The 72089-nt window shown below is 34.9% G+C and overlaps 3 protein-coding genes and 1 long non-coding RNA gene across 12 annotated transcripts; all 4 read left to right on the plus strand.

The window, feature by feature from the left end:
• Window positions 1-965: 965 nt before the first annotated feature.
• On the plus strand, window positions 966-3144 carry LOC138309379 (uncharacterized). The gene is made up of 2 exons (XR_011206263.1): window positions 966-1399; window positions 1938-3144. It is a non-coding gene; the product is annotated as an uncharacterized lncRNA (long non-coding RNA).
• Window positions 3145-9575: 6431 nt separating this feature from the next.
• Window positions 9576-12744, plus strand: LOC138309026 (von Willebrand factor A domain-containing protein 5A-like). 2 transcript variants are annotated; one of them, XM_069250120.1, is made up of 3 exons: window positions 9576-9801; window positions 10800-10827; window positions 10894-12744. In XM_069250120.1, exons 1-3 carry the CDS (start codon window positions 9688-9690, stop codon window positions 11049-11051), a joined length of 300 nt encoding a protein of 99 aa, XP_069106221.1. In that variant the 5' UTR covers window positions 9576-9687; the 3' UTR covers window positions 11052-12744. The 2 variants fall into 2 exon arrangements, with proteins under 2 accessions (XP_069106221.1, XP_069106220.1); XM_069250119.1 differs by lacking the exon at window positions 10800-10827 and having other exon boundaries at window positions 9582-9801; window positions 10866-12744.
• Window positions 12745-19848: 7104 nt separating this feature from the next.
• On the plus strand, window positions 19849-45693 carry LOC138309376 (von Willebrand factor A domain-containing protein 5A-like). 8 transcript variants are annotated; one of them, XR_011206258.1, is made up of 19 exons: window positions 19850-20102; window positions 20742-20944; window positions 21175-21397; window positions 22096-22259; window positions 22604-22718; window positions 23209-23313; window positions 23511-23637; window positions 24624-24738; window positions 25095-25121; window positions 25527-25606; window positions 25733-25847; window positions 27344-27517; window positions 30431-30590; window positions 31955-32118; window positions 38295-38360; window positions 38835-38868; window positions 39952-39998; window positions 40374-40552; window positions 41889-41930. XR_011206258.1 is itself a non-coding variant. In XM_069250564.1 (18 exons), exons 1-18 carry the CDS (start codon window positions 20024-20026, stop codon window positions 42330-42332), a joined length of 2376 nt encoding a protein of 791 aa, XP_069106665.1. In that variant the 5' UTR covers window positions 19849-20023; the 3' UTR covers window positions 42333-45693. The 8 variants fall into 8 exon arrangements, 3 of the variants coding, with proteins under 3 accessions (XP_069106665.1, XP_069106666.1, XP_069106667.1); XR_011206257.1 differs by lacking the exon at window positions 41889-41930 and adding an exon at window positions 41640-41662; XR_011206256.1 differs by lacking the exon at window positions 41889-41930 and adding an exon at window positions 42087-42227 and having other exon boundaries at window positions 19851-20102.
• An 11415-nt stretch (window positions 45694-57108) lies between these two features.
• Window positions 57109-67101, plus strand: LOC138308952 (COX assembly mitochondrial protein homolog). The gene is made up of 4 exons (XM_069250008.1): window positions 57109-57512; window positions 62435-62539; window positions 63135-63225; window positions 65828-67101. Exons 1-4 carry the CDS (start codon window positions 57377-57379, stop codon window positions 65943-65945), a joined length of 450 nt encoding a protein of 149 aa, XP_069106109.1. The 5' UTR covers window positions 57109-57376; the 3' UTR covers window positions 65946-67101.
• Window positions 67102-72089: the final 4988 nt, after the last annotated feature.

The following is a 72089-nucleotide window of genomic DNA, read 5'->3' on the forward strand; positions in this document are numbered from 1 at the left end:
CAGGAGGCGTATGAAACCAAATTCCCATTAAGGACTAGATTTTGATTGAAACTGTCCAGAGGCGAGCTACAAAAGTTGTAAACAATCTGACGTATGAACAACGTCTCAGATCACTAGGAATATCAAGTCTTCAGTATCGACGAAAACGAGCAGATATTGTCCAGGTCTACAAAATAATCAATAATATTATGGATAAAGACAAACTTTTTACGATGTCTCCTGTTATTGTCACCAGAGGGCGCTCAAAAATATTCTGAAGCGGGGGGCAATCTGATTAAAATACAGATCCTTATTATCACTACGTTGGATAAGAGGATCTGATAAAATACCGTTAGGGGTCATGTCCAGGCAACATTTTGACAGTTACTTTTTAGGGGACGAAATAGTTTGAAAATTTGTCAGAATTATTTCCGTGAACGTAGTCTTCTCGCCCAAAGAGCACAACAAAGCTAATCGTATAAGTATGTTGAGGCTTAATGGCGTTATTAATTGATATAGCAACGTGCAGAAAATGCATTCAATCTGAATTACACGTGGTATAAAGTTCCTCCGAATATGACCCTTAATGGGATTTTGTCAGATCCTCTATTGAACGGAGTGGTTATAAGCGGGGGCTAGATTGAATATCACAAAAAACTAATTCAACAGTAGAATTGTGGATAAATAGAACAGTATACCTGAAAATGTGTTATCTACAATGATTCTGAACTCATTCAATTCACGCCTAAACAAGTGCTGGCACAATGAAGCCTCAAAATTTACTCCTTCATGTTTTAATGTTACTTGATTGGACGTCGAATGTATACAAGGATACGTCTCCAGAAGCCATCAGAGCTTACAATGGTGTTAATTTACATAATTAGATTACATAATGACATAATTTGAATAACTTCTTTTATGAAATTAAAGTGTACATATGATACGGAATTTTATGAAACGAGTGATACATTGAAGAAAGTTTGTGTTTTTTGCGAGCGTAAACTACTTTAAACAAATCGTTTCATAAAATCTCATATCATATGTACACTTTAATCTTATAAAGGAAGTTAATAGATGTTGATTGATAATGAATGATCAGTGATGCTGCTGCTGCTGATGATGATTAAACTGATTGTACAAGAGTTGTCAGGATACTTTTGTGTGACGTCAGCTCACTGAAATAGCACAACATAGCTAAATATAACAGAGTGAAAAGAAGTATCTGTATTATAAACAGTTGTATTTACGGGTATTTAAGTGTCCGATGGTTAACCCTAGATATACTGAAATTTAATTCCGCGAATAAACTACAATTTTACAGCATTTTTATGTTAAATATGATACATTTATTATATTTTACAGATTGCATGGGGAGATGATGCCTATGATCATATTTATGAATCCACCAATTACGGATCAGGTATGTCGTATATTCTAATATTTTATATTCCTCACAAAAAAAATCATCTTTGTGTTGTTTACGTTAAAACTAGGAACAGTGTATAACATAAATACTTTTGTGTACCAAATAGATGTTGAAATCAATGACTTAATATTCTCAATGGCCTCTGGTAACTTATTTTAAAAGGAGCCCGTACAGCAGATCTTGCAAATGTATTTGTGTAACAAAATGGGTTGATAATTTGTATAGGACACTGTAAGGTATTCAGTTTAATATGTATGTATATAGAAGTACATTTGGGAAAGCAACATATTGTTGGTTTCACTTTCCCAGTGTACTTCTATCACTAAAATTTGATTTGATTATTTTTGTCTCTACTACATATCTGATTCTAGTCTGTCAGCTTTGGGGATGATACACAAGATAGGCAGGGCAGAGCCTGATGTGCACTTTATCAAAGCTGTCAACCGTTACGCCATCGTGATAGCGCAACAAAGCGTAAGGTTTTGTGGGTAAATGGGAATAAGATATTAGATAATGAGGTTTGATTTCTTAGCAGAAGTAGTTCGGGAAGAGACAGTCTCCAGAATGTAGGAAATAAGTCAACGTCCCCGGGACGGTGTATTCCCCGACAGATGAGATCCGGAGTGACTTCAGAATATAGGGGACAAGGGAATATCCTCCGGACGGGGGTTCGAGGGGTTAGTAAGAGTCGGGCATAAATAGGGGTAAGAACAGGAATATGGAAAAAAGTGAAAACAACGCAAAGTACTATATAAACTATCATTGGTAAGTACCATGTGTTGTTGTGATGTGTCACATTTGTTTTCATTTCCACCTGACATGTTTCACCGGCCCAAGCATACAGGTACGGCAATGGTTAACCGATATCTATAAAAGTTTGGAATTGAAAGTAACTCATTTGGTTATGCAAAATAAATGTAATGCGCTTTGAAAGCATTTATACACGTCTATAGATATAAATTCTTGTCCGTAGCCAACCGGCCATAGAGCGGAGGGTAAAACAACATTTCCGTTTCTATGCACAACAACCTCGATATGAAGATATACAAATAAGCTAGCCATTCGAGGGTGGATCCGCGAAATTGAAACCCCGCGAAAATTTGAACTATAAAATTATATTTTCTATAGATCAACTGTAGATGAAATTATCCTGACATGGTCCCGACCAAGTGTTGTTATTTTTCGGGTCGATCCGAAATCCAAGATAGCCGCCACAGCCGCCATCTTGAAAACACATTTTGAACTTCTTCTTAAGTTCTGCCGGTGCGATTTGGCTGAAACTTGCATGAAATGATCCTGACATGGTCCCGACAAAGTATTGTTTCATCTCATTTGATCCCAAATTGAAGATGGCTACCATGACTCTATATCTAATTATTTTTCCATATGATTACTGCAAGGTAATCAGATGACCCCTAAGACCCTTGGGGCCTCTTGTTTTCAGTTTCGTTTCTACCTTTAAAAATATTCCTCAAAATAACGAAATCATCATCAAAACCATCCTCGATTAACCATTGGTTTCTATCACTGACATAATATCCACTCCTGGATTGTCTCATAGTAAAACTGGAGGCAGTTCAGGAGAAAATAACTGAGCAATCGCAGGCCCGCAGAGACTTCCTTTGAAAATTACAGAGAGAACAATGCCTTACTTCAAGGCAACACAGGAGACCACAGTGTACTGTTGTACAATTTATTTGATGCACATTGAAAGATCAAACTTCTTGTGTCTTCTAGTGCCTTCTGTAATAAAATTACTATTTGATAGTCCATGATGGATATAACATCAGTGATAGTAACCCCTGGAGTATCGAGGATGCATACCAGCGAAAAAAACTAGCTATACGGAATTCGGTAAAATATATACCATTGTTTAAACAAGCTCTATCACGAAATCCAATTTAACTGTAGACTTTAAACCTAACGACCTTTAATGTATAGTAACACAACTGTATAACAAAATAGCGTGGTGATGACGGAATTAACCAACAGTTTAAAGTATGGATACTGGTTATCATTGATGTATGGATACTAGTTATCATTGCTGTATGGATACTAGTTATCATTGATGTATGGATACTAGTTATCATTGATGTATGGATACTAGTTATCATTGATGTATGGATACTAGTTATCATTGCTGTATGGATACTATTTATCATTGCTGTATGGATACTAGTTATCATTGCTACATGGATACCTGTTATCATTGCTGTATTGTTATTAGTTATCATTGATGTATGGATACTATTTATCATTGCTGTATGGATACTAGTTATCATTGCTACATGGATACCTGTTATCATTGCTGTATTGTTATTAGTTATCATTGATGTATGGATACAACCTATCATTGATGTATGAATACTAGTTATCATTGCTACATGGATACCGGTTATCATTTATGTATGGATACTAGTTATCATTGATGTATGGATACTGGTTATCATTGATGTATGGATACTAGTTATCGATGATGTATGAATACTAGTTACCACTGATGTATGGATACTAGTTATCATTGATGTACGAATTCTAGTTATCATTGATGAATGGATACTAGTTATAATTGATGTATAGATACTGATTATCATTGATGTATTTATACCGGTTATCACTGATGTATGGATACTAGTTATCATTGATGTATGGATACTAGTTATCATTGATGTATGGATACTAGTTATCGATGATGTATGGATACTAGTTATCACTGATGTATGGATACTAGTTATCATTGATGTATGGATACTAGTTATCATTGATGTATGGATACTAGTTATCAATGATGTATGGATACTAGGTACCACTGATGTATGGATACCGGTTATCATTGATGTATGGGTACTAGTTATCATTGATGTATGGATACTAGCTATCATTGATGTATGGGTACTAGTTATCGATGATGTATGGATACTAGTTACCACTGATGAATGGATACTAGTTATCTTTGATGTATGGATAATAGTTATCATTGATGTATGGATACTAGTTACTACTGATGTATGGATACTGGTTCTTGTTGATGTATAGATACTAGGTATCATTGATGTATGGCTATGGATACCAGTTATCATTGATGTATGGATACTGGTTATTATTGCTTCATGGATACAAATTATCATTGATGTAATACTTTATATTACTGATTATCATTGATGTATTGATACTAGTTACCATTGATGTATGGAAATGGTTATATTGATGTCATGGATACTAGTTATCACTGATGTATGGATACTGATTATCATTGATGTATGGATACTAGTTATCATTGATGTATATATACCGGTTATCATTGATGTATGGATACTAGTTATCACTGATGTATGGATACTAGTTATCATTGCTGTATGGATACTATTTATCATTGATGTATGGATACTAGTTATCATTGATGTATGGATATTTTATCATTGATGTATGGATACTAGTTATCATTGCTGTATGGATACTAGTTATCATTGATGTATGATACTTTATCATTGATGTATATTAGTTATCATTGATGTATGGATACTATTTATCATTGATGTATTATACTAGTTTATCATTGATGTATGGATACTGTTATCATTGTGTATTGATGTATGTTATAGTTATCATTGATGTATGGATACTAGTTATCATTGATGTATATATATATTATCACTGATGTATGATACTTTCATGTGTATGATACTAGTTATCATTGATGTATGGATACTAGTTATCATTGATGTATGGATACTGGTTATCATTGATGTATGGATACTAGTTATCATTGATGTATGGATACTGGTTATCATTGATGTATGGATACTAGTTATCATTGATGTATGGATACTAGTTATCATTGATGTATGGATACTAGTTATCATTGATGTATGGATACTAGTTATCATTGATGTATGGATACTAGTTATCATTGATGTATGGATACTAGTTATCATTGATGTATGGATACTAGTTATCATTGATGTATGGATACTGGTTATCATTGATGTATGGATACTAGTTATCATTGATGTATGGATACCGGTTATCATTGATGTATGGATACTAGTTATCATTGATGTATGGATACTAGTTATCATTGATGTATGGATACTAGTTATCATTGATGTATGGATACTAGTTATCATTGATGTATGGATACTAGTTATCATTGATGTATGGATACTAGTTATCATGATGTATGGATATAGCATGATGTATGGATACTAGTTATCATTGATGTATGGATACTAGTTATCATTGATGTATGGATACTAGTTATCATTGATGTATGGATACTAGTTATCATTGATGTATGGATACTGTTATCATTGATGTATGGATACTAGTTATCATTGATGTATGGATACTAGTTATCATTGATGTATGGATACTAGTTATCATTGATGTATGGATACTGGTTATCATTGATGTATGGATACTAGTTATCATTGATGTATGGATACTAGTTATCATTGATGTATGGATACTAGTTATTGATGTATGGATATGTGATATGTATAGGAACTGGTTTATGTATGGATACAGTTATATTGATGTATGGATACTAGGTTATCATTGATGTATGGATACTAGTTATCATTGATGTATGGATACTAGTTATCACTGATGTATGGATACTAGTTATCCATGATGTATGGATACTAGTTACCATTGATGTATGGATACTAGTTATCTTGATGTATGGATACTGAGTTATCATTGATGTATGGATACTAGTTATCATTGATGTATGGATACTAGTTATCATTGATGTATGGATACTAGTTATCATTGATGATATGTATGGATACTATGTTATCATTGATGTATGGTACTGTTATATTGATGTATGGATACTAGTTCCACTGATGTATGGATACTAGTTATATTGATGTATGGATACTAGTTATCATTGATGTATGGATACTAGTTATCATTGATGTATGGATACTAGTTATATTGATGTATGGATACTGTTATCATTGATGTATGGATACTCAGTTATCACTGATGTATGGATACTAGTTATCTTTTGATGTATGGATACTAGTTATCATTGATGTATGGATACTAGTTACCATGATATATGGATACTAGTTATCATTGATGTATGGATACTAGTTATCATTGATGTATGTATGGATACTATGTTATCTAGATGATGATATATGGAGACTAGTTATCATTGATGTATGGGTACTGTTATCGATGATGTATGGATACTAGTTACCACTGATGTATGGAAACTAGTTATCATTGATGTATGGATAGTAGTTATCATTGATATATGGATACTAGGTTTCTACTGATGTATGGATACTAGTTATCACTGATGCATGGGTACTTGTTATCTTTGATGTATGGATACTGTTATCATTGATGTATGGATACTAGTTATCATTGATGAATAGATACTTGTTATCACTGATGTATGGATATGGTTATCATTATGTTATCATTGGTGTATGGATACTAGTTATCGATGATATATGGAGACTAGTTATCATTGATATATGGATACTTAGTTATCATTGATGTATGGATACTGGTCTATTCCGATGGCTGTATGGATACTATGTTATATTGATGTATTATCGATGATGTATGGATACTAGTTATCATTGATGATATGGATACTAGTTATCTTTGATGTATGGATACTAGTTATCATTGATTCATGGATACAATTTAGCAGTTGTTATCTTTGATGTATGGATACTGATTATCATTGATGTATACAGGATACTAGTTATCATTGATGTATATATACCGGTACTATATCATTATGGATATAGTTATATGATGTATGGATTATACTATATGATACTAATATTCATTGAATTTATTATATGAATATTTTCATTTTTGATAACAAATTTATCATTAAAGTATTAAACATGATTATCTTGATTCCTGATTAGTTACCATTGATGTTGAAACTGTTATCATTGTTTCATATGGATACTTGCATATGTATGGATTTCATATTTATGTATGGATACTGTTATAATTAGCATTTATGTTGAATATATCTACTTTATCTATGTGCATTTTAATATTTTATAAATATATATCATACTTTTTTGATATTTGGATTTTATCATTGATGTTGTACTATATTTTATATTTGGATGGTTAAATACTTTTATTACTAATATTTACAATTAACTGGTTATCATGATGTATGTTACTGAATGTTATGATTTATATTGTTATACTATCATTATACATTATTTACAAATGGAATATTATAATAATTTCATATGGTCTTGTTACTGCTATTACTGAATGTATATATCATTATCATTGATCAATGATACTAGTTTCAATATTATGTTATGATACATCATTTTGTATATGTTATATTTTGATTACTAGTTATCCATTATTTATGATTGACACGCAATTTGTTACTATTAAATTTTCTAGTTATTTATTATGTCAAAATGTTAAATTGACATGTTATTTATTGAAATAGTTTTTTTTTGTATGGATACTGTTTTTATTGAAAATGATAATTGTTGCCATCTTTGTAACCACACATAATTATCATTGATTATGGTACAAAACTTTTAATCATTTTATTCTTAATACGGATACATTGAAAAATTGTTGTAACAATTTTTACTGTTATTCATTTGTTATGGATTTTTATTGATCAATTAATCAAAATGTATGGCTATAAATTGATTTTGATTAATGAGATATCGTTAATAATGTATAATCAATTTCATGTATGTATCATATTTAAAGTGCAATAAAATAATATACGGTTAAAATAATTTTTTAATGTAAATGGAATTGTATTTTTAATAATTTAAATGGTCAATAACACTTTTTAAATTGAATTATTAATAGTTTATATGATTGATGTTTATTTTTACCATACATTTTCAAATTCATTGATGTTTTGTTACTAATAAATTTTAGTATAGATTTATATTTTCAAAAATTTCAAGTCAAATTCAACCAATTTAGCAAAAAAATTAAACGAAAAATTAAATAAATTTTAATCTCTTCAGACAATTTTTAATTTTCGGAACTAATTCGTAGAGCTGAAACTCTTTGTAGAAATATACATGAATGTAAAAAAAATTTGATAATTTTTCAGAAAACAGAAATGGCGTTATTTGTTCAAAAAAAAGTAAGGAAATATAATCGTACACTATGTAATTATCTATTATGGATATTTTAATGTTATTGATGTTGTTTGAATTAAAAAACACAATTTCGCTGTATCAAAAAAAAAAAACAAAAAAAAAAATTAAGTCCTAAATTACAAAATATATCTAGTCGCAAATTTTTTAAATACGCAAAACTTTTCAAAAACACCAAAAACATATGCGTTTTTTTATTACATGTTTTTTTTTAATAAGCAGTAAAAAAATAAATTTTTTCAAATATAATGACGCGACAGTTTTGAAAAATTTTCTAAAAATCCATACGCATTTGACTGAACTAATTGTGAATCATCATCTATTTCTATAGATTAAACAAAAGGCATTTTTTAAAGTTTTTTTGATATATTCCAATATTTATTTCAATTTTATCCATTTAAGTGTATATCTAAGTTTTTTTAGTGTTTATGTTTTATTTTGATTATAAATTTTTTACGGATTTGAAATTTTGCGATTTACTTTAAAATTTTTTCGTGTATATTTTCGCTAGGGTTATTTTAGGACTTTTTATTCTTTATAAATCATAAAATAATATTTTATATGTAAATATGTATGATAAATTTTTTCAACGTACAAAAAAAAAGCTTAAAATTTCGATTTACTGTAAACAATCTCTCGTCTCCATTCTATCCGCGAACTTTTAAAGTTAAGCCGTATTTAAAAGCACGAAACCAGTTAAATTTTTAACAACTTTAACCTTTTTTTAATAGCTATTCATTACCCACTTATGTACTGAAATAAAATTACTGTTAATCTTACTACAAATACATTTTTATTTTACACTTTATCAATGGGCCTAATGATATGAAGCTCCAATGGTTTTAATTTTGAAACTATTTTAACGGCAAACACCAATAATTCATCAAACCTTATGGTTTACAATACTATAAATGAAGAAAATATCAAACATGCCAAGCGAAATGTTCGCCAAGTTACGACACATATAAATTTAAAGTTTACATTTATGTACGATGTTTATTTAATATATCTATTATTACACTGTATACATTATTTACTCTGTTAACCTTTGATTAATCTTTTGTAATAGGTAACAGTAGAGTTAGCCAGGATGATCGTAAATTACATCCATCCTCCATTGAACATGACGGAACATCAGGTGTTATGACGCTGATAGATCTACAGAAATTTGACGGGAGTTGGGTTCTGGATCGTGAACTTGCTAAAGCAGTTCGTCTAAGTGAAGATTTCCTTAAATCAAAACTTCCAGACAATCTTGTAAGTATGACGAAATAGTTTGTATGCTAGCATCAGTAAGGTGGACGTTTGGTATGAATGGACGACCGCTTGCTGCCTTAATTGCGTTTGTGGAAATAAATATTGTGAAATTATCGACGGAACTGTTAATCATCTATTTGTCTATCAAAACACACTGAAAACGTTTAGCACATAAATGTTTCATAGGACAATTCTACATCCCTACATGTATTTTAACCTTTTGTCTCGATATTCCTACATCAGTTTTAACCTATTGTCTCGATATTCCTTCATACGTTTTAACCTTTTGGCTCAATATTCCTACATGTATTTTAACATTTTGTCTCAATATTCCTACATACGTTTTAACATTTTGTCTCAATATTCCTACATCTGTTTTAACATTTGGTCTCGATATTCCTACATATGTATTAACCTTTTGTCTCGATATTCCTACATCCGTTTTAATTCTTTGTCTCGATATTTCTTCATCCGTTTCAACCTTTTGTCTCGATATTCCTACATGCATTTTAACCTTTTGTCTCGATTTTCCAACATCCATTTTAACCTTTTGCCTCGATATTCCTTCATACATTTTAACCTTTTGTCTCGATTTTCCAACATCCATTTTGACCTTTAATCTAGATATTCCTACATCCATTTTAATCTTTTGTCTCGATATTTTTACATCCATTTTAACCTTTTGTCTCGATTTTCCAACATCCATTTTGACCTTTAGTCTAGGTATTCCTACATCCATTTTAATCTTTTGTCTCGATATTCCTACATGCATTTTAACCTTTTGTCTCGATATTCCTACATATTTGACCTTTAGTCTCGATATTCCTACATCCATTTTAACCTTTTGTATCGAACAAATGCAAATCAACTTTTCATGAATAATGGATGACACCACATATGATAACGGTAATATCTATTGTGTAAACTGTCTGGTTACTTGATAGCAGGTCGTTAACGTATGGTAGTAAGATTGATATATAATTTCTCCATTCTTACAGGATACATCAGTCTGGGCGACAGCTTTAGGTGTGGCCTGTCTATATACAATTACTCTATTCTTACAGGATACATCAGTCTGGGCGACAGCTGTAGGTGTGGCCTGTCTACAGAAGAAGTTCGGCTCTGAAAAGACGCTTTGGGAACTTATAGAGAAGAAGGCATTGGCATGGATGTCCTCCCAAAATCTCGCGGGAAAGACAGTGAGTGAACTTGTCACACTCGCCCGCGATGTCCTGTCAACGCCTCCATAATTTTTGTCGGATGGAGACGAGGAAGAGCAAAATGTTTCACATAAGAAATATTTCAGTGTTTTGGCTGTGATGTAGTCGAACTTCCTAAACTAAACTTGTATTCATAATTCGAGTGCATTACATATTTCGAAGTATTGGTAAAGTCTGAGAACGATTTACGGTATATCGAGATAAACGTAGCTCTAACAAGTAAATACTTAAAGTGTTACCATGGCGACATCAGAAACAGACACTCTAACAGAAAACTCAACAACACTTACCAAGAATCCGGGCATTACACTCGGATTGTATATGTACAATGATAAAGTATTTTGTCGATTGGATTTAGGTTTTGAGATTATGTTAAAACATTTACATGTAATTGTTATTAATTCCTGTGTTATATACATATATCTAGATGTTATGGTGATAAGTGTGCTACAGGGAGAAAAGTTGTGTTGTTTTAGGGAATATTTGTTAGCTCATCTTAAGTGTTTATACATAGTATTTAGTAGACCTATTCCATACATATACGTATATGTAAGTCATACATGTACTATGGTAATAAAATGAACCACTGAGAATATAAATGTAAAAGGTAGGAGTTAATTATCTATGTATATTTATAAAATCTGAAGCCGGAATATTAATCCGGAAACATCGACATTATATCGGAATATACAAGAGAGGAAACAATGTTCTATTTCTACTATATATTTTATGCAGTTTGACAAAATTTAAACTCAGTTGAAAGGATTCGTTTTTCAACTAAAAATCTTTAAATTTCGGGTGCGCATAGAAAACGTTTTGCAGATACCGTAAATAATCATGTTAAAATTTTCTGTAGCTTAATTCAAGAGATATTCCATGTTACATTTTATAGATTTCAACAGCAAAATTATGAAGTAAGAAATAACAACAAAATGACGTCAAAATTGTGTCAACCGTATGTAAGCGTCTATTTCACAAAAACGATAAAACATAACGGAGAAACATTTCAAACATATCAAGGCGATTTCAATAGTGGTGTACAATTTAAAGAAAATATGATGAAAAATGACATCATTAAAGGAAAATTAAAATGTATTTGTCAAAACGAATGAAATATATACTGAAGTAAAAGTATGACTTTTTACAATACGTTTGTACGTGCATTATACCTGTTAAACTCAATATGTTTTATTCCGTTGTCCAAATTACCTTGTGATCACTATACCTTGTACCAACGAGATCTCCCTCGCCGCAACAAGCCCGACACAAACCCAGGCTAATCCAGGAGGTTTCTATATCGTTATCATTCATGTATACACTGTTTTTTTAATTTCATTATCAATATTTTACTTTATTTAATATATTCTACTTTATTTATTTATGTTTATAATGTGAAGCTGCTAACCCAGGCTTATAATTTGTAAGATTTAATGTGCTATTGTACCATTTACACAGAATGTTATTGTCTTTCGCAAACAATAAATACCAAGTGTCTTAAATAGAGACAGTATTTGTAATAGCCTAATTCCATGACTAATTTTAGATTTTTGTGGTTTTTTTAGAAACGCAAAGCTATTAAACAATAAACAAGAACGTAAGATAGACAGAATGGTGTCAAGCTCACTGATTATTATCTATCTAACCACATACAGTCTGTATACCAGATAATGTTTTATACTCAGTTTTACAATGGAACCTTTGTTCATTACATTAATAAAATATAGTTTTGTCGTTCTTATTGTTAATACGGGTATTCACTACGTGTATATTGTACACTATGAATGTACATTGTAAATTCATTACGTTTATACAAAGTCTAAATATACCAAACAAAAGAGATTGGGGTTATTTTATTTCACATCCCCTGAACAGTCAGTGTCATATGGGGGACTTGCAGCATTTGTAGATGGAAGAAAGTGGGTCTATTCGACAACCTGATTAAAATACAGATCCTTAAATCCACTACGTTCAATAGAGGATCTGACAACATCTCATCAGGGGTCATGTTCGGATGACCTTTTTACCTCGTGTGTACATGCATTTTCTACGCATTGTTATGTCAACCGATAACTCCATTTCATCCCAGTATACTTATACATTTAGCTTTGTTGTACTCGTTTAGCGAAATGACTATACACAGCAAAATAATTCTGACAGCTTTTTCAAACTATTTCTCCCCCTGTCACGTTTCTGGCAGCAGCAAATTTGATTGGCCATTTCCAAAGGTCACCAGAACGTGACCATTATAGGGATGTTGTCAAAAACAAATTGGTGTTATTTAATTTAACATCCTCTATACAGTCAGTGTCATATGGGGACGTGCAGCATTTGTAGATGGAAGTAAGTCGGTCTATCCGATCAACCTTTATGATTTAATAAGTTCAAAACTCGTCACCTATACAGGGTAGACACTAGTTATGGTGGTAATGTATTGGGAACACAAACCATATTTCCAACAAAATAATATTCATTCGGAAGAGGCTTTGTACACTTTTACCAATTCCTGTAAATGAACAAGAAATATAAAATCATGTGTTTCCGGGGAGAGAGCGATCTGTGTGGTTCATTCACGACACCCGCTAAAATATCCAATAAAAATATCGAACACACCCTCCTTCATAGAGAAACATGATATGATCTAATATCAAAAGATGTCGTCCATTCAACTGCCATAGAATATTCATGAGCATCATCTGACCATGGAATATGATACTCTTCCAACTGTTACTGACAAAAAAACAACAAGTTCATACCTGTACAACGCCAAGCTGGCCAGTTTTAGAGTGTTGTAAAATGCGTTCAATCACAATAGGAGTCATATCTCGAAGAACGACTGATGTTCTACCCAGATACTGAACAGGTAGGATTAAGATCAAGGTTGACAATTATATGTGAACTGTCGAAATATTATAAGGTAACATATTACCGGAATCTAAAAATTAAGCAATGTGTCAGAAATTAATAGTTTCGAATGTAAATGTCTTTCACCCTTTCAACTTCAATAAATTTTATTGATATAAATTATATACAGTCAAAATGATTAGATAAGACAAGACCTTTCAAACATATCAAGTAAATTTCAACAGTTATTTGCAATTTAAAGAAAATATGATGAAAAATCATCAAATCTTCTCCTTAAAGTGACAAGTGGCAAGAAATAAAGAAAAAAATACATTAGTATATATACAAGTACACATTCATACAAACATTCACTCCTTTAGGGTTGTTACATTATATACATCAACGCGGAAGTAAATATGTTAGAGAGCGTGAACGGGTCCGTTGTTATTGTGATCCACGTACATTTACAGTCAGTGGAGAATTGATACCCCGTGGATTTCAATCAAAGCCTACTCAACTTTTTCTCTCGATAAATTGAGCATGTCACTCGTGCTTTGTTGCCGCGCGGATATATGATGGTCTACATCAGAAACTCTTAGTGTTTTCAGTAACGATAATACGATGAGGAACACGTATATAAATAGGTTTGTATATATAAAGCAGGTACAATTCTAACGCCCTACCTGCAGGGCCAATGTAACGAATTTGAAAGAATTCTTGTAAAAATGTTCAGTCAGCGAAGGGATATATATATTATTTACACATTTGCGTTTTTCCAAAGAATCTGTCAGTAGGGGGAGATATAAATAATGACATGATACCCAGTATAAAAAAATTGGAAATGTCATGTATATGACATCACAAGTTTTGTGTTCTTACATGTACCCTGGAAATATGCATGTTTATGAATAATCATGTAAAAAACTCCCCTATACCCATTTTATCAAAAAGAAACTGTTTTTCCTCATATAAGTAAGAAAATGAAATCAATAACAATAAACAATATCGTCCTCGTCAAACACTCAATCCCTTACAAATACATGTGCATACATTTTAGATAACAAGATTAGAATGTTTAACATTGTTTTTATATCATATAATAGAGAATCACATAAATACACTGTAATGCAACACATCAAGTTAATATCCAGAATTCATGTAATATGGATTGTACGACACCCAACAAGTTATTAAGACGTCCGGGAAGTTTTGAAATGAATGTTAGCTGAATGCATGAAAGTGAGCAAATCAGCCAATTACCTCCCCTTTCCTATTCCAGATGAAAATCTATTTTCTACATGCAGTTTTAAGCCAAACACACAATGATTGCATAATATTTGTCCCTGCAAAAAGACTTCATGATCACTTTAATTTCAACTTTCTGATTAATTTTTTTTTGCCGTCCTTTCATCAGTATTTGGTCACTTATTAGAACGCACTGTTTTAAATAATTCAGAAGGTGAAAAAGATGGAGTAGCTTGTTAGGGCTGTGGGTGCTGAGTGGTAAAGTGGTGTCTTGACATATTTACCACAATGCCCACTACCTTTGTGGTTACGAGTTTGAATCCAATGTGTGGTAGATTCCAGGTATTGACTGCTGGTCAGTGATTTTTCTCTGGGTACTCCAACTTTCCTCTATCATCTCCTTAAATGACCTTGCAATTAATACTGATTCTGATATTAATTTAGATATTATAATGGCATGACATTAACGATTTTGAAATGTCCTTTAATATTATAACCATGTAAAAGCCTGGGCCACACGGTGACCAAATGGGTTAAGATGTACAGAAATATCACCTCTGGGTCACGAGTTTAAATCCCATTTGGGACAGTTGCCAGGTACTGACCACTGGTCGGTGGTTTTTCTCCCGAGTATTCTGGCTTTCCCTCCACCAACAAACCTCACATCCTTACACGACCCTGGCGTGTATATAATTATCATGTAAAATATATAAAGTCTTTCCATTAATAGCACTTTTTTTTCACTTTTTCTAAAAACTATTGTACAAACACTTGATAAAAAGTCATGTACAATCCATTTTACTTATATTAAAATAATATACTTCAGGTGAAATAGAGTTATCTTCACGTGGCACAATAGCTCAATCATATGTACACATTTTATGAGATTTCGACTGTATATGCAGTTAGATCTCACTGTAGCTATCTGGGTTAAATTTGTGTATGTTAGCCTAGGTAGATTCTCTATCTGATATGTAAAAGTGCAGTGAATATCTAATAATGATTATTTTATTAATATTGATCATATCAATTGTCAAGCTACCAGATTTTTCATGTTTGTCTTCTTTAGTTGTCACTTATATTTAATTTACGGCTATCCTTTGCCAGACATTGTCGCATGGACGTGTCACTGATCTCATCACGGTAGAACTATGCTTTGTGCTATTTTTAGACTGCAGCTGACAAAACATGTGTCATCTGAGGCATAACGGGTATGGTTTAAGTACACTACTGTAGGGTAGCAATTTAATCATACAATTAAGCAAATATATTATGATAACATATTAAAACGGCATCAGTCTCAAGGTCTGTACAATAGACTGTCAGTTTACGAGTTGTTTAGCCTATATAGCTAACGCTTGATTCAGTCGCTGTCTTATGATCAGACTAGGTACTGCAGTAGGCATAATCAGCAACCTCAAATATGAGATAGCGAATAATACTAACACCCCCGCCGATATTGAAAGGTTTAACAACTTAAATACATAACTAGGCTTACTTACCTGATATTGCCGATTGTAACTTGAAAAGCGAAGCGGCTATCAACATCAATCTAAACCGGTTCCAACCGGATGCACAAGTGACACAACGTTACCATGCACATTACTTCTACCAGGTGGCGCTGCCGTATTGCATTCCTTTGTGCGGTTGAACGCCCCAAACAGCAACCATTTCCACAATGCACGCAAATCCCAAAAAAATATTTGGATATCATTGTAAAGATTTATAAAACTTTTTATCAATTCAAGTAATTATATAATGAAATAAACAATTTTTTTTTTCATAAATACGACCCATTTGTGAATGGTCCACTCGTCGATCCAGTCGGTCAGAAAAGCTATGAAGGAAGGAGGCCCACAAGTCCCGAAAATCTCGTCTGCCGTGGAAATTTACTGAGAACCTGCGAAATACCATCAATTTCCAAGACCGTCTTGTGGTCGTTCTGTATAATATTTCCAAAAACCAAAAATACCGTTTTGTTCAGAATTACTTATACTAAAAATGTGTTGAATCTCAGTTTGTCAACTATGAGCGTTTGTTCTCTAGGACGAATTAAACAGAAAACTAGCGGGAGAAAATGTCGTTTTTGCATGTTTGACCCAAAATATCTTACTCAAATGAATTTTCGTACAGCCAACATCTATCTCAGTCGATAGATCACGCCAGGATTTACTTAACTGTAAAATACCGTTTAAAAGTATCTGTCAGTTTCCTTATTACTCAACTTGCGGTTATAAGCGTGTTGATAGGTAAAAGTTGTCGTGTTAACATTTGTTCCGAAAGAACGATAACTCTGTTATCGCACCTTACGTCTCTCATTTCATGCATTGTAAATTCATTACGTTTATACAAAGTCTAAATATACCAAACAAAAGAGATTGGGGTTATTTTATTTCACATCCCCTGAACAGTCAGTGTCATATGGGGGACTTGCAGCATTTGTAGATGGAAGAAAGTCGGTCTATTCGACAATTTGATTAAAATACAGATCCTTCAATCCACTACGTTCAATAGAGGATCTGACAACATCTCATCCGGGGTCATGTTCGGATGACCTTTTTACCTCGTGTGTACATGCATTTTCTACGCATTGTTATGTCAACCGATAACTCCATTTCATCCCAGTATACTTATACATTTAGCTTTGTTGTACTCGTTTAGCGAAATGACTATACACAGCAAAATAATTCTGACAGCTTTTTCAAACTATTTCTCCCCCTGTCACGTTTCTGGCAGCAGCAAATTTGATTGGCCATTTCCAAAGGTCACCAGAACGTGACCATTATAGGGATGTTGTCAAAAACAAATTGGTGTTATTTAATTTAACATCCTCTATACAGTCAGTGTCATATGGGGACGTGCAGCATTTGTAGATGGAAGTAAGTCGGTCTATCCGATCAACCTTTATGATTTAATAAGTTCAAAACTCGTCACCTATACAGGGTAGACACTAGTTATGGTGGTAATGTATTGGGACACAAACCATATTTCCAACAAAATAATATTCATTCGGAAGAGGCTTTGTACACTTTTACCAATTCCTGTAAATGAACAAGAAATATAAAATCATGTGTTTCCGGGGAGAGAGCGATCTGTGTGGTTCATTCACGACACCCGCTAAAATATCCAATAAAAATATCGAACACACCCTCCTTCATAGAGAAACATGATATGATCTAATATCAAAAGATGTCGTCCATTCAACTGCCATAGAATATTCATGAGCATCATCTGACCATGGAATATGATACTCTTCCAACTGTTACTGACAAAAAACAACAAGTTCATACCTGTACAACGCCAAGCTGGCCAGTTTTAGAGTGTTGTAAAATGCGTTCAATCACAATAGGAGTCATATCTCGAAGAACGACTGATGTTCTACCCAGATACTGAACAGGTAGGATTAAGATCAAGGTTGACAATTATATGTGAACTGTCGAAATATTATAAGGTAACATATTACCGGAATCTAAAAATTAAGCAATGTGTCAGAAATTAATGTTTTCGAATTTAAAATTCTTATGTCTTTCACTCTTTCCATTTCAATAAATTTTATTGATATAAATTGTATACAGTCAAAATGATTAGATAAGACAAGACCTTTCAAACATATCAAGTAAATTTCAACAGTTATTTGCAATTTAAAGAAAATATGATGAAAAATCATCAAATCTTCTCCTTAAAGTGACAAGTGGCAAGAAATAAAGACAAAAATACATTAGTATATATACAAGTACACATTCATACAAACATTCACTCCTTTAGGGTTGTTACATTATATACATCAACGCGGAAGTAAATATGTTAGAGAGCGTGAACGGGTCCGTTGTTATTGTGATCCACGTACATTTACAGTCAGTGGAGAATTGATACCCCGTGGATTTCAATCAAAGCCTACTCAACTTTTTCTCTCGATAAATTGAGCATGTCACTCGTGCTTTGTTGCCGCGCGGATATATGATGGTCTACATCAGAAACTCTTAGTGTTTTCAGTAACGATAATACGATGAGGGAACATGTATATAAATAGGTTTGAAAATATTAATGAAATGAATCCTACTATTGAAGCTTTCATGATACTTATAATCGGTATACATTAGTATGTAGGATTTCTTGAACTGATTGAAACAACGATGTAACTCTAGACTAACATTCTGAAATGTATTTCTACATGTTCTACGACCGCCGTCCAATATATTTGAAAACCTCCAAAACCAGGAAGTAATGATTTATTTCAATACAATACGAAACATCAGTGTATTCAAGTAATGCTAAACGCCAACTTAGTAGAACTCAAATTATCTCACAATCAAATAAACTCTCAGTTCGTCACACCTCCTAGACATAAGCTGATTGAATCCGAAGTAGTAAGAAAGATATTACAGTGATTTCATTGTATTACATTGTATAAATACAGTTGGTATTACTTTATAACAAGACGGGAGAGGTGGGGGTGAGGTGGTGAGGGAGGGGGTGAGGGGTTGTTGGAGGGGGTGAGGGGTTGTTGGAGGGGGTGGTATGGTTTGTATCTCTCACCTGATTAATTTGGATACGTACAAGACATATCTGGTTTTTCATACGTCATTAGATTGAACATGGTAAACAATTACGCTGCTGTCGATGTTTTTTTGCGTTTAATATTTGCGATGCGAAAAATAAAGAAAGAAATCCACATTGCGATTAATTCAACGAAAAACGTGCAAATATCACGATAACGACTGGATTACGTAGTGTTCTGTGGCAATATCCTTGTCAACACGGATGGTAAATGCTAATTAGGTGGCTACATCAACCATGACATGTTGACGTGATACATCGTGATAGCTAACTGTCAACAGCCAGTAATAACTACAGATACCGCACGAGTATTGGTCTTAACCAAAGTATATTGGTGGAGTGTTACAGTAGCGGAGACAATGTACGGTCTTAGGATACAACATGACGTAGGGGCCAGCTCTCAAGATAAGGCAGGTGTTCTTCCGGGATCTAAAACAGGTAGGATTGACAGCAAGGCCAGCATGAAAAGTTACAGGCCAAATAAGGTATATAAGCCAAACAGTATTTTAGAGAAATGTTAATTACTGGAATCTATAAATTGATCAAATTGTTGAAATATAAAGTAAAAAAAATTGTGTGTGTGTTGTTGTAGCAGTAGTCGTTACATGTATATACATCAATGCGGAAGTAACGATAGACTACGGCTAGAGAGTGTGACGGGTAGGATGGTATTGTTATACTTGTATATATGGGACAAGGAAGTAATCCTAACCGTGTACACATACATACACATTATATGTTACATATTGACAATTTAATTTGAAGACAGTTCACCCCTTTATCAAGACACACAGAAAACATATATTTGCACTTGTTATCTGGTCACGTTTTTCTTATTTTGCGAAGCGATATACTTTCATAATTTTACACCGAGAATTATTCCACTTTTTACTATTTTTTTTTTTTTTTTTTTTTTTTTTTCTTGTATGACAATATGAAATATCTAGGGAAACATGGATACGATAAAACCGCTATTTAAATTATTTAGATGTTTATAAGCAAATTTAAAATTAATTTAGAGATGACAAAGATACTTCATATATTGATATCTAAATATAATGCATTTTATTTTTGTAGTACCCCTAAAGTCGGTAGGAGTTGATGTGACGATCAAGGGGTTCGTTGCCAACGTCCAATCGACTTTGACCTATGAGAACCAGAAGGAGGTTGCCGTGGAGACGGTGTTTGTGTTCCCGATCGACGACCAGTCGGCTGTGTATCAGTTCGAGGCTGATATCGACGGCCGTCACATCGTCGCGGAATGTCAGGACAAAGAACAGGTGCACATTGTGTCTAAGGATAATGTAGAAAGAAAAATTATTGTACAAATGCATTCGTTCGATTTTGTATGTATCGGATTCTTGGTTGAAATTTTTTTCTATTCATTTAGCACATCACACATTGTTTGCGTGAATGTGATTGCATTGTGTATTAAGCATTCTAGATGAGAAATCAACAATACATTAACATATTGTCCTGGTAATGAAGTATTGTGTTGGTTTCTTTCCAGGCCAGAGAAACCTATAAGGATGCTCTTAAAACTGGTCACACGGCCATGTTGCTGTCCGAGTCTGATACATCCGGGGACGTGTTTGAGTGTAAACTCGGCAATCTACCGCCTCACGGAGCTGCCACGTTAACCTTCTCCTACGTCACAGAGCTGACCACCGGCAGTGAAGGGATAGTGACCTTCACATTACCTACGGTCCTTAACCCGAGATACACTCCTCCGGGTAAGGTTCAAAGATTTAATCAAATTGAAAAAAGATGTCAAATAATTATTAGGAAAGTTTTAGCAAATATACTGTATTCACCGGAATTAGCGCCCGGTGCTTATTAATGAATCAAAATGTAAGTTGTGGACGAATAAGGTCAGCGACATTATAGATCTTTCTGTACTAATTGTATGTTATTCTGAGGCGTATTATCATGTCGTGATTCATATGAAAACACTCGCAAGCTCATGCAACATGGGAAACAATGCTAATGTTAGAGGCATCACATGTTCTAAACATTGTTAAATCCATGGTATGCGGCGTTTATACAACTTCAACTCTTCTTCAGAAAAAAGTTTTTTTTATTACTTAAAACTGTGAAATTAAATTTTTGATAGACTAGAACCTGACGGGTATAAATTTACATGATATGGCCGTTTTAAAGGTGCATGTCTTAATCACCCAAATATACCATCTCATTTTGCGGTTCCTGTTTTAAAACTGTTTTATGGAAATTATCTTTCGCAGAATTCAAACATATGTTTTTGAAAATATGAGTGACGTAAAACTAACGAAAAAGAAAGCTTAATAAAAGGCAAATAAAACTTTTATAATCACGTGGATAACATACACATTCATATATAAATTAACGTCGTCGAATTTCAGATACACCCTTCGTTCTCTGTACAAATATTATTGATTTTTTTATTTGACAGGTTTTGAGATGTCCCCTCCCTCCTCTGACGCCATTCAATATACAGACATTCAGTACCAGATGCGATTTGTGACTAAGGTCGAAGGTCAACATTTGATAAAAGCAATTGTGCCAAAGATGGACATGCTGAAAGTGGACTTGGCAGACGACAAAAAGTCAGCAAATGTAAGATTTAATTATCAACATGGTTTTAACATAGGTTTATTGCAAAGGTATTGTAAATTTCGTTAAATCTTCTGAAAAAAGGTTGAAAGCCCTCAACAATTCGCGTGGCTATGTTGATACCGTAGTGCCGGTTTAACTATAATAATTTCATTGATATGAAGAAAAAAAATACGATCTTATCTGGCTTCAAGAGCATGCATAACTTAGACAATTCATATTACTTAACGGATGGAAGTTTTGCAGTTTCGCAATCATATCTATGTCTCGTATATATCATCCCGGCGAATATTTGGATATACTTATATTCAGATTAGCAACAAATTACATACGGCGTAACGTTACAGGTAACCCTTGACGATGCCACTAAATTCAAATTCGACCATGACCTTTCCCTAACTCTAGAATATGAAGATGTTTTTCAGCCGACTGTTATTTTGGAGAAAGGCCAAAACAGCAAAGGTAAATTTAATAGGCTTTTCTTGATATAAACTTTATAGATTTTTCAAAGTTATCAGTTTAATTTCATCCTATATACATTCTGTACACAAAGTTTTGGATGGTTTGTATGATAAAAGGGTTATCTCCCGTTGTGTATGATATAAGTGTTGTCTCCTCTGTGTGTGGTATGTGGAGTGTAGTGAGAGCGTGTGTGTTTTGGACGACGACGTGGATTAAAAAAAATGATTAGGTTTTCCTCAATGGTAACGAGGTTTCTAACTGGCTGGAAAATGTATGTTATCATCTCAAAACGTAATATTTGACAACACCGTTTGTAACATCACCCCTGAGTGGCTGATATAAATACACCCTCAAAATATTGGACTTTCAAAGGAACATATTGAATTATAATAATGTAACATAATGTATATTTATTCTTGATATTTTCTTGTTTCCCATTTACCAAATACGTGTTTATATCAATCTTGGTTACTGTCTTCATTGTTTACAGAAGGGTTTCTGAAAAGTGACGTTGTTATGATGGACTTCCTGCCCGACTTAAGATCCGTACCAGAACTGACAGAAGCAGAATTTGTCTTCGTTATAGACTGCTCAGGTATAAACTCTATCGATTATGTTTTGTATTTAGAAATTTGTAGCTACACTTGAATGAATCTGAATACAGTGTAAATAGTCTGTCATATAGTACATCTTACATGTGAGATATACATTGTAAGTTTAGAGTACAGAAATCCCTAGAATACCTCAGTAATGAAAACGTTGTCGATGACCGGTCCACATTTTCCTTGCTAGGGAGCATGGGAGGAGATCGAATCGCGAAGGCTAAAGAAACCGTTCTACTCCTACTCAAAAGCCTGCCTGTAGGATGCTTCTTTAATGTGGTAGCTTTTGGGAGTTCATTTAAGTGGTGGTTCACAAGGTAAGTGACGTTCATAGAGCCTTTAACATTACTGTAATTGATACAGGATATATCCTGTAATGAATTGTTTATATGGGTTATGTCAAGGTAAGTGCCAGTAAGTTTTGTACCAGAGGAAATGATATTTGAAAAACAAATTGAAAGTAATGAACGAAAGTAATTTGTTGTTGATTTTTTATATATTTGATATAATTCATTTTCTCATATTAGGAAAAATAAATTTATATTATTGATATATTAAGCTAAATTATGAATATGTAGATATATACCTTTATGAATTTTGAATGCAGTGTGTTAAAGGGTATGTAATATGATATCGGAGTATGTTGAAAGTAATAAGGAACCATTGAAAGAGTGACATCCTGTGTGAGGTTATTTATTGTAACGGAACTGGCCCCAACTCCGACAAATCTCCATTAATTACTTGGGAAATGAAATTGTTTTTTGTTTTGGAAAAAGCTACGTGATTTTCTTAATGTTGCCATTGATTTTAGAATGTTGCCATTGATACAGAAATGGGGAATTGTGTATTCCTTGATTGAATATTACTTCTTCAATTAGGAATTGCTAAAAAATTTCAAAATTCATTATAACAGACAGGTATATTAAACTGACAATGTGTAACGTCCGCCTACATAATTGTCAAGCAACATTTGTTGTTTTTGTTGTTTTTTTGTGGTGAGATCACTAAACGTGCCATGCCTAACGTCTTTTTCGAAACAAATTTATTTCGCAGTCAAAACATTTTGAAATTATTTTTATTTATTTTTTGCTGCAAAACGTGTATATGTTTGCGAAACCTAATAAACCGCGAATTATACGAAATTTAATCACAGGTCCAAATGAGTTTTTATTTTACCGATATCGATTTTTATTTTGAAATAGCTTTTGTAATGAGATGATAGAATGGCCGAACATTTTGATCTATCAAATCAGTTTTCTACATTTGTTTTATGATAATAATAAAATTTTATATTTAATTATAGTTCTATGAAATATGACGAAAACAGTTTGGAGGAAGCACTTAAACTACAGAAAGTTTTGGACGCTAACCTTGGCGGTACAGAAATACTGCGACCTTTGGAATCTCTTTATGCCCAGGTAAGTAGTGCTAAAATATGATGATAAGAGGACATATTAGTGGTTTGTTGATTTGGATACACGGCCTCTGAACAGATAGTGTCAATTAATCGTGGAATGGTTCTTGGTAATGATGGAGCAACCCCCAGTCACATTATACTGACAACGGGCAAAAACATAATAAACCAATACTGATGTAATAAATTAATGTTAAATATTTGTAATTAGCGTATAATTTTGCGCAAAAACTCATTCGAAATGGGTTACATTAAAACAATTCCTTGCATACATATTACATACTATCTGGAGTTAACGTTAGCATTGTCTCATCAAGCGTAAAATTGAGCGGGTATTGATTTTAATTTTTTCTTTTTCAGCCGCTTCATACAGCCAAATTTCGACAGGTAAGTGACCTTATCAATTTATTTTTCCATTTCCAGTTCCAGTTGCTAATGTACTTGTCCGGATTAATCTTCATTAAATAAAACGCCTATATTTGACAATAAACGCACAAAAAGAACCAAAAGCATAGGAATTTTGCAATTTTGATGTTCCAAAAATTAAATCCGCTGCTTTATGTTAAGTGATGAGTTAATCATATTTCTTCTTAAGAACGTTTTGTAGAATCTTTTTAATTTGTTACAATTTTATTTTCATATTCAAGTAATATTTCAAAAATAGTTAAACGTGGAAATAACTGGCGATATGGTATTTCTATTAAGATAATCAAGAAATTCAGTCTGAAAACAGTACATCTAAAGCGGTTTGATCTTTAAAGACTTTAAGTATATAATACTTGATACTTGAAGGTGTTCCTGTTGACGGATGGAGGCGTATCCAACACCAACCAAGTCATCACTCTGGCGAGGAAAAATGCCGACAATACAAGGTCAGTGACAGTGAGGTTGTCTGTTATGATTCTCCATCCTATAACTGAACTATGTTTGCAATGCTGGAACCATCATTTGAATTATGCTCACTTTCTTTCTTCATCCTATATTTTGTTCAATTTCAGAATCTTTACCTTTGGTATTGGAGAAGGAGCATCCACATCACTCGTGAGGAATGTTGCTAAGGTTACCAATGGGTTGGCAACTTTTGTCACAGACAAGGAGAAACTGCAGAACAAGGTGAATATGTAGATAACGAGTTCAACTTAACAAAACATAACATGTAATCAGATATCATATAAAATAATTACCACTATAAGCATAGAGGTACGATGATATATCTAGCTGACAATATATGTCGCTCTAAAGGGACTTTTATGAAATACATACATTAAGGATGTACTCCTCTGAGAAGTCAAAATTTTCTTGTATTAAACTTTTTTTCTCATATTGATTTTTGGAAATAGGAGTTAATTCATACCATTAAAGAAAATGAAAGAAAAAACATATGTCCGTGTACTCGTATTGAGCTATTGTCTCTCGAAGATACCTAGTTGACAAAATATTGGATTTTATGGGAATTTTGCCGTTTTGACCATATACACAAGAGATTAAAGCCATAATTTCCTAATGAGGTGTTTGATATGTATTAATGTTTTGATTAATAAGACTAATATTTTTTCTCAGAATAACAACATATGCTACCCCTACCCCTTAATTTTGAGCTACAAAATGCACCATTTTCAGCCATTTTTGCCAAATCTAACCCTTTATAGAAAAAGTCTAGGTATTAAACTTTTGTTAAGATTTTGCATATCAATAGGGAAAGGGTTGTTCTTTCAAAATCAGGCAGAAAAATGGGGGGTCCGTGTGCTTACTTTTTTCTCCCACTTGAATATTTGTTATTTTTCAGTATTTTAGAGCAAAAAATAAAAGTGCTCAAATTACCATTAAATGTAAAAATAAACTGAAAAAGTGAATCATTTCATACATTAATGCTCAATATTTTAATTACCACGAACCAAGTAAAGATTTACAGCAAAAATTAGCTCGATACAGTTAAAAATGCTGGTGCAGTGATTATTTAAGTAAAAACAATTTCAGTAAAAAATGGTAAAACTTTGGCTCTACTCAAAGCAAAAAAAGACACAATTTCAAAATGGCCGCCAAATGGGCCATTTCTTAAAATCCCCGTATAAAAAAATCTGCTAATGTTAGTACTGCAATTTTTTGACAAAATTTGCAACTGGAAACTTGCTACAGATATTGATAAATTGTATTTGAAAATCTCATAACTTCTTTGATCTTTGTCGAAACGAGACTTCAAGGGGACTGAAACCTCAGAAGAATACATCCTTAACTCTACTTAAATTTATAATTCAATAGAACCACTAAAAGAAACTTCAATGCTTTAATATAGCTGTTCTGATGGTTTTATCGAAGGATAAAGTTTTGTTTCATGGCTACTTTAATCCTTAAATAAACATAGGATGTTGATTTAATGTTCTACTTTATTTGCTATTATCTCTTACCGAGTACTTTATAACATTCAATCGTTGTTACCCCGGTTGCTATCACAAAGACTGAACTACATTCCTGGACCAGATGTAAATACTTGATAGTCTGCCCAGTCCCGAGGAATATTCTTGCACTTCATCACAAATAAATCACTCTGATGCTTCAGCTCACTTGTGTCCATGACAAACTTGTCAATCAATGTTTAATTACATTAACAGGTTATGACTGTTCTGAAGCATGCCATGCAGCTGCCGGTAACCAACCTAAATCTAGAATGGAATCTTCCACCAGGTTGCACAGCTATAAATATTCCACAGCAGGCTCCAGTTGTATTCAAAGGACAGAAAGTTATCATTTATGCCCTGATCAATGGAGTAGAACACCTTAATGAGGTAATCCCCCCTTTTCTGTCTATCAGAAGTACGACGGGTTCAAGAGTAATATAAAAATTTAGGTTTTGACAGAATATTTCGGTTTACCATACACTGAGACCGAGCATAGACACCACCTTGCCATGTGCATTGGATGGGTTGTTTGAAATTTTAAGAAACGCTTTTTATCAAATCCTTGACTTAGAAAATGATGTGCAACGGAAGTTGACCAGCGGGTTATAGATTTCTGGGTAGATAGTTCTGCTTGGTGTTATGGTAGAATGGTACAGCGAAGTAGCATTATAAGTGTAAATACATTTCGACAAGTATATTTACGCTAACCATCTGCAAGGGAGGTTGACCACAGGTTATTCTTTATTTGCATATTACAGAGTTATCTGCCCTTGCGAGTAAGTATTGCTTGTAACGTCATACTTTTCGGAGAAAATGACGTAAATTGCGCTCATAAATAATAAGATTACCATGGATACCTTAGCTACCCACAAGAGAGCGAACGGAATAGCTATATTATACAATTATCGAAAATGATATAACCCTCGGCCTCTGGCCTCGGGATATATCACTTGCTCGGGTTGAAAACACACTGTATCCACCTGAAAATAGGTCGATAACTGTTTCATTATATGACATTTACAGGATACTAACCCGGCAAATCAAAGAGACTACGATTAACAGAATGATATTTGCAAATGTTCTTTTTACAAAAGTATTTTATCCATTACATGTAGTATATGGTAAATAGACTAGCAGCACCGAAGTGTGTCATCACTGCATCAACTGCCCGTCTGGCATTCTTGAACTTTTTCCATCAATTGAAGTTCGCAGTTGATCACCGTTGATCGCAGTAAACTTGCTGCCTTCCGCCGTACATATGTTGCCGACTATAATAATGACGTCACAATAGATTATCCCGACGTCATTGAATTAGGAAACTCTCGTTACGCTATATTTGGGTACGACTCGACGTCAAAAGTTATTATGACGTCACATCTAAAGGGAGTTTCCCTCGATCTATTTTTGACACAGGTTACTGGACTCGCGAGAGGCATCTGGACTGAGTCCAGTAACCTCGCGTGGTTTTCGCCGCCGATTTCGGGGTTGATACCGCAGTTGATTAAAAATTCTGAGAAACGTATCGGTCAATCAGAATACAGCAAAAACATCAGTCATATAATAAATAAATATATATAAACAGGTTACAGGGTAAAAAGTTCTGCTCGGTGTAGTCGCAGCATGCCAGAGGGAAGTAGTGTTATAAGCATAAATACATTTTGATAAGCATATTTACACATTCTATCAGTTCTCTTGTAAAATGATGTACATTTGACTATTTCTCGCCTAACATTATATTTGTGTCATTTTATCATGTTTACATATGCCACTATATGGTCAATGGGAGTTGTGTTGCATTCAAATTAGACAATGGAAAGAGGAATCTTTTCAATACTACATATATATATATATATAATCTGAGACAGACAGCTTCAGTACTTTCTGAGAATTAACAGTAACAAACTTCAGATATCAAAATCCAAGTTGGAATCCTGTTGGCCATTTGGTCACCAATCTGTCCCAAAATTCAATATGCACAACTACGCTCTACGGGAGCCTGTACATAAAACTTGCGACAGATCCCTTAAGTACTTTTTGAGAAATACCGGCAACAAACTTCAACTATCAAAATCTAAGATGGTAGCCTGTCCGCCATCCTGTTCACCAATCGGTCACAAAATACAATATGCACAACTAGAGCCAAAGGGAAATCTAAATATGAAATTTGAGACCGTTATCCTCAGTACTTTCTGAGAAGTAGTGGTAACAAACTTCATTTATCAAAATCCAAGATTGCGGCATGTCGGCCATCTTGTTCACCGATCGGTAACAAAATGCAATAAGCACAACTAGGGCCCTAGGGGTGCCTGAACTTAATACTTTCAACAGATCCCTTTAGTACTATCGAACCTTCATAAGAAATTTAAATACAGTCCCTTAAGTACTTTCAGAGAAATACCGGCAACAAATATCAACTATCGAAATCCAAGATGGCGGCTTGTCCGCCATTATGTTCACCGATCGGTAACAAAATACAATGTGCACAACTAGAGCCCAAGGGGAGCCTAAACTTAATACTTGCGACAGATTCCCTCAGTGCTGCAGAACCTTCATAAAAAAAAGTACAGTCCCTTTAGTACTTTAAGAGAAATACCGGCAACAAACTTCAACTATCAAAATCCAAAATGGCGGCATGTCGGCCTTCTTGTTCACCGATCGGTATCAAAATGCAATATAGACAACTAGGGCCCAAGGGGAGCCTGAACTTAATACTTGTGACAGATTCCCTTAGTGCTGCAGAACCTTCATAAAAAATTAAGTACAGTCCCTTTAGTACTTTCAGAGCAATAGCGGTAACAAACTTCAACTATCAAAATCAAAGATGGCGGTTTGTCGGCCATCTTGTTCACCAAAATGCAATATGCACAACTAGGGCCCTAAGGCTACCTACGTGTGAAACTTGAGAAAGATCCCTTCAGCATTTTCTGAGAAATATCGGTAACAAGAAAAGCGATTCCGTAAAAGAAAATGTTATGGCTATGACGAATTTAGACTTTGGATCTGTGAAACGTTCGTAGACTGATACATCCATAACATACACTCAGTACTTCTTTATATATATATAGATTGAACATTGTTTTGAACACAATTGGATAATGACATATTCTACATGTAGCGCTAACTCGCTACATTGTATATGTCTGTATTAAATTGCATTCATACCACTTTAAACGCAATCAAAACAACGTTCAACCTCTATATAAACACATACATGTGATTTTTCATTTTTAGAAAACCATAAATTATCTTAATTATTTTAATTTTTTTTTTTTTTCTGTTATTCAACTATTGTTTGTTAAGGACACTCAATGTTCAGCAGTTCTGAAAGGTGACATTGGTAAGGAAAATTCAATACACTACACCCTGAACTTTGACCTTATGACCGTGGTCAAATCTGACGACTCATTTCCTGTCCATCGTCTTGCAGCACAGACCCAGATAAAGGACTTCGAGAAATCAGGTAACTATATGGTACACGATACATGTTTATGTAATATAAGATATTGACGTCATTGAAGTTATATGTGCAATAATTGTCATACTAGCAAGTTCAGAAAAACGTTTAAATGTTATTCACCTCCATATCTTCCCAACATTTTGAGAATTGCAACACATAAAACAAAGGTTTAAATTTTACACTCTTAAATAAAAGCTGGAAATAAACTTTGACAATATTACCACAATACCTTATATTTAAGTCTACCAAGCAGTAAACTGAGCAAAACAAAGAATTAAAACAACAGATCAATGTTTTGTGGCACATGCAACGTCAATAGTCCACACCATGAGGCTGTTTCGTGTGTATAGGCACAGACAAGACAATTTGATTAAGATACAGATCCTTATACCCACTCTGATCTACAAACGTAGTGATAATAAAGATCGGTATTTTAATCAGATTACAGATATGATACCAAAGCGATGCGATTGAAATAATGGAAACCCAAATGTTTTAAAATATTTTTATCACATGTATAATCCGCCTGATATCCAGTGATTTCGCCCGTGTAATATTTTTGCATATGTCACTAGTGTAATATGACCTTGAGCGATTTTCATTGGCTGGAAATTCATTGTGACGTCAGACAGAAACAATAAAATGACGTTAGGAAAAATGACGTGACTTCAGGATTACGAAGACGATGGAACAAAAGGGCGGCATTTTCTGGATTTTCAAAATACATTTGGACGTTAAATTCTTTGCTATGAAAGTGTTTGTAGTTATGTGATAAAATGTATCTTAAATTTGTGTTTATTATATAAGATTTTATGAAACTCGTCTCGAAGTTTTAATCTTTGCTCGCCAAGGCTCGCAAAAATAAAAACTTCTTAGACTCGTTTCATAAAATCTCATATGAATTGATCACTCATATAAGATCCTTTTTCATCACACAACGGACCCGTTCAGCTATGTCATACGGCAGTGTCATAAATATCGTGAGAGTAAGTTTGATATAGAGACGAAATTTAAAGCTGTGCTCATATGTCCGTGAACAGGAGTTAATAGGACTGAATAAATAATTTAATTTAATTATTGAACTCGTATAAAACATTTCATATGACATAGACCCACATCTAAGATATATAAATCCTTAAAGGGCTAAGAACTGAAAACGTTTTTATTAAAACTGTTTTTAGAACAATGCAATTTTAGCACACAAATTATAAATATACAACTGTATGACAATCTAAAATTGTCGGATGCACTGTTGTATAAGAATCCAGTTTTTTACTTAAATTGTCATATAGCTTGATGAAAATATACTTCATTTAACCATAAATACATTATTTTTTAATTTCTTATAACTGATTAAATATTTACAGGTGATGATAGTAAGAAAGGGGAGATAACACTTATCAGTATGTCGGCAAACGTTGTGTCTCGGTACACGGCATTTGTTGGTGTGGACAAAGAAAAGAAGGAACTTGTGGACGGAGGAAGACTAGTAGAAAGACATCGCTTCCCAAAACGTTTACGTTGTGGTTTCGTACGTATTTTATTGGAATGTTCTATTGTTCTGCCAAAAGGATAACAGAAAAGTCCGTGCCACCATGTTTATTCGTTGTATCTGGTACAGATGCCCTAATGGCTCTATATAAGTGTCAATAATAAGTGTGAATAATGATAATGAATGAATGCCAAAGATTGCCGAATATTGCCGAAGTAATGGTAACGGTGAAACATAGTGTGTGTGACATATTTACAGATATGCAGAGCCAAGCAAACGCGTTTTCCATTTGCTTCGGTAGAATTCTGTTATGGTAAAAACCACGGGGAGCCCAAATAAGCTGATAAATTTATCCCAGGTCAAACTATATCTAATAAGGCCGGACCACATATGTCTCTCTGTAAATACGGTGTTATAACCAAGTGAATTGGTTTTGAATAACACTTGCAGAACTGGTTACAGTATTCATTGTTTACTGCCACAAAGTTTCAAAGAAGTTTTCATTTTCCCACCTTTGCAATTTTATCATCATCATTGACCATTCATTATTAATCGACAAATATTAATATACGTGAATGACTACACAATACTGTTTGGCAAGCGTTGCTATACGGAAAAGGTAACGAGGAATCATGGGAGATTTTTGCTGAAATAATATCGACATTAATAGAAAAAAATACCAGCAAACAAAAATAAACATGGATCGTCCAAAAAACCTCTAGACAAACAAGCACGCGAAAACATCAAAGGAAAACGAAGAAAATGACATCAAAAATATCTACAGTGTCATACAACAGAAAACTGGGAACTAAATACAATTTCGAAAAAAAAATCGCCAATCAAATAAAGGAAACCCGAAGCAGTTCTGGAAATATGTAAGGTTAAATACCAAAACAAAACAAAACAAACTGTAGAGGATCTTAAATGGCTTAATATGTAGTGACAGCAGAGAAAAAAGTTGAACTGTTCAACGAATATTTCTGTAGTGTATTTACTCTTGAATCAGATACAGATCTACTCCATCTTAATAATAGTCCGTAGACACCCCACTGCAAAACATCAACATCACAAAAGAAAAAATCAAGTAGGCGATTTCTGAGTTAGATAAAATTCTTCTGAGGGTCCTGATATATTGCATCCAAAGCTGATCATTGACACATGTGTTTGTTTAAGTGTTCCTTCTGGCTAATATGAGCAAATCGTGCTGGTTATCACAGAGCGATAATTTGAAACATCTCATTCACACATTGCCGTAATTCAATATTGTGTGTATCAAAAATCGTAATGTTTTAGCATTAATTTCTTTGTACATCCAGTCTGCTGAGGTCGACCACGTGTTTTGTTTGCGAAAAATTGTTGACATTTCTCTTAGTTTCACAACTCTCGTATTACTTCGAGATTGTCGCGACGATGTTCGGAAGAGTTCGGAATGATTCGGTATCTTTCGAGCCTATTTTTTACGTGTACACGTTAAAAAGATTTTTGACTTTTGTAATTAAAATACTCCCATTGCTGCAACTTTATAAAAAGTGGTAAAATTAGAAAGTTTAAACCTCGGACAGACGGAGAAAAATGTGTATAGCACCTATACAGTTTTTACTATGACAAAAAGAGCGAAAGTGATAGACCATACAACTTTGACACCTATTCACAAAAAACGGATCAAAAACAAGAAAAGAACAAGAGGCCCATGGGCCTTAACGGTCACCTGAGTTTGAATATATACTGAAGCAAATAATGAAACAAATTAAAGACATATAAACACCATATGCTGGGCCTTGAAGTTGGTCAGTGATTTATAAATTTGACTTTTTAGACTATGAAGAGTATTTGCTTCCATCAAACCTGTGAACTTAGAGGTATTTTTTGAAATTTTAATCATTTTGACCCTGTTTGGTCCTGCCCCTCTGGTCCCCCAGGGGGTCATCGAGGACGGATATGGATGTTAAAATGCTATATCTTAGGCTAATAATTCTAATCAAGTTTGACTAATTTCCTACGAAAATTGGGCAAATAATGTTCACAAATATGTTTTTCCTATATAAACTAAAGTAAACTTGACCCCCTCCCCAGGGGGTAACGTGAGACCCCAAGGTCATATAATTCACAACTTTAATAAAACACCTTAAGACCTTTCCATCTATAATTATTTGATTCTACTATATCCAGAATTTTGAAGTTTTAGCCTATTTGACCCTTTTTTAGCACCGCCCCTCTGCCCCCAGGGGGTCGGCCAGGACCAATGTGGATATGATATCAAAATGCTATCTCAAGCTAATAATTCTAACCAAGTTTGACTCATTTCCTATGAAACTTGAGCAAAAAATGTTCATTAATGTGTTTTTCCTATATAAACTATAGTAAACTTGACCCCCTCCCCAAGGGGAAACAGGAGACCCAAGGGTCATATAATTTACAATTTTTATAAAAACTTTAAGACTTTAAGACCTTTTCATCTATAAAGTGTATTTGATTATACCATTTCCAGAATTTTAAAAGAAATTTTTGAAGTTTTAGCCTATTTGACCCCGCCCCTCTGCCCCCAGGGGGTCGGCCTGGACCAATATGGATATGATATTAAAATGCTATCTCAGGCTAATAATTCTAACCAAGTTTGACTCGTTTCCAATGAAAATTGAGCAAAACATGCTCATAAATGTGTTTTCCCTATATAAACTATAGTAAACTTGACCCCCTCCCCAGGGGGGAAACGTGAGACCCCAGGGTCATATAATTCACAATTTTTGTAAAGGACCTTAAAACCTTTCTATTTATGAAAAGTATTTGATTCTACCATTTCCAGAATTTCAGAAGAAGATTTTTGAAGTTTTAGCCTATTTGACCCCTTTTTTAGCCCCGCCCCTCTGCCCCCAGGGGGTCGGCCAGGATCAATGTGGATATGATATCAAAATGCTATCTCAGACTAATAATTCTAACCAAGTTTGACTCGTTTCCAATGAAAATTGAGCAAAACATGCTCATAAATATGTTTTCCCTATATAAACTATAGTAAACTTGACCCCCTCCCCAGGGGGGAAACGTGAGACCCAAGGGTCATAAGGACCTTAAGACCTTTCTATCTATGAAGAGTATTTGATTCTACCACATCTGTGAGTAGAGAAGAAGATTTTTGAAATTTTACTCAATTTTACCCCTTTTGGCCCCTCCCACAGCCCCCTGGGGGGTGGGGACCATATAATTCACAATTTTGATTGGCCTTATGCCTTAGAAGGTTTGTGCAAAATTTCATTGAAATTGCTTCAGCAGTTTTGGAGAAGAAGTCGAAAATGTAAATTGTTTACGGACATACGACGGACGACGGACGACGCACGACGGACGACGGACGACGGACGACGCACGACGGACGACGGACGACGGACGACGACGGACAAAAGGCGATTAGAATAGGTCACTTGAGACTTCGTCTCAGGTGACCTAAAAATACCGTTCGATAAGTCTCACTTCCGTTCCTTGCAAGATATTACTGCGAATTGTTAAAGACGAAATAACAACTACCAACATGGATTTACAAAAGGGACGTCGCGTGTGACCCAACGTATTGAAGTTGTTGACTAGGTCACGTCAGAAATGGAGAAAGGAAGAAACGTTGACGCCATTTACCTTGAGTTAAGTAAAGCTTTTGACCAAGTACCACATCGTCGATTACTACTTTAGATGGAAAATTGGTATTAAAGGAAAAATTCTAGGATGGATAAAAGATATTTTGAAGGGTATGAAGCGTGACTCACAAGCGGCGTCCCCCAGGGGAACGTCCTCAGGCCGATTTTATTTTTGATATTACTAAATGATATGATAGAACTACAGAACGACGAAGACAATATCATTAAATGGTCTGAGATCTGGTATATGAAATTTAACACCAAAAAATGCAAACACATGTCTATTGGATCAAATTAACAGGACAACTTCTGCTACAAAATGGGCACAAATGAAGAAATAATCAAATGTTGTTCGGAAAAAGGTCTTGGTGTTATATTTGATCCTCATCTCAAATTTAGTCATCGTGTGAATCAGTCTCTAAAGTCAACCGCATGACATAATTCAAAGCATTTAGCTATATTAACAACGAAAGGTTTTGAATCTTTACAAAAGGCCTCATTTAGAATACGCATTAGGCGTATGAAACCAAATTCCCATTAAGGACTAGATTTTGATTGAAACTGTCCAGAGGCGAGCTACAAAAGGAGTGAAAGGTTTAAACAATCTGACGTATTGTCCAGGTCTACAAAATAATTAATAATATTATGGATAAAGACAAACTCTTTACGATGTCTCCTGTTATTGTCACCAGAGGGCGCTCAAAAAAGATTCTGAAGCGGGGGGCAATCTGATTAAAATACAGATCCTTATTATCACTACGTTGGATAAGAGGATCTGATAAAATACCGTTAGGGGTCATGTCCAGGCAAAATTTTGACAGTGACTTTTTAGGGGACGAAATAGTTTGAAAATCTGTCAGAATTATTTCCGTGTACGTAGTCTTCTCGCCCAAAGAGCACAACAAAGCTATTGTATAAGTATGTTGAGGCTTAATGGCGTTATTAATTGATATAGCAACGTGCAGAAAATGCATTCAATCTGAATTACACGTGATATAAAGTTCATCGGAATATGACCCTTAATGGGATTTTGTCAGATCCTCTATTGATATAGGCGGGTGGCTTGATTGAATATCACAAAAAAATAACAAATTCAACAGTAGCATTGTGGATAAACGGAACAGTCTACCTGAAAATGTGGTATCTGCAATGACACTGAACTCATTCAAGTCAAGCCTAAACACGCACTGGCACAATGAGCCCTCAAAATTTACTCCTTCATGTTTTAATGTTACTTGATTGGACGTCGAATGTATACAAGGGTACGTCTCCAGAAGCCATTAGAGCTTACAACGGTGTTAATTTACATAATTAGATTACATAATGACATAATTTGATTAACTTCTTTTATGAAATTAAAGTGTACATATAATACGAAATTTTATGAAACGAGTTATACAAGTTTGTGTTTTTTGCGAGCTTAGGCTAGTTTAAACAAATCGTTTCATAAAATCTCATATCATATGTACACTTTAATCTTATAAAGGAAGTTAATAGTTGTTGATTGATAATGAATGATCAGTGATGCTGCTGATGATAAAACTGATTGTGCAGATTCTTGAAACTGAAAAAAAAAAAATCTTACTAAAACACCTATCCTTATTCTCACTGCGTTTACTAAAGGATCTAACACCGTTCAATTAGGGGTCACTTTCTGATGGTTTTTAGAATTGGCCGATAAAATGATTACTTCCAGAAACTTTGAAGTGAGTTTCAGGGACGGAATGGTTGCAAGAGCTGTCAGGATACTTTTGTGTGAAGTCAGCTCACTGAAATAGCACAACATAGCTTAATTTAACAGATTTGTCAAGGTGTTATCCTTTTTAAGTTTTTCGTGATCTTTATTGCTCGGCGATGTTTCAAGAGTGACCCAACACCGAACATCAGAAATCTTGTATACCCCAAACATGAGATTAACTATTTAGCCAATGAGATGTCCTGCTTAGATTCTTTCTTAATTATGATGACCAATCAAAGATGATGTATTAATTGGTCAACCGTTCTGCCCATGCGTCAGGTCCCTTGCTCGCGTGTCTCAGTGACGCGGTCTTGCAGTGAAATAATCCTATTGCGCCTATCGCCAATTAATTATATCTATTATTCAAACAACTCTGGCTGACAGCAATTAAGTCCAATTCAAAGTCTTTTGGTTCGACATAACTGTTACCAATTAATTCATTCAGGAATGTTAGCTGTAACAATAATCTTTACAAATTTCGAGTCAGGAACATGTGTCAGCCGGCTAGATTGCATTTTATTTGTGATTTATCTAATCTAGTCTTTACATCCTACAAATCCTATTTTCTTTGTTGTTTACAGCTTACTGCCAAACTGGGTTTGGAATTACACAATTCCTACTCTTACAGAATTTGAGAATTATTTGAGAAACGTTTATTTTCTGAACATAATAATATTTGAAATAAAATTGAACTATCAATTTATTTACCATATTTAGCTAGAATAAATTTCAACTAAAAATACGGCGTGATATACTTTCACAGCGCTACAGCTAGTGTATTGGGGAAATAGCTCTGATGTAGTCTGTGAAAAAGGATAATCCAAAGATGATATTTTCTATATTCTGATTTATTACAGTCGGGTGCGGAGCGGAGAAATATCCAACTCTACACTTCCAAACCTATGCCTAAAGTAAATATACAAGTAATACAAAATGATAATATACAAAATATACAGGAACAAACATGTAAACAGCACTTAGTCTAAACGTGATATACAATAGTCGCTAATTAACTGACGCAAGCGTTACCGGTATTGAGAACTGCTAAGAAGGATTAGCTAAAAGAAACACTGTTAAATACGTTAAAGCAATACATCACTATAAAGAAACGGCTATTATTTTCAAAATGAAGCTTTGTATTTTACTTCTAAACATAGAATATTAAGTATGTTCGAGTAGATTAAAACAAATAAATAACATTACAAATGTCCGAATAGGAAACTGTCATAAACCGCGTGACAGAGTGAAAAGCAGTATCTGTATTATAATCAGTTGTATTTACAGGTATTTAAGTGTTCGATGGTTAACTCTAGATATACTGAAATTTAATTCCGCGAATAAACTACAATTTTACAGCATTATCTATGTTAAATATGCTACATTTGTTATATTTGCAGGTTCCATGCGGAGATATTGGCTATGATCGTACAGGTATGTCGTATATTCTAATATTTTATATTCCTCACCCAAAAAAAATATTTCATCTTTGTGTTGTTTACGTTATAACTAGGAATAATGTATTACATAAATACTTTTGTGTATCAAATAGATGTTGAAATCGATGACTTAATGTTGTCGATGGCCTGTGGTAACTTATTTTAAAAGGAATCCGTACAGCAGATCTTGCAAATGCATTTGTGTAACAAAATGGATTGATAATTTGTATAGGACACTGTTAGGTATTCAATTTAAGATGTAGTTATAATAGAAGTACACTTTGGAAAGTAAAACAAACAATAGATTGATAGGTAGAAACTAGACTATCACTAAAATTTGGCTTGATTATTTTTGTCACTACTACATATCTGATTCTAGTCTGTCAGCTTTGGGGATGATACACAAGATAGGCAGGGCAGACCCTAACGTGCACTTTATCAAAGCGGTCAACCTTCAGGCCATCGTGATAGCGCAACAAAGCGTAAGGCTTTGTTGGTAAATGGGAATTAGATATTAGATAATGAGGTTTGATTTCTTAGTAGAAGTAGTTCGGGGAAAGACAGTATCCAGAATGTAGGGGATAAGTAAACAACCCCGGGACGGGGTATTCCCCGCCAGAGGAGATTCGGAGTGACTCCAGAATATAGGGGACAAGGAATATCCTTCGGACGGGGGTTCGAGGGGTTAGTAAGAGTCGGGCAAAAATAGGGGTAAGAACAGGAATATGGAAAAAAGTGAAAACAACGCAAAGTACTATATAAACTATCATTGGTAAGTACCATGTGTTGTTGTGATGTTGTTTCACATTTCTTCTCATTACCATCTGGCAGGAAATGTGTTTATCAAAGAAGTATCGATGGTTATATAGTTACTTCCCTATGGTAACATTTCTTACCAATCGGGATGCCGCATTCAGACTGAAACCCTAAAATTTATTCTAAATGTAAAGTTAACAGGGTGCTTTTCCTGTCATACGGTTATAACAACGAATAATTTTGCAAACTCTTTTAAATATATTCATGTAGTGCGTTTTAAGAGATTATTATTAATCTTACTTTTCTTATTCACATTTAAAAGCGTCTTTCTACATAAAGGGACCATTTCTATCCGGTCAAGCCATACAGGTACGGCAATGGATAACCGATATCTATGAAAGTTTTGGAATTGAAAGTAACTAACTCATTTGGTTATGTAAAAAATAAGTGCAATTTGCTTTGAAAGCATTTATACCTGTATATAGATCTAAATTCTTGTCCGTAGCCAACCGACCATAGAGCGGATGGTAAAACAGCATTTCCGTTTCTATGCACAACAACCTCGATATGAAGATATACAAATAAGCTAGCCATTCGAGGGTGAATCCGCGAAATTAAAACCCCGCGAAAATTTGAAGTATACAGTAATATTATCTATAGATCAACTCTTAAAGCTCCGGTTATAAACAACTTGTAATACATATCTCCGATATGATGTTGATATTCTTTACTACTGTTTGATAGATAGGGAACGTACAAAATGTCGTATGTCGGGCAGCGTCTATAAACAGGGACGAACGTCAGGTGTTATGACGCTGATAGATCTACAGAAATTTGACGGGAGTTGGGTACTGGATCGTGAACTTGCTGCAGCAGTTTGTCTTAGCGAAGATGTTCTAAAATCAAAACTTCCAGATAACCTTGTAAGTATGACTTTAATTAATAATCCATGGGTGTTTAGGATTCGTGCAAAGCCGCTTGGTGTATTTATTGTGTTTGTGTAAATATATATTATATCTTGCAACTATCGACGCAGAGTGATTGTCAATATTGTATACATTATTAGTTATATAGTCAGTTAATGACACCCTATAAAGGATACGGGGTCAGTATGATTTATAGGGGCGATGATGACCTATATAGCTAGCGGTCGGTTAGGCTAAAGCCATCGCTAGGAATTATGGGTAAGGCTTCCGGTCCCCGATTTCCCGAAACAAACTTAAGTCAAAAACTGACTACAGTCAAAATTTGATATAGTTACATAAGGCGGAAAATCTTTTGACTTAAGTGTACACTTTTGTTTTTCGAGAAATCGGAGCTACATATGTAGGATAGAATTAGTTTGAAGTGTTTAGTTTACTATATTGATACCGTAAAGAAGTGCTACAGTTATTTGAAGAGATATGTTTTAATATTAAGCGACGCCAAGTGCCGCCATAGTGCAACGTTTCCTGATATATATGGCCCTGCAGGTAGGGCGTTAAAGTTGTACCTGTCTGCTCCTATTGCATGATCGTAAAGGTGACTAAATTTAGGGTCTTATCTTTCACCTGACTTTGTCTTTCCTAATGCCTCCCTTGGCACCGCCTCACTTTTGGCCTTGAGTTGAGCGTTCGCCCTGTGAGGAAAAGGCTCTGGGTTCTGTCCCCTGGCCGAGACACACCAAAGTCTATAAAAGTGGTAACTCCTGCTTAGCGTTCAGCATACAGGGAGTGGGACACTGGTTCGCCGTTGTCAGTATAATGTGACCGGGTGGGGTGTGTTCTTGGTGCCTTCGGCGGCATGCTTCGTGATATAGCACGTATCGGGAACGTTCCACTATACAAAAGACACAACTGAACATACCGCAGTCTCCCATGTACACTCATCGCACAACATGCAACACACCGCATACATGGGAGGCCGTCCTTACATGACTAGCTGTTATTATTAACCGTACGCGTACTAATCTGACAGTAAGTTGCTACTGTTCGATATTATAACTAATATATAATTACTCCATTCTTACAGGACACCTCAGTCTGGGCGACAGCGTCTATATATAATTACTCCATTCTTACAGACACCTCAGTCTGGGCGACAGCTTTAGGTGTGGCCTGTCTATATATAATTACTCCATTCTTACAGGATACATCAGTCTGGGCGACAGCTTTAGGTGTGGCCTGTCTATATATAATTACTTCATTCTTACAGGATACATCAGTCTGGGCGACAGCTTTAGGTGTGGCCTGTCTATATATAATTACTCCATTCTTACAGGACACCTCAGTCTGGGCGACAGCTTTAGGTGTGGCCTGTCTATATATAATTACTCCATTCTTACAGGACACCTCAGTCTGGGCGACAGCTTTAGGTGTCGCCTGCCTATATATAATTACTCCATTCTTACAGGACACCTCAGTCTGGGCGACAGCTTTAGGTGTGGCCTGTCTATATATAATTACTCCATTCTTACAGGACACCTCAGTCTGGGCGACAGCTTTAGGTGTGGCCTGTCTACAGAAGAAGTTCGCCTCTGAAAAGACGCTTTGGGAACTCATAGAGAAGAAGGCACTGTCGTGGCTGTCCTCCCAGAATCTGGCGGGAAAGACCGTTAGTGAACTTGTCACACTCGCCCGCGATGTCCTGTCAACGCCTCCTCGATTATTGTCGGAGGGAGACGAGGGAGAACAACATATTTGGTATCGGAAATATTTTGTGTGAATACGTAGATACAGTTGAATTTCGTTAACTGAAATCTGTATTGATAAGTCGAATACCATATTTCTAAGTGTGTTATTGCTTTCTAAAATGATTTATGCTATCTAAGCAATTTGAATAACGCAATGTGGAACTAATTACGTATTATTTACATTAAACAAATTAAGATGAAACTTATTGATATCTTAGTCAATGGTCAATGAATGTGCCGCTTTTATTATATGACGTTATAATATTCGACGTACAATTCTTGAATTCTATGCTAAAATAGTCTAAAATAGTCTAAAATTTTCTAAACAATAGAAATAAATGCAACACATCCAAGTTAACGTAACTCTTGACACACTGATACTTGAAATGTTGCCAAATGCCTGGTTCTTTCGAATTTGGAATAACGACATTTGATTTAGTTTCTAAGCAAATAGTGTGAAACTTGATTCAAGTGGGGAAAAAATAAGAAAAATAATGATAATCAATGAACACAAGCCTTAGACTATACTTGTCCTGACATTAAATACAGACACTCTAACAGAGATAAATCAATAATATACTTACCAACATTACAATCTGATCATACAAGAGTTCGGTATTTCTATTTGGCGATTCATTTCATTTTTGTTAAGATATTCCATCAGGCATTTTATTGTTAATAGTTTTATGATGTGCATTTATCATAAAATCTGCCTGGTATCCATTGACTTCGCCCATGTAATATGTCTGTATATGTTACTAGTGTAATATTACAATATAACCCGGAGCCTGTGATGGTTGACTTTGCCAATGTATTATGTCTGTATATGTTACTAGTGTAATATTACAATATAACCCGGAGCCTTTGATGGTTGACTTTGCCAATGTAATTTATTATACCTCATCCATGTATTAGTGCTTCTGATTAGTCAATACAGTATCACGTAATTAAAAGCAATCGTCATGTCATCTGTATTTGCGCTACATTGATTGAAATTCCGTTATGTCACCCCCGAATCGTTATGTCGCCCTCGTTATGTCACCCTCGCGTGAGCTTCATCCGGGTAGTCTCTAGATGTAACGTACTACTGTTGATGTTTCTAGAGAGGTTCCGGGTAAAAGAGATATGGCGGCTCCAGGACGAAGTGTTTGCTCTGGTTTACAATATACGTATCATTTATATCAGATTAACACATGAGTTAAGGTAGGCTAAACCAGCATTAATTGAATGTTATTGTTATTTCTTAATCATCACTTCATCTCTGTTTCTTTTGTATAATTTGTACATGTACGAAGACGGTCTGACAGTACCTATGGTAACGGTATATTTTCCGTTACGTTAGGCCTAAAGCTTACATTACTGCTCGATATTTGCAACATTTTAATGATAAACATATTATTGAAATCTACAATGTAAGTACCAAACCTGTCCCCTTCCTAGCCACAACTTGAACATATCGGAAATGTATGTACATGTACAGTAGCCTAATAGGCCTAGCATACCTAATGTGTTACTCTGAATACTCCCGCAAGCTCAACATTTTACAAGTACGGGAAATCATACTAGAACTCCAAAACGTTAGTTACAACATACACTGTGTGGTTTGAGTGTTTTGTTACATTTCTTACGTTTTATTTTATAATAAATGTATAATAATGTATCCTGCTACCTAGCATTTTTTTTTCTTTTGGTGCAAACAGCGATGTTATCCTGGTATGGGCAATTAAAACAGAATATTTCAATATTTTCAAGAAGTCCAATTTGGATAGAAACAGTAATATTCGTATAATAAAACAATTGATGCCCCCGTGATGGAGCGACATGACGATTTGCCCACCCTCGAGTCGTCATGTCACCCTCGGGCTACGCCCTCGGTTGACATAACGACTCTCGGGTGGTCAAATCGTCATGTCGCTCCATCACGGGGGCATCAATTGTATAATGTATGTATATGTGACTAGTGTAATAAAACAATATAACCCGGAGCCTGTGATGGTTGACTTTGCCAATGTATTATGTCTGTATATGTTACTAGTGTAATATAACAATATAACCCGGAGCCTGTGATGGTTGACTTTGCAATTGTATTATGTCTGTATATGTGACTAGTGTAATAAAACAATATAACCCGGAGCCTGTGATGGTTGACTTTGCCAATGTATTATGTCTGTATATGTTACTAGTGTAATATAACAATATAACCCGGAGCCTGTGATGGTTGACTTTGCCAAAGTAATATGTCTGTAAATGTTACTAGTGTAATAAAACAATATAACCCGGAGCCTGTGATAGTTGACTTTGCCATTGTATTATGTCTGTATATGTTACTAGTGTAGTATAATCAAGAGCCTGTGGTAGTTGACTTCAAAATATTAAAATTATTGGGGACAATAGATAAACAAGTATATTGTGCAATGAAATTCAATATGCTGCTGGGTATGGCGATCAGAAATCTTACTTGTACCGACACAATTTAAGAAAAAATGAAATACAGGTACATATTATAAAAAAAAGAATAGACAAAGAAAATTAAAAAAAAATCATGCTTGGTGCTTTGTGCCATTACAGGAATGGAGGTAAGAAATGGATTATAAGAAAGAGAGAAACAAGGAAAACAAAAGCATGGTGGAATGATGGAAGCAAATTGTCGTAGTAGGATGTGATCCAAATGTATGGCAGGATCCAAGGGATTCGGACTCGCATGCAATCAAATCTGACTTCAATCTAGTTCTAGGTTAGGTCTCTTCCATGATTTACCATGGGGGGACAGAAATTTTAGTCCACTCCCGAGGAAAACCGGGTGGGACATGGTAGGCTAGGCTCTGTTAGGTCTCATCCATGTTTACCATTAGTTTAAAACTAAAATTAGTTCACTACTAAGGCACCAGGTGGGATGACCTAGTAACTTCACTGGTGCTAATTACCACTGGGGAGTTCTTGTTCACCATGGAAAAATCATATGTTATATGTGATTTACCCAGGGGACAGCAACAGATTTATAGATAGAATATCTATATAATGTGAGACATGTATATAGATACAAGGCTGATATGCACAGTGCTGATATGCACAAAATGGCAGTGCATCAACTGGATTGTCGTACGATTGCTCTCACTCAAAACTACTTTGGGGAGATATGAGACCAACCCATGCTTTACCTGGGGGTGCTGATGTGCCATTAAATGTATGTTATACACAGGCGGTCAGTTCCGTGTTCTTAGGATCCTTCCTGACATTGCTATGGCCTATATAAGTGTAAATATGGTAAGGGAGAAGATTAGATGTACCTTAAATTAAATTGTCGTTTTTGATGGGAGAAGGTATGTTTTGCAGGCACTACACTAGTTCGTAGTTGTAGGATACCGATAATGAATAAAGCTTGGTGTAAGTATATTTATGGCGTTGATTGTTTTGGTTTTAATGAAAAATAACAAATATTCAAATTGGACAAAAAAGTAAGCTCACGGACCCCCCATTTTTCTGCCTGATTTAAAAAGAACCACCCTTTCCCTATCGATATGCAAAATATTAACATAAGTTTAATACCAGAACTTTTTCTATAGACGGTTAAATTGGGCAAAAATGGCTGAAAATGGTACATTTTGTAGCTCAAAATTAGGAGTAGGGGTAGCATATATTGTTATTCTGAGAAAAATAAATGAGTTTTATTTATCACAACTGATATTTTTTTAAAGAAGACCACTGAGAAGTAAATTCTACAAACATCCATACATATCAAACACCTCATTAGGAAATTATGGCTTTAATCTTTTGTGTATATGGTCAAAACGGCAAAATCCATATAAAATCCAATATTTTGTCAACTAGGTAACGTTTAGTGACAATAGCTCAAAAACGAGCATACAGACATATGTTTTTTTCTTTCATTTCTTTTCTGGTATGAACTCCTATTTCCAAAAATCTATATGAGATAAAAAGTTTAATACAAGAAAATTTTGACCTCTCAGAGGAGTACATCGTTACGTACAATGTACCTGTCTCATCTGTGGTGCATACCAAGCCTTCAACTTTGTTATCACATCGTTCAGTGGTGCATATAACACCAGTAATAGTTAACCCCTGGAGTGCCGAGGATGTAAATATAACGACAGTGATAATAACCCCTTGAGTATCGAGGATGTAGATATAACGATAGTGACAGTAACCCCTGGAGTATCGAGGATGTAGATATAACGACAGTGACAGTAACCCCTTGAGTATCGAGGATGTAGATATAACGATAGTGACAGTAACCCCTTGAGTATCGAGGATGTAGATATAACGACAGTGATAGTAACCCCTTGAGTATCGAGGATGTAGATATAACGACAGTGACAGTAACCCCTGGAGTATCGAGGATGTGGATATAACGACAGTGATAGTAACCCCTGGAGTATCGAGGATGTGGATATAACGACAGTGATAGTAACCCCTGGAGTATCGAGGATGTAGATATAACGATAGTGACTGTTACCCCTTGAGTATCGAGGATGTAGATATAACGACAGTGACAGTTACCCTTGGTATCGAGGATGTAGATATAACGACAGTGACAGTTACCCCTTGAGTGTCGAGGATGTAGATATAACGACAGTGACAGTAACCCCTGGAGTGTCGAGGATGTAGATATAACGACAGTGACAGTTACCCCTTGAGTATCGAGGATGTAGATATAACGACAGTGACAGTAACCCCTGGAGTGTCGAGGATGTAGATATAACGACAGTGATAGTAACCCCTGGAGTATCGAGGATGTAGATATAACGATAGTGATAGTAACCCCTTGAGTATCGAGGATGTAGATATAACGACAGTGATAGTAACCCATTGAGTATCGAGGATGTAGATATAACGACAGTGACAGTTACCCCTTGAGTATCGAGGATGTAGATATAACGACAGTGACAGTAACCCCTGGAGTGTCGAGGATGTAGATATAACGACAGTGACAGTAACCCCTTGAGTATCGAGGATGTAGATATAACGACAGTGACAGTAACCCCTTGAGTATCGAGGATGTAGATATAACGACAGTGATAGTAACCCATTGAGTATCGAGGATGTAGATATAACGACAGTGACAGTTTACCCCTTGATTATTCGAGGATGTAGATATAACGACAGTGACAGTTACCCCTTGATTATCGAGGATGTAGATATAACGACAGTGACCCCTGGAGTATCGAGGATGTAGATATAACGACAGTGACAGTAACCCCTTGAGTATCGAGGATGTAGATATAACGATAGTGACAGTAACCCCTGGAGTGTCGAGGATGTAGATATAACGACAGTGACAGTAACCCCTTGAGTATCGAGGATGTGGATATAACGACAGTGATTGTAACCCTGGTCAGCTACTTAATACATTTGATCATACAAATACTGCGGCATGTCCCTGTTTTCTACCCCATCCCGGGACAGAGATATCTGCATCGCCGGTGAGGGTAAGCAGCTTGCTAGAGTAGAACATATTCTCATCACAGGGGGCTAACTCAATGAAAATGGATGTTGTCATACATTTTTTGCACAGGGGGATTGACTGATGCATACACATGTATAGACAGACACATGTATAGACAGACAGACAGACAGACAGACAGACATTCTTTATTTCCTCTGAATCGAGATTGCATACATGTCATTTTAACATTTCAATTTAACTTCAAAACGGACGTATTTACATTATAAGTACAAGAACTCAGTCATTGAGGAGTACATTCAAACCCGTAAGCATCCCTTCCACTGCATTGCTTAGAGCAACCATCATATTCTGCCATTCGATATCCTCTAATTGTATAAGTGTCCTTCCGCCAAGAATGAATGAACACTTTTCATCTGGCTCTAATGTGTGAAAACTAACGTATTTCTCTACGCTAATACAGTTTACAATTTGTTCATACAAGTTGTCCCTGCTTTTGTACAGTGATGGACACTCAACTAAGAAATGCTTTACGTCATTGTCCACTCGTTTGTTGCACAGTTTGCAAATTGCATAGTTAAGTTCAACCCGGTACGAAAGTTTGACCAATTCACAAATTTTCCACGTATTTTTTGGAAATTTCAGTGTTAAATCCCATAAGGGATTTGGTCCGAGAAAATGGTGAACTGCCTTATAATATGATAAATTAGGACGATTTTTTACATTTTTCCGACCATATATCAAAGTAAAAATTTGTCACTGCGTTTTTAATGAACGATTTCCACTGAAATTCTCTATAAAATTCACCGGAGATAACAAAGTCAAAGAAGAAGGCTTCAATGCTAAATTTCACCATTGTGTCGAGGATATCCACGATACAGCTGACGTTTCTAAGTTTTTGTGGCGTAAACATAAATGTTCATAAACGAATAATAAAGAGAGTTTTCCAAACAAAAGACGACTTAGCACGACACAGCTTGTTCCATAGATACAGTTTCCTAACTTCCACATCCGACCATATATCGTCAGGTAGATCTATAGCCCTGGCAGTTATAGCTGAGGGTGATGTTTTCTCAAAGCCTTGGCATCTTCGCGCAGCGTACCGTATTGTTGTATTCAATATATCATTCGATTTCTGCGTAGTATTCGCCCAAAGTTCACATCCATAGAGAATACCTGGTATGATAATTCCCTTAATGAGTTTTGCACTTTTTAGAGGGTTTAACCCGCCAGGATAAATACCTACACTTATTAAACTGTTGAGGTTCCGTCTACCTTTGTTACACGCGTTTACTATGCCAACGTCAGCTTTAAGGTCAGAACAAAAGGTAATTCCCGCGTAAACTTTCGAGTTAGTCCATTCTATTATTGCGCCTCCAAGTGAGCACACTGCTGTAGGGTAACTGGCATTTCGTTTCTTGTGAGAAAATTGCATCAGCGAAAATTTGCAAGAGTTATAGTTTAGCCTCCAGGTTTTAGCATAGGCACTAACGATATTAAGTTGAGCTTGTAGATTTGCAATACTACCTGCCAATACGAGAGTGTCGTCGGCTAACAAAACACAAGGAACGTGTAATGTCTGAATATGTAGGCCAAATTTTGCGTCATCAAGGTCACGCGCAAGATCATTTATCATAACGAGAAACATCCAGGCTGACAATGTTCTCCCTTGACCGACCCCTTGCTTGACCGGATAGGGTTCGCTCAGTTTATCTTCAAATAATACGCGTGATGTTACGTTTTGAAATGAGTTGTTTAATATTCTCCAGAATTTTCCATTGAAACCTAAGTTGTACACTTTGTGTAGAAACTCGTCTATCCATACACTATTAAATGCTTTGGCATTGTCCAGGAAAGCTGCGAATACGTTGGACCCATTTTCGATGTAATGACAGATTGATTCCTTTACCGTGAATGCGGCCATAATACTGCCACATTCCTCTCTGAATCCTTGTTGTAATTTATGTGGAAACTGAATTTCGGCACAACGAGCTGATATGCGTTGGTAAAGAATTTTTTCAAATATATTTTGTAGAACCGATGTTAATGTAATGTCTCTGTAACTGTTCAGTTTATCTTTATTTCCGCCTTTGAATAGTGTTATAACTATGCCTTTCTTAAAATGATCGGGATATTCCTCTTTGATTAGTATTTGGTTAAACAACATAACAATCGCTTATAGTAGGCTTTTGCCGCCGTAACGGATATGTTCGATTACTATGCCGTCGTGGCCTCCGGCTTTACCATTTTGCATACTTCTGACTGCTGCTTCAGCTTCTCTTAAAGTTATTTAGCGATCACAAATGCCATCTTCATTCTCATAGCTATTTACAACCATGTTCTGAATATCCATTTGTACCCTGATCTTATGAATATCATCAAAATCGTTTTCTTCAGATGGTAGAGCTAGTTGCCGGTAATGCTCACACCACACATTCCTCAGTTCATCGGAGTCACGAATAATTTTATCTTCAACTTTTAGTCCTGAACCTTTTTTATCTGAACATCTGCGTGCACGCACGACCTTGTAGAATGTGCCGACATCGATTTCGGCCGCTTCCTGTAGCTTATCGAGCTGCTGTTGTTCGTAAAGTTCTCTTGCTTCTTTTAATGCGTTACGAAAATATTTTTTTGAATTCTTGTAGTCTTTGTACACTGTATGTCTATCCAAGCTCTACGGAATTGTCTCATGTTCCTGTGATAATGTCTGACACTTCCAAAATTCCAGTAGGGTTTTAAGTATTTACGATATCGCTTAACTGGCAGTGTTTTCGATGCATCATTGATAACACAGACAATGTCCTGTACGAAACTGTCAAGCTCATTACAGTTTTTCTTGTAATTATTGATAACCTTTTTGATCGACTGCGAGACTTTCTCGGTGTAAACGATTTTCTGTTCTGAGGATATTTTCCTCCAATGTATTGCCGTAGTCGAAGTGTTTCAAGGCTTGTTTCGTATTGCGCATCGGAGTTCAAAGGACACAGGAAGATGATCTGACGCGTTTAGAAAATGATCGTCGTGTATAACACATTGTGTTACATTGTCGATGTATTGTGCTTCTATTAAGATATGGTCAATCAGTGAACTATTCAATCCATCCCATGAAACGTACGTTACATTGCCGCCTTTCGACCATTCTTGTGAGTTGACCGATACGAGATAATTCTCAGTGATGAAAGTTTCAATGAGTGCTCCTCTGTCGTTGGTTTCGCGCATATTCTTTTTACCGAAGCGTTCAGATATGTGTCCATTAAAGTCTCAAAGAATTATAACTTGCCCTTGTTCACTATATAACTGGTATAAATCATTTAAAGTCTGAAGAGTTACTCGATATAAAACCATCGATAAGTTAGTTGACGGCATCAAAACACCAAACACATATACAAACGATTTGTCATCGAGTTGTATCGACGCGCCTATAATACGATCGTTTCCTTCATTAAGAAGAGGAGACACCTTCAAACATTTGTTCCACAGTATCGCAATTCCACCAAACCCTCGCGGATGCGTCCTCAGTTCCAATTCGATAGGAATTCGTGTATCGCTGCGTCCGAACGATTCAAAATTACTGTCAATAGTATCGAGAAAGTTGAGCTGTTCTGGAAGTAACCAGTGCTCGGTAATAACAGCAATGTCTGTATCTCTCAAAATATCAGCGAGCAATGGGGCTCCATACATTACCCCACGAGTGTTCCACGTAAGAAGCTTCACGGTGAGGATAAATAAGAACCACACCAATGTAACATACTTTATCACCATGAATATTGATTGTCAAATCGGCGATTTTTCCTTCTCGACCATTCACCTTCGCGGCTTCCATATCGGTTGTCGACACGATCCTCCCATTCGCGTAGGAGAACGCCATCGGGCCAAAAGTAAGGATCCAATGCCGTTTCAAAACTATCTTCGGATACATTTATACGTGCTGTATATGTTGGATCGTCTGAGTTCCAAAACTTTATTACTCGCATCATAGTCACTTTAACCCCTCCTTCCGCCGCGTATGCCTTCACTGAATTCTCAACTTCATCTGTTGAGCCATCTGCAGTAATGCGTGACATTAAGAGTCGTTTGCTTCTAGTTTTACGACGCACGCCGCGAAACTCGTAAGCGGATGTCTTTTTCTCCTCAGAAGACTGATTCTGTTGGACATCGCGGTGTTCACTATAAACTTTTTTACATTGATTTTCTCGGTTCTGTCTGATCACACCATTTTCACTATTACTGTTGCTCGGTTTATAGCGCGACGGTTCATCGGCTGAACTACCTCTATTCAGACAAACTGACGGTTCCTTCGTAGGCGAATTTGTTCCGTGTTGACTGATAGCCATAGTTGTGTTCGATTTGGAGGCATCTGTCCTTACTGGTTTGTTGTTGGCAGTGACCTCTGCGTACGTACCTTTAGCGTCGTATTCTATCTTTTGGTCAAGAGTATTTTGTACAAATTCCATCCTTCGTTCCAAAGTGTTTATCGTCTTGTCCTTAACCCCAATTGTCTCACGTAGACCACGTATTTCGTCGCGCAGCTCGCGTATGAGGTGTCGATTTGCATTGTCTATATCACGGAGCTGATCCACTATTTCACCTCTCATGCCGACAAGAAGTATTGCTAAATCAGCGAATGTCTGTATTCCATGTTCTGTTGTAATACTACTTTCTCCGTGTGTGAATTTGTGTATATCGTCGTTTACAACTTGCGCGTTCGGCGATTGACTCAATACTCCATCTACTGAGGTACTTACATTAAGTACAGAATCATTGGTTTCACAAATTGAACAATGCCTGTCTTTGTAGGTTAGTAATACATTTTTTGTGTTTGGTGGATTGACTGCTGCATACACATGTATATGAAAGTCATGAGATGTTTTTTAGAAAAAAAAGGATATTTGAAAATTATTTAAAAAAATCAGGATATTTACTATGAAACAATATCCTGATAACTATGAAATAATTTTTCAGATCTCCTTTTTTCTTAAAAAAAATCTTATGATTGTCATATATATATTCATCAGTCCATCCACCAAATTGACTGCTGCATACACATGTATATGAAAGTCATGAGATGTTTTTTAGAAAAAAAAGGATATTTGAAAATTATTTAAAAAATCAGGATATTTACTATGAAACAATATCCTGATAACTATGAAACAATATCCTGATTTTTTCTATAATTTTTCAGATCTCCTTTTTTCTTAAAAAAAATCTTATGATTGTCATATATATATTCATCAGTCCATCCACCAAATACAAAAAATGCATACACATGTATATGACAGTCATGAGATCTTTTTTCAGAAGAAAAAAAAGGAGATTTGAAAATTATTTAGAAAATCAGGATATTTACTATGAAACAATATCCTGATTACTATGGTGATATAATACTGTCACTGTCGTTATATCCTGATTTTTTAAATACTTTTTCAGATCTCCTTTTTTTCTGAAAAAAAATCTTATGATTGTCATATATATTCATCAGTCCATCCACCAAATACAAAAAAATGTATGACAACATCCATTTTCATTGCGTTAACCCTCTGTGTTCAATACAAGTATTAAAGCGGAAACGTAACGTATATCGTAGTGGAAACGGAATTACAAGTCCGTAACCGTAAGCCAGTTACATACACTATATAATATCAGAGATTTAAATATAATTAAATCTCTGATAATATTATTAAAAAATAGACGAAGTAAAAGATATCAGAATGGTATTTTTGGTTTAAAAAAATATTTATTTAATTCCATTCAATAACGATACAGTACAATATACATGTCAAAAAGGTTGGATACAGAAAACGTACAATGTACTTATGTTAATCCGTCTCCATATCTATATAACTTATAGGCAATACGACAGTACTGATTTCTAAGAATTTTCAAGTGCTTTGGAAGGGGAAGGGAAGGGTGTAGGGATTGAGTAGAGAAAAAATGGTGTTTATTTTTCAATCATACAAAACCGGAGATTTGTTGATAAATCGGCCGTAGTTTGATCATTGGTTAAACTAACACGGGCCATTAGTATATGATCAATATACGAAAAAGATCAGATTGGTTTTAAGATGGACAGTATAGTAGTTCTGATGGATACATTTGTATTTATATCTACTTGAAACGGGTTGGGCGATTGATTAAACTTTGAACCGTATAAAAAAATATTTACATTGTACTGATCGGGCATATTAGGGTTACCATAGAGTAAAGTGTTAATATCATAGTCATGGGGTAGGTTTCTGAAACATACCGTTCTTGTTTGTTGGTAATTTAGACAATGGAGAAGGAAATGTTCAGAAGTTTCGTCAGATTGTTTACACGAGCAGCGAGGACTAACTACAAGATAACGATGATATAGATGAGAGTTTAGAGAACTGCAATGCATTCTAAGACGGGAGTGATGAATCTGGCCGTGCCTTGCCTTACAATAATAATAGTAGAGAGGGACAGCTAGGATATCAGTATTAAGGAAGTTTTTGAGACAGGTAATAGATGGATTAAATTTTATAATGTCCGGAAACGAGTTCCATAGATCCACAGAAGAAGGTAGAAAGGAGTCTTCGTAAAGGTTAGTGCGGCATGGAGGTCGATAGAAAGAATCGGCTCCCCTTGTGTTGTATGAGTGAATATTACGATAACGGGCTGGGAGCAGATTAGTTAGGTAAGGGGGGCACTGACTATGAACAATTTGATGGAATTTAATCATTTTGTGTTTTCGCCTTCTATTCATAGAATGGTATTTTTGACTTCAGTAGAGCTTTCGATAGAGTATGGCATAAAGGGTTATTATACAAATTACAAAAAATATGAAGTTCAATAACTGGTTTGAGATCTATTTTTCTGATAGGAATCAAAGAGTACATTATGTACCTTATGAAGGCTATTCTTCTAAACAATAAATCTAACTGCAGGTGTAGCCCAAGGTTCTATCCTTGGCCCATTTTTTTAGTCTTCATTAATGATATAACTAATGAAATTCATACTAATGCTAAACTTTTTGCTGAAAATACATCACATCCATACCGGGATCTCAATAATGATTTAGATACTATTGATGAATGGGCAAACGTTTGGAAAATCAAATTTAACCCTGATAAAACTATCTCGTTAACAATTACAAGAAAAAAAATATAAACCACTTGATACTGATATAACTTCAGTGCCATCATTAGGAATATTTCAAAGAAAATTGAACAATGCAAATTCTGTTCCTTTACTTATTACTCCTGCACTCTTAAATTGTAATCCTAGAAAATTGAATATTTTACTTTGTCAATTAAGGAATAATGCTAGTGATCTTAACCATGATAAATTTACTTATCATCTTATTCTTGATCCTTTATGTTTTGTGGCTATCATAATGAAGACTCTACCAATTTCTTTTTCCTCTGCCCCAATTATGTAAACTTTAGAAAAATTAATGACCTTCACATCAAAGTTGGTTTTTAAGTACATATTTACTCACTTCTGGAAATACTGATTTGCCTGCAGATATAAATGAATTTATTTTATCAAAAGTCACTCAATATATTTCAGCAACTAAAACGTTTTTGATGATTCCTTCAACCTCTCTATGTTTAATTTCATCTTAACCAATTTATCAAAATTATATATTTTTTTAATTTTCGAACATTTTACACATTATATATAAATGGACACTAACACGCAAACACTTGCATATGCACTCATTCACAATATTTAAAAACATTAAATTGTACGTTATGAGACATCCATAAAAACATATATTAACCATTAATAGCAAACCATAACGCATATTTATCAAAATACTTGTTCAGTTTGATCAATTTGTTATATATAGTGATATCTACGATAATTCATGTATAGATACATATACATATATACAAATTAAGTCTACATCACAATTCCAATTATGATCTAAAGTTTAAGTCACTAGCTATATCCTACTGGAATGAAAGGAGAATGAATGTGTGTACGCAGTTAAATAAACTAAAATAATACTTTTATATCTTTATATAACTTTCTACCCTACAGTCATCCTCGATACTCCAGAGGTTCCGATCACTTACGATCTCTACACCCCTGGACTATCTCATAGTGAAATTGAAGGCAGCTCAGTGGAAAACATTTGACCAATCACAGGCTAGCAAAAATTTCCTTTGAAGACTACAGAGAGAGCGACGCCTAACATCAAAGCCACACAGTCAACCACAGTGTACCGTTATACGGCTCTTTTGATGTTCATCAAAGGACTAAATTAACTGTTCTATTCTGTTGCCTCCAGTTTTACTATGATATAGTCCAGGGGTGTAGAGATCGTAAGTGATCGGAACCCCTGGAATATCGAGGATGACCTACAATGGAGAAGATTTGTATAGGCTTGGCCTGTTGTCTCATCCATTTATATGTCTTTTGATGTAATGAAATTTGTTGAAATGAAATGAACCTAGAGTTTCTGAGTTCGAGTCCTGGTAGAGGCAGTGATTATGCTTATATGAAATGATGTACGCTGTTACTATTATTTAAAAAAAAAATATAGCTGCATTTCAGCCCTTTAAAAGCTATTTTCTCGTGTTTCAATTTTGCTGAAACATCTGCAAACATGTATATATATATAATGTTTTACATTGATTTAAAAGTGTAGATAAAATCGATAACATGCCAAATAATTGGAGCTTTACCCAAAATCTTAGCATGTTTATCCAGTTAATAATTTGATGTATATTGGGTTTTTGATTTTTTTTAATTGTAAATTGGTATAAAAATAAAAAGAAGCCTTTTTCATTCGCAATAAATGCCAATAAAAAAGGATATGTTTACATGTAGATGGACACAAGAGGTCCCTTTGTCACATACCCGGAGTTTTGCTAGAAAACATCATTTCAAACCCATTACGCGTTTTTAAAAAAGTGTCAATGAGATTTTAAAAAGTCGTGATAATTTTATTGGGTCTTTTTTCAAAATGCATGAAATAGAGTCAACATTATGGCGTGCCGAACGTTGCAAAATTCAATAAGTGAAAAAAATGTTTTGTAATATATCGTTATATATGATCTTTAATTTGTGTGTAAAAACAATGAATGTTTGTAATTTTTTTAATATTTATATGTAAAAATAAAATTTTTGTTAAATAATTTCTTTGTGTGTGTGAAAAATATATTTGTGTGTAAAAAATATATTTATGTGTGATTTTCACACACAAACATAAAACAACATCACACACAAATATATATTTTTACACACAAACCATTTTTTCACACACAAATATAAAAAAATTACACCCAAATATATTTTTCACACACACAAAGAAATTTTGTTCACACAAATATAAAAAAATACACACAAATATGTTTTCACACACACAAATTAAGAATAATGAACACATAAAACGATATATTTACGATGTTTTTAACTTATTGAATTTTGCAACGTTCGGCACGCCATACTACATAGTAAAAGAATCTCACATCGTTTTGCTAATCGAACGCACCTGATACATCGTCGCTTAAACCCATACAAAATAACAGTAGGCTTATTATTTTCTTCTTACTGACATAAACATGAAACACGATCAATTATGTTTTATTTGAATTACAATTAAGATAGTTTTACTCAAAATATTACTTATAATTTACGATCGGGGTTTATTTTCAACGTCATAAGCGACAACAGAGAAACACGATGGCTGATGACATTCCCAAACCGCCGCCGACGAAGTCACAAGCTGACAATAATGAAGAAGACTTCTTAGAATGGAAACCAAGAACGAGTTGGACTGTTTTGCCGTCTAGCTTTTCTTCTGGGCCGTTAGGATTAGGTAAGATACAAGCCGACATTCACCAAAACTGAAATGTTTTTTTAACTTTGAAGGGCGACCTTATGTAACCACAAATCACGACGCCTTATGATATTCACGTAGCTCAATCGAGAAAACAGTAATTCTGCTTCGATGAGAATTAGTAGAATTGGAATATTTTCAACATTTCATATAAATTGTTGACCGGGACATTAATTAAGTCTTGAGTTTTCTAATGTGTTTATGAAGAACGTTTCTGGTTTATCACAACTCTAAATAGACTGGAACCAACAGGACGAAAAAAAACACATCCGCAGAGAATATCAACATCTTCAAATCTCGCCTAAACTATGACTAACCGGCAGATATATATATGTGTGCTCTCTCCCTGTCAATCATATGTCAATATTGTTTATTAATTATATTAATTAACAGATACATATACAGATTGATGTCCAGCTTCTAGTTAGAGTAAGAGAAATAACAAAATAACATCATAATTAACATGATTTGCTAGATATAAACAGGTAGGATTAAGCCAATATGAATGATACATACTCAACGTTTATTTGGTTTACTGATTTATCCTCAGGTTATTTTATTTATTTTGACCGTTATAGTGGTAAGCCCAGTATACGTACAAGATACTTATTTTCCATTCTAGTATAATTGATCAACTTTCATTTGAGGTGTCCAAATGTGCAGGAATCAGTGTCATGTCAATCAGAGTCTGAATTTTGATCCCAGCTAGTAAGTCTGGGTCTGAGGTCGGTGTTTTTCCTGCCTATATATTTGGGGCCGAATTTCTGCCCAATTTCCAATTGTATTTCTTCTGTTTGTATTTATTCCCCAAAGCTATGTCTAAATTTCTCAAATCAGTGACAATGACACACATTTTGTGTAAGAAAACTAAAAACTGGAAATTCCAAGTTATATTTAGTATGTACATCTCAGACTGGTTCTTAAGGAAGCAAACTTGTTTATGTGAAAAACACTGGAGGTACAATTCCGGCTAGTAAGACAGGGTCTAAGGTTCGATCCCAGCTAGTAATTCAGGGTCTTAGGTTCAACCCAAACTTCTGTAAGTCAGAGGGTCTGAGATTTAATCACGACTTGTAAGTAAGGATTTGAGGTACAATTCCGGGTAGAAAGTCAGGGTCAGCGGTATAATTCCTGCTAGTAAGTCAAGGTCTGAGGTACAATCCCGGCTGGTAATTAAGTCAGGGTCAGAGGTACAATTCCAGCTAGTAAGTCAGGGTCTGAGGTACAATTCCGGCTAGTAAGTTATGGTCTGAGGTACAATTCCGGATAGTAAGTGAGGGTCTTAGCTTCAATCCCAGCTAGTAAGTCAGGGTCTTAGGTTCAACCCAAACTTCTATAAGTCAGAGGGTCTGAGATTCAATTCTTGACTTGTAAGTGAGGGTCTGAGATTCAAGGGTCTGCAGTATAATTCCGGCGAGTAAGTCAAGGTCTGAGGTTCAATCCCATCTAGTAAGTCAGGGTCTGAGGTACAATCTCGGCTAGTAAGTCAGGGTCTGAGGTACAATCCCAGCTGGTAAGTCAGGGTCTGAGGTACCATTCCGGCTAGTATTTCAGGGTCCGGCTAGTAAGTTAGGGTCTGAGCTTCAATCCCGGATAGTAAGTCAGAGTCTGAGATTCTATCCAAACTGCTAAATCAGAGGGTCTGAGATTCAATCCCGACTTGTAAGTGAGGGTCTGAGATTCAATACCGGGTAGTAAGTAAGGATTTGAGGTACAATTCCGGGTAGAAAGTCAGGGTCTGAGGTTCAATTCAGGCTAGTAAGTCAGGGTCTTAGCTTCTATCCTGACTTGTAAGTCAAGGTCTGAGATTCAATCTCGACTTGTAAGTCAGGTTCTAAGATACAATTCCGGCTAGTAAATCAGGGTCTGAGGTACAATCCCGGCTAGTAATTCAGTTTCTTAGGTTCAATCCCAGCTAGTAAGTCAGGGTCAGAGGTTCAATTCCAGCTAGTAAGTCAGGGTCTGAGGTACAATTCCAGCTAGTAAATCTGGGTCTTAGCTTCAATCCCGGATAGTAAGTTAGGGTCAGAGGTTCAATCCTGGCTGGTAAGTCAGGGTCTTAGGTTCAATCCCTGATAGTAAGTCAGGGTCTGAGGTACAATTCCGGCTAGTAAGTCAGGGTCTGGAGGTACAATTCTGACTATAGCTAGTAAGTCAGGGTCTGAGGTTCAATTCGACTATAGCTAGTAAGTCAGGGTCTGAGGTTCAATTCCGGCTAGTAAGTCAGGGTCTGAGGTACAATTCCGGCTAGTAAGTCAGGGTCTGGAGGTACATTTCTGACTATAGCTAGTAAGTCAGGGTATGAGGTTCTATTCCAACTAGTAAGCCAGGGTCTGAGATTCAATACCGGATGGTAAGTCAGGGTCAGAGGTACAATTCCAGCTAGTAAGTTATGATCAGAGTGGGTCTGATGTTCTATCTTGGCTAGTAAGTCAGGGTCTGAGATTCAATCCCAACTACTATGTCAGCTAGGGTCCGAGATTCAAATCCGACTTGTAAGTCAGGGTCTGAGGTTCAATCCGGGCTGTAGCTAGCTAAATCAGGGTTTGAGGTTCAATCCTGGCGATAGCAAGTAAGTCAGGGTCTGAGGTTCAATCCGGGCTGTAGCTAGTAAGTCAGGGTCTGAGGTTCAATCCGGGCTGTAGCTAGTAAGTCAGGGTCTGAGGTTCAATCTGGGCTGTAGCTAGTAAGTCAGGGTCTGAGGTTCAATCCTGGCGATAGCAAGTAAGTCAGGGTTTGAGGTTCAATCCCAGTTATAGCTAGTAAGTCAGGGTCTGAGGTTCAATCCCAGTTATAGCTAGTAAGTCAGGGTCTGATCGAGATTCAATCCCGGCTATAGCTAGTAAGTCAGGGTCTGAGGTTCAATTCTGGCTAGGAAGTCGGGGTCTGAGGTTCGATCCCGGATGGTTAGTCAGGATCTGAGGTTTCAATCCTGGATGATAAGTCAGGGTCTCAACTTCGACCTCGGCTAGTAAGTCAGGTCTGAGGTTCAGTCACAGCTAATAAGTCAGTGTCTGATGTTTCGACCCCTCAGATGTAGGAAAATACATGTATACATACTAATTAAACTCAAACTCACAACTTAAAGATGCTCCACCGCTGACAAACGGCATTTTTTTCACTATCAAAAACAGGAGCAGACGATTTAGTATTTTTCTTCAGTTACAAATGTTACTTACTTTACACAATTACCACCATCGAAAAGTTTGAGCTTCTCATTTTACTTCAAGTTAAAAATATAAAAAACAATTAATTGCATCCCGAAAAAAATCGGTGGCACTATATCTTATATGGAATGAAGTACTGATTGCGCAAGCACCAAAGGCAAACTAAATTATTTCATATTATTTTTTTGTGTTAATAAGACATATATATACTCGATTAAACACCAATTATTGTTCAAATGATGAATATCATTTTATGTTCTGTCGGCGGTGGAGCATCTTTAAGTTTGCATGCTGTTGGAAGAATTGGCAACTGCAGCCTTTATTATGTTGATGAATAGTGACTTAGTCCAGATATTGTTACTCAGTGTATTTACCATTGTTATCAAATAATCAAGTTGAACACTTAATACCAGTTATTTTCACAAGTCAAATTTCGTGATTTGGACCAATAGCTATTAAAGTCATAATTTCAATGAATAAAATTTTAAATGATTTCGCTTTAAAGTTTAAAGGGACATGAACCTTAATAAACCATGTAAATTTTAGTAAAATACATATTTAAGATGTGTCAGATACCTTACTAAGTAATATATATCAGTTATTGTGCAAATGTGTCAAATAAAATAATTATAATAGAAATTCCATGTTTTTAAACTAGCCGGGTCGAGTTTTGTAGCCTGAGTGTGATAAAAATAGTAGTTTTGAACTTTAGTGACCTTCCATAATGCACTGCACAAAGTAATGGAAACAAAATGGTGGGTCAAAAACGTAGATGAAGCGAACACAAAGGACTTCAGAATGAACAAATATGGCTTATACTTCATATGTCAACGATCGTAAATTAGAAAAAATCTTAAAATGTGGAAAACTAATATTCCTTGTCATGTCAGCAAGTTTGTTGCTTATTATAACTTTGTTTTTGATCAGCTTTCGTTTTGCGTTCCAAAATAGAATATGGCGGTCTATTTTTATATCATTTTTAGGGAAGGTATTCCCCATATTTTCCTGGCGTTTTATTTAACCAATCATTGTGATGAAACCATCAATTAACATCTGAAAACCCTATCTAAGCATACAGAACAACTTATTTAAGGTTCATGTCCCTTTAAAGATGCCCCACCGCCGACAGACCATAAATTTTATTCATTACTTGAACAATAATTGATGTTTAATCGGGTATATATGTGTCTAGTTATTACAAAAAATGATATAAAATAATTTATTTTGCCTTTGATGCATGCGCAATCAGTACTTCATTCCATATAGAATATAGTGCCACGGAATTTTTTCGGGATGCAATTAATTATTTTTTTGCAATTTTAACTTGAAGTAAAATTAGATGCTCAAACTTTCCAATGGTGGTAATGGCGTAAAGTAAGTAACTTTTGTAACTGAAGAAAATACTAAGTCGTCTTCTACTGTTTTTGATAGGGAAAAAATACTATTTGTCAGCGGTGGAGCATCTTTAAGTAATTCAACAAATTCTTAACATTTCATGTATCATGTCGACACATCAATGACTTTTTGAAATTGTGAAAATATATTCCCAGCTATACAAATGTACTTGGTCTAAGTATTCTCTAATGATTTTTAATGTGATAGTGAGATATAGTTATGACCAAATCCTTTACAAAGGAGCAAATGATTTGAAAAATCTAAGTCAGATTCGCAAGAATTACTGGCTGTTTGATGTTGAAATTTGATTTTAATTTGGAATTAAATGTCTTGTTACAGGTGATCCAGAAGATACATCATTACGTAAAGTAGAAAAAGAGGTATTGATTCCAATGGTAATGAGAGATAAAGCCTGGATGGAAAAATGTCGTCCAGAAGTAATAGGTAATTAATTATAAATCTATTAACTGAGATGTAAGACATTCTCACATATTACCACAAGCCCTCTACCTCAGGGTTGAGAGTTTGAATCCAATGTGGGACAGTTGCCAGGTACTGACGACTGGTCGATGGTTTTCTCCTGGTACACCAGTTTTTCCTCCATGAACAAACCTGGCATGCCCTTATACCCTGGCTGTTAATAGGATGTTAAACTAATAAAATCAAAAACCAAAATTGAGATTCCCAAATACGAATAAATAGATGTTAGTGGCAGTGAAGAGGATTTTACAAAGGGAAGAGCATTAGTAACAATATACAAAAATCTTATCAAGTTTCGAAAATGAATTCTTTATACTAGGCTGACTAATGTAACTTTACAAGATTTAAGTTAGAAGTTTGTCATTGTTTACTGCAATTTTAAACAGATCTATTTCTCCGGTATATAAAAATTGTATATATATATATATATCCTTGCTCTGTCTTAACAATTCTTTGTGATTAATAAACTTGGTTTAAGACGAAAAATAGCAAAAATGTGAAATTCAGTATGAAAGTCTAAAATATTTTTAGAAATTATTTTGCTTTTTCATGTTTTCAGCTTTTGAAAAATGTGCCAAGAAGGAGGAGTTCATGATGATGTTTCGATGCCGGGAGAAAAATAACATAATGCAACGCTGTGTTAAAGCTTGGTATGTATATACTCTATCAATATAATTGTGATTCAATTAAAAAAGTCAAGAGAGATTATATCTCCTTCTTTATTAGGTGGAGCAGGTGACACCAATCTGATTAAACCACAGATCCTTATAACCACTCCGTTCAATATAGGATCTGACAATATCCCATAAGGGGTCACGTCCAGATGACCTTTATACCACGTGTACTTGCAGTTTCTACACCTTACAACATCAATTGAAAACGTCTTTTCGCCCCAGTATCCATATGCAATTAGCTTTGTTGTGCACTTCGGGCGATATGCCCTGCATACACGAAAATAATTAGACAGCTTTTTCAAACTATTTCATCCCCAGTCAAGATTCTGGCAGTGCCAATTTGCTTGGCCATTTCAAAAAGTCATCTTGACGTGACCCCTAATGGGATGTTCTCAGATCCTCTTATCCAACATAGTGATAATAAGGATCTGTATTTTAATCAGATTGCAGGTGACACCAAACCTTTTAAAATGATTTCCTTATAATGGTGAAAATTATACACCTTGCTAGATTAGGTAATATATATTGGATGAATACAAGAGCACCTTATGTTAAAAATCACACCACAAATTCTCCACCTCTGAGTCACGAGTTTCAATTTATTTTCGGGTACTCCAATTTACCTCCACCATCTGAACCTGGTACATCCTGAAATGACCTTGGCTATTTATCAGACAAAAAAATATTATCCTATTGAACCAAATGTATAGTTATACATTAATGATCTTTGCAAACGAGGGGAGGCAACTCCAGCTAAATTTCAATCAATTTTAGTCCCTATTAGTTTTCTACATATTAAAGATGCTCCATCGCCGACAGAGCATAAACGATGTCCATCATTTGAACAATATTTTGTGTTTAATTGTATGTATATATGTTTAATTAACACAATAATTAATATAAAATAATTCATTTTGTTTTTTATGCATGCGCAATCAGTAGTTTATTCCATATAGGCCATATATAGTGCCACGGAATATTTTCGGGATGCAATTAATTATTTTTAATATTTTTATCTTGAAATAAAATAAGAAGCACAAACTTTTCCAAAGGTGTTAAGTAAGTATTTTTTGTAACTGAAGTAAAATACTAAATCCTCTGTTCCTGTTTTTGCGAATGAAAAAATACAATTTGTCAGCGGTAGAGCATCTTTAAATGCAGGAATCATTTTACAGCTTGTATTAATTACTTTACCAAAGAGCTTAAGAGTACTTCACAAAACACATATAAAATATGAAAAATACAGATGATGATAGGGGACCGTGTATATATATTAACCAAACTACAAATATACTACTAAATCCTATTGCCACAGCTGAACTGATGCTGATTACAGGACAGGTACACTGTAATTTCTAGAAGACAACTCTATTGTGGCAAATAAGATTAGAGACTTATAGGATATTTTCCTTCCTTGAGGGTAGAACAGGAATTCTCTACCTGAGGAGGAGATCCATGACTGTCTAACCCGAGGCTGTTACACTGTTGTGAATCTCCTTCTAAAGCAGAGATTTTCCCCGTCCTAACTTCAAGGTACAGATTTATCCTATCTCTGCCCCTGTCATTCTCACCAAAAAATGTTAAAAACTACACATACTGCGATTTGAGAAAAGACAGGTATTTATTTACTTCCTGTATCAACTTGGATATTTTTATTTTTATTTGTAAATAAACTGAAATAAACTTGTTGCACTGTTACACCAAATCTAAATTGTTAGAAAATACTCAAAGAAATACCGACACATATTGAATCAAAACTATTTCTTTTTACCCGGTAAACATTAACAAAATATGTGAGGGAATGTGGTCTTACGTTTGCGGTAATTATATAATCATAAGGTCAAAGTTCAGCACGTGCGTGAAGCACAAGCTTGGGGTCAAAGGTGATATGGATCAGCCCATTAGACTGCACAGGTTACCTAATGGGTAATGTCTATTTGCATATGACATTTTACAGCTTCCGGTTTACCATACGAATTTGTTCTATGCATGCAGGCTGTCTTGCCTGGGTAAGAGAGAGAAATCTTATACCCTCACCAGAAGTTCAGATATCTCTGTCGGACAGGGTAGAAAGTGTAGTCTCCCATACTTCACAGATATATTATGTGGCTGTAGGGGAAAAGACAACTAAGTATGTCTTACACAGAAGAGTATTAGATAGCTTACCGGGTACTTACACAATTATTAGACATACAGAGTACAGCTTTAGTAATTAAGTCAGAGGTGCAGAATTAGGGGCCGCGGTTGTTTAGATATCTCAACACATTACCATAAGCCCTCTACATCTGGGTCGCAAGTTCAAATCCCATGTGGGGCAGTTGGTTGGTGGTTTTTCTCCGGGTACTCTGGATTCGCTCCACCAACAAACCTGGCACGCCCTTAAATGACCCTGGCTGTTAATAGGATGATAAATTAATAAAACCTAAACCTAGACTTTAATCCCTAGTGTAGGAAGTGACTATATTATCATAAAATCATGTGCTCTGCTACATTATCAAAGATAATTAAGGTATTATCATGAATTATGAAATTTTTCAGATCAAATTGTTATTTAGTGACTTCCATGTTTATGTGACAGGTTTCAAGATGAAGATTTCAAAGAGGAGTGTAAGCAGATTTATTTGGACAAACGGAAAATATACAGAAGTACAGGAGAGGGACAGAAATTACGGAGAGAGGAAATGAAATGGCAGTGAGACATGTTGGTGTAAACAAATCAATTTCACAATCTGGGCTCATCTTAACTTCAAGGATACTGTTACCGTACTGTACTAATTTTAGCAGTAGTTTAATATTAGTTCATTATGCACTGTCTCTGAAGTGCTAATTTATGTACAGCACTAAATCTTGGAGAATCTGTAGTTCTGGTATTGAACCTGTGAGTTATGTTAATTTATATCTGCGCTATCAAATCATAATGTGTATCACAAATTTTTACTTGTGCTAAGATAAATACATTTACAGTTCTTTCAAATGTTGAAAATTTATGTCGACACAAAGTTAATGTTACCTAGTGCAGTAAAACCTGGTTTTTTACCATGATGGGACCAGATCAAAGTGTTGAAATCTGTTGTGGACTTTAACTGTATAATGTATAATCCTTGTGAGTATACACTGTTGTATTTAACTAGCTTATAGATGTTCTGTGATACATCAATGGCATCAGTTCTAAAGAGGTTTTAAATAAGAGTAATCTCCCCTCAGTCATTTGGTTTGGTTTTCTCTGGTTACATGTGTTTATAAATCTTGTGAACTAAAGATTTATCGATCACCTGCAGACTTAAGTATAATGAATTGAATGAATTCAATATTTGAACAACCTGGACCTTGCATTTATTTATCCATTATGGCTTGGTGGAAAGGCAAGAATGCCCTCTCAAACAGGCCATAGGGGTTTTAGTACACTACCCTCTGCACATGTGTAGGAACCCTGTTCATTTCATAGTAACAGAAACACTTTGAGAAAACCTTGCAATGCTATCTTTATTTACACAGCCTATTGTTAAACATTGTTATATTATGAAAAATATGGCAGAAATCTGTTTCTTTAAACAAGAATCAGTTTCATGACGACTTTAAATAGATCAATATTGGACTAGTGAACTGTCTTTTGTAGAAAAGCAACATTTATTTCCTTCCCTGTACACCATTGCATGTCTGTCATCTTGACGTCTTGGTCGAAGCACAGGGTCTTAATGACGTCAGGTAATAATGATGTCACAAAAGATTCATGTTCAAATTTGTGCCATGTCAATAATGCTTGTTTCCCCGGCCGCTACTGCAAATAGTACCAGTGTGTGTAGCCAATCAGAATATCCAGTATTATGGCACGTAATGTACTAAACATCTTCAGAGCTCTCCCATCTTCATGATTGTCTATAATGAGCTCAATATTTTAACAACATTGATCTTGTTGACCGAGTTTTGTTTATTGCGTTCACTTTGTGAACATCTTGAGGCTTGAGTTCTGTATCTGAACATTCAGTTCTCATGTTAAACCCCTGTTATAAGTAATTAAGTTATTAATGAAATATAGGTGTATAACTCTCCATATGAAGTATGATGGACGAAAGTGAACATATTGTAAGAAAGTGTTTGTTAAATGTAAGAAGTGAGAATATTGTAAGAAAAACGATAAATGATCAAATGAAAAGATATTGTGAGAATGTCTTATTTGAAATAAAAAAATGGTTTTACATAAAATCAGTTGTTTTTTATTTTTGACTATTACTAAGTGATTAAATTGTTTTATAATGAGTATCTATGGAGAGAATGTTTGATATAATTTGTATGATAGATGTAGACTGAGTTTGCTATGGTAACCATATCAAAAATCTACATAAACGATGCAATTGTGTAATTTTTTACAAATTTTACCAAATTTTAGTGGTTCATCCTTGAACATTCTTTATTTCTCTGTAAGATGAGTTCAAGTGCCTGTGACTATTCTTTATTTCTCTGTAATATGAGTACAAGTGCCTGTGACTATTCTTTTATTTCTCTGTAAGATAAGTACAAGTGCCTTTGACTATTCTTTATTTCTCTGTGTGACTATTCTTTATTTCTCTGTAAGATGAGTACAAGTGCCCGTGACTATTTATTTTTCTGTAAGATAAGAACTAGTGCCTGTGACTATTCTTTATTTCTCTGTAAGATGAGTTAAGATAAGTATCAGTGTGCCTGTGACTATTCTTTATTTCTCTGTAATATAAGTGCCCTCTACAAGTCGGTGATTATATTGGTTCAGTACTTAAAATACCCTGTATATTATTTTAGATGGACATTGCTAGGATTGCGAAAAAATTGATCTGCAAATTATCAAGAAATGGCTAAATGATAAAATAATAACCTTTATGGCCTGATTGTTAAATTTTTTATAACCACTAACATTTAAGTTCAAATGGTGAAGATCTCACCTCGGAGACAATAATAACATCTTGCTTCACTGCATTTTTTTACAAGACAGTCAAACAAAAAGGAAATCGGCCTTTAAAATGATTGCAAATGTAACATTTGCCGTGTAAGGCCCGGTCCCACTGAAGAGCGGACTAATTATATTACGGATTAATTTAGTTTAGAAATATTGGGCGCTCGTTGTCATCCGCAACAAAATTGGCTAGAAATAACAAAATTTAAAGTATAAATTACGGTTATATTAATAACATTCTGCGAATTTATTACGAACAAAAGCGGATATTTCAGGAATAAAAGCGAATACGATAACGGATGCTCTCCCGTGAGGCGTACAATCGGTAAGATTTTCAACAATGCGATACGTAACAAACAATTACGAATATATAACGCATATATTGAGGAAACAGGTCGGAAGAATTGCGATTGTTACGGAAATATTACGAATCTATTAATAATGCATTGCGCAGATGTAGCGGAAAGAACGGTTGTATTGCGCATGTAGGGCATCTGAATAATATGGTGGCTGATTTGTGCCATTTTCGCTTTTTCGCGTTGGAAAAAAACCGCGAAAATGGCACAAATCAGCCACCATACTTTTCACAACAACATTAAAGCAAGCTGCAACTTTCGTCCTACCTCCTTCAGATACAAAGAAGGTCCACACAAATTCAAATTAAAGTAGAAAACTTTTTCTTTTCTGTCTTTGAGACAATTTCATGACTTGAACAAGATGATTGATATGTTGTTGGATACCACTGTTATGCTGCTTTGGTATTATTGCAGAGGACCCATTATTACACTTGTACTTCTCGACGGACTGAAAATAAATGACAAATATGTCGATTTTTGCCATATTTTTACAGTAGTTTTGGTTCACACAAGACGTTTGTTATACATTCGCAAATTATTCTCAAAACAAATGCATAACAGACGCAATACAAACGCTGAATTCAATATTCATTCGCTGCAAATTATTTTAATTCGTGATGTCAACGTGATAGGTACGCTATATATTCGTTTTACACACTGTCCCAGTTCACTATAAAGTCGCAAAACCCTGTCAGTTGCGGATATCAACGAATAACAGCGGATATACATGTAATCAGCATGTATTGAGTATATATTGCGTACGTATAGCGTATCTAATGCGAATAATTTCCACAATCAAAATTTTGTGCAGTTCAAAAATCCTGGGAACGGAAAACCCCACCATTACGGATAATTGCGGACGTGTGCGGATGTTGGGCGACAGATACAAGTACGATTTACGAATATTGCGTATGTTCAGCGGATACAGTGTTGTATCAGTGATCAACTTTGTGCGCAATGTCTTCGTAAATCTTCCTAAACGCCAGTGGGACCGGGCCTAAGTCGTTAACGGTTTCGGAAGATGTTTTAGAATATATTTAACTTTTATACAAAATTATTACAGATGTTAAACCTTGTAAAAAATATCAAAGTACGTGTGTATGTAAACGTTAACATAACTGATTAACCTGTGTATCTGTAATATCGAAAGTATACAGCATGTTGCCATATATGTTCTGATTTTACCAGGTATTGGAATAGATCAACGTCGACTCAATTATGCATTATTTAGGCCAGTGATACCGATATACTATACTGAATCAGATAAACTTGCAGAAGAAATAAACATTAATACCTTTAAAGGCCCACTACCTTTCCGAAACGGCTTTTAATTTTCAAAATGGGAATGTAAAACAAGATCGATAATTTTTGTAGAGTCTTAACAATTATTAACTTACCGTTAATACTACATTCATCATCACATTCTGGACGATTTGGTTAAAATAAATAAAATGTTTATTTTCATAACGCGGGTCGTATTATGTTTCCCGCCGTCGTCCTAAATACCGCGCGGTAGTTGACTATCACTGCGCCAGACGGCAAAACAGCGAATTGACTCTCCACTGTTTTCATATATTACGCAGGAAATCTTGCAAATGTTTGGTGTCGTAACCTTATTTTAGGTCATCGGTATGCATTTTCTGATGTTATTAATGTTCTTTAAGAAACCTTTATATTTTGCTCCGGAAAGGTTATGGGCCTTTAATTTTGACAAAATAAAATCTTTAAAAACTAATGAAACTTGATGGGTACGGATTGGCCAATCATGGGTACGAGCTTGTCAAATATTTTGGGTACGACTTCGCCAATTTTGGTAACGGGTTAGTGGGTACGAGTTGGAATGGGTACGTGTTAACTATACCCCATGCAATTCAAGATGGCAGCTATCTTGAAAACATATTTTTAGCTATTCTAAAGAAGGTTCTATCCAATATTATTATCTTTATTTCCTCCAAAATTGAAAATTACTTAACGAATGACATTAAACATGAAAACAATCAATAAAACAGCAAATAGATAGTTACAAAGATGTACATGTTCAAGTCTAATAATAAGTTATTAGATGAGATTTAATCGTAACAATAAAGAACACTTGCAAAAAAAAAATATAAATAAATAACATCCCCTAATCTAAACTCCTCTAAACCACTATTTGAGTAATCATATATATATATGTATAAAAAAATTGGATAACAGGCAGCGCCTACATTGTATATTGACCCTTTCCCGATTCCGTTACAGTGCTTTACATTAGTATTGTTAAATTATATACGTTAAACTTACCATAAAATGATATTTTTTCTATAAATATATTGTAAACGGTTGTACAATAAAATATCTGCATACCTATTGATAGTTTAATATAAAATTAAAGTTTCATACTGGAAAAGTAAATAGAGCAAACGTTTTACAACACGTACAACACGTGCACCTTTTATACTACGTATGTCATATATATTTTACTCGAATTTGGACAATAAAATGATAAAAAAAAATGAAGTAGAGAAAGCAATTCCACAACATTGTGCATTTGCACGTTATGTAATGAATATTGTATATAATCTCATTTTACCTTAAACTTAACCTTCTGCCCTATCCCTGTGAAAAGTAATAATTCTACCTACATTATATGCATATTTTTTGCTGATTTTTTTTGTAACCAGAGACAAAGATAATTAATAATTAAATTATTGATATCTCTGTTGTAACAAATTTAAATTATTTCTATTTTTGATAAAATATTCTGATATTCCGCCATTCGTTCAAAAGACGCGGTTTTATGTTTTGGTGCTTTCTAATATAAGTAGTGGAAATATAAAAGAGATTTCGTTCTTCACTAAATAACCTTATCATACAATATCCAAAAGAGATTGTAATTTATTTTGTTAACTAAAAAATGAACGAATCCATGTGTTGTTTTAGTGTTTACGAGAGAGGACAGTTTTATTCCTTTATCTGTCATCTTTGACCCGTGGGCACCTCAGAAATGACAGATAAATGTAGCTTGGGTATATAGCGTCTTTTATCTCACCCGTTTTACCGTCAAACGTGACACGGTATTAAATATAATTAAGTTCTAATTACCATGCCACCTAGGGTGGTAAGACGGGTCACCACGTAATCACGCCCACTGACCCCTGCGGATATTCTCGACCAATCATAACACAGGAAACAAGTCGAGTGGAAAATTACATGCACCAATAGCCATGTCTCAAAAACAATTATCCAATCGTGACGCACAATCAGTCAAGCGAAAATTGTACATGCGCAGCTCCTTACTTTGTTTTTACATAACACGAGTATAAAAAGGTTGATTTTACGCTAAGTTTACAAATTCTAACAATAGTTTCAGTCGGGTAAGCAAAAACCAGTAACGCCGAGTGTAAATTTCTAGAAGTAACAGAGCTTTTTCGGGAAAGAAGTTATCATTCTATATATATATAGCTACTGCAACCCGACTTCACGTCCGAATTCAGAAGAAGAGGGGTAAGTTTTTACTTACTAGTCAAAAGCAAGATATTATAACTATCTAAATCTCTAGTATTATCAGAAACATA

The sequence above is a fragment of the Argopecten irradians genome, chromosome 15 (assembly GCF_041381155.1).
Source record: "Argopecten irradians isolate NY chromosome 15, Ai_NY, whole genome shotgun sequence".
In the NCBI taxonomy this organism is placed as follows: Eukaryota; Metazoa; Mollusca; class Bivalvia; order Pectinida; family Pectinidae; genus Argopecten; species Argopecten irradians.

Excerpts from the sequence above, each read along its gene's own strand:
- LOC138309376 (XM_069250564.1), top strand. The coding sequence starts at position 20,024 with ATGTACGGTCTTAGGATACAACATGACGTAGGGGCCAGCTCTCAAGAT. Across the intron at positions 21,398-22,095 it reads CCCGAGATACACTCCTCCGG|GTTTTGAGATGTCCCCTCCC; the intron begins GTAAGGTTCAAA and ends TTTATTTGACAG. Across the intron at positions 27,518-30,430 it reads GAGTAGAACACCTTAATGAG|GACACTCAATGTTCAGCAGT; the intron begins GTAATCCCCCCT and ends TTGTTTGTTAAG.
- LOC138309026 (XM_069250120.1), top strand. The coding sequence starts at position 9,688 with ATGACGCTGATAGATCTACAGAAATTTGACGGGAGTTGGGTTCTGGAT. Across the intron at positions 9,802-10,799 it reads CAAAACTTCCAGACAATCTT|GATACATCAGTCTGGGCGAC; the intron begins GTAAGTATGACG and ends CCATTCTTACAG. Across the intron at positions 10,828-10,893 it reads AGTCTGGGCGACAGCTTTAG|GTGTGGCCTGTCTACAGAAG; the intron begins GTGTGGCCTGTC and ends CGACAGCTGTAG.
- LOC138308952 (XM_069250008.1), top strand. The coding sequence starts at position 57,377 with ATGGCTGATGACATTCCCAAACCGCCGCCGACGAAGTCACAAGCTGAC. Across the intron at positions 57,513-62,434 it reads TTCTGGGCCGTTAGGATTAG|GTGATCCAGAAGATACATCA; the intron begins GTAAGATACAAG and ends GTCTTGTTACAG. Across the intron at positions 63,226-65,827 it reads CAACGCTGTGTTAAAGCTTG|GTTTCAAGATGAAGATTTCA; the intron begins GTATGTATATAC and ends TTTATGTGACAG.